Source organism: Amborella trichopoda, chromosome 4, assembly GCF_054954075.1.
Source record: "Amborella trichopoda isolate Santa Cruz 75 chromosome 4, AtrichopodaSantaCruz75HAP2 v2.0, whole genome shotgun sequence".
Taxonomy (NCBI): domain Eukaryota; kingdom Viridiplantae; phylum Streptophyta; class Magnoliopsida; order Amborellales; family Amborellaceae; genus Amborella; species Amborella trichopoda.
In genome coordinates, this window is record NC_142339.1 from 37126848 (window position 1) to 37198936 (window position 72089).

At 33.5% G+C, this 72089-nt stretch overlaps 3 protein-coding genes across 3 annotated transcripts in view; 2 read left to right on the plus strand and 1 right to left on the minus strand.

Moving 5' to 3' along the window:
- The first annotated feature begins 13576 nt into the window (after nucleotides 1–13576).
- Nucleotides 13577–25753, plus strand: LOC18423842 (uncharacterized). Its single transcript, XM_006828438.4, has 5 exons — nucleotides 13577–15840; nucleotides 16310–16472; nucleotides 21104–21267; nucleotides 24931–25189; nucleotides 25270–25753. The coding sequence occupies exons 1-5, from the start codon at nucleotides 13703–13705 to the stop codon at nucleotides 25375–25377; spliced, it is 2832 nt and encodes a 943-aa protein (XP_006828501.2). The 5' UTR covers nucleotides 13577–13702; the 3' UTR covers nucleotides 25378–25753.
- Nucleotides 25754–56818: 31065 nt separating this feature from the next.
- Nucleotides 56819–61041, minus strand: LOC18423841 (annexin Gh1). The gene is made up of 5 exons (XM_006828437.4): nucleotides 60905–61041; nucleotides 60192–60337; nucleotides 59717–59935; nucleotides 58484–58696; nucleotides 56819–57367 (listed from the first exon to the last, which is right to left on the minus strand). The coding sequence occupies exons 1-5, from the start codon at nucleotides 60978–60980 to the stop codon at nucleotides 57071–57073; spliced, it is 951 nt and encodes a 316-aa protein (XP_006828500.1). The 5' UTR covers nucleotides 60981–61041; the 3' UTR covers nucleotides 56819–57070.
- Nucleotides 61042–71125: 10084 nt separating this feature from the next.
- The window catches only part of LOC18423840 (annexin Gh1), a 4137-nt gene continuing 3173 nt past the window's right edge, over nucleotides 71126–72089 (plus strand). The window contains exons 1-2 of the mRNA XM_006828436.4: nucleotides 71126–71278; nucleotides 71855–72000. Of these exons, the coding sequence (XP_006828499.1) occupies nucleotides 71203–71278; nucleotides 71855–72000 (222 nt within the window). The 5' untranslated portion in view covers nucleotides 71126–71202. The remainder of the gene's footprint in view (nucleotides 71279–71854; nucleotides 72001–72089) is intronic.

The following is a 72089-nucleotide window of genomic DNA, read 5'->3' on the forward strand; positions in this document are numbered from 1 at the left end:
TAAAAAAGAAAAAGATTTTGATTTGAGATAATCATTGTGCCCAACGATAATTTTTTTTATATTTTTGTAACTAATTTCTATTTGTATATGATGTTCAATAGTTTTGATCACACTTGCAAAGCACGTGCAATACTTGATATAGATTAAAGATAACACTCTGTATAATAAAAATTGTAATGAAATATTACAAAAAAGGCAATAAAAAAAAAAAAAAAAACTCGAAACCTATAATTTCAATGTTACTTTTAAATCACGCAACATCTATGCATATTGATCAATAAGCACTTAAAAATCTTCGAAATAGACGACCAGATAACTTGTCACAAGATGTATCATTGTTTGGACTTAGAATTCTCTTTATTATTCATGTCCATACATCTCGAAGTTGAGATGATCAATTGGAGGGTTATCCAATGCAACAACACTTCTTTTATAGGATTTTCGAGGTGCACCTTACTTCAATAATATCTATAGGATTTTTTAGGTACACCTTACTTCAATAATATAAGGTTGCAACCTTATATAAAAAATGTCCTCTATAAATTTAAAAGTTCTTTCAAATATAAAATAAAAAAGATAAAGAAATAGAAATGTACATAAATATTGTTCGAAATCATGATACACCTCAAGTAGATTGAAGATGACACTTTCTAGAGAGGACCCCTCTAGAAAATTATGTTACATGTAGAGGGCTCTAATGTGGATTTTTTTCACAAATTTCATATAATTTTGGACAAAAAATTAAAGAGAAATTCAAGGAATCGGAGATCAAGGGTTTTTCATCAAAAAAGACAAAAAGAAAAGTAAGCATTAAAGCTTGAATTGAGAATACCTATTCGGTATTAGGGGAAAGGTTTATATACTTCCCCTACAACATAGAAGATATATACTTCTTCCATCTGGTTGTCCAATTTAGATCAAGTGAGTCACTGATCATTTGATCTAGATCCAATGCTTCAGAATATTTTATTTTTAAAATTTTCTACAAATTGTATAAATAGTAAATTTGACATATGTTATCTTCTCAATAGGACGCCACCAAAAACTTTTATTAAAAAGGATTTTTTAATGAAATATAATAATCAAAGTACCCTTCAAATCTTTTAGGAATATTTCGGTAATTTTATTTTATTGGGAATATTTTATTATATTTTTTAAAAATGAGAGTTTAAGAGAGGAGTGGACACCCAATATTTGATGTCAAAATTATTTTGTAAGAAAACAATTAAAAATAAAATGATGTAGACACATGACAAGCGTGATTGAGGTCATTTCAGCCGTCTATTAAAAATAAACGGTTAGATTGGGCGCGAAGCATAAAGAGCTTGCCCTTCTATTAGAGACTCAGACCTTTTCTAACAAAATTGCTCATTCCTCTGACAAAACCTAGTGTGGGTCTCAATTCCATAGGTGACACTCATTAGTACCCTACCGGTTCCTACCCGTCAATTTGCAAAACACTCAATCAAACCATTAAAATGGGATATTAAATGTCCAAAAGCTACAACACTAGGTTACAATGACCAAAAATACCTTGACATGTGATCACAATTTCTATTTTATTTATTAATTGTAGTGGATTTCCCACACAAGCTGCATTTGCGAGGGATCCCCTTGCTTTTTAACTTGAATCACTGTCATTATTCACGTTAATGACAATTATAACTAGTGGTTTAGATCTTATATGTTAGAGAGAGAGGTTTTAAAGTTTAATTATGGAATTTGGTTGTCTATCTGTTTTGATACTAAATACCAAATATTTAAATGCTAAAATACTTCCCATGTTAACTTTACAAAAGCTATCGATGGTTTACTTTAAAACGCATGAAAACTATTCCCTCCCTTTGACATAAAAGGGTTTGGTTCGCATAAGGCTGCAATCTTAAACAATCAAATTAAGGCACACTTTCAAATTTTATCATACATATAATTTTGGTGTAAAAATATTTTAGGATGGCTTGAGAATCTATTTTCATCTCTAATTATAAAATCTTATACTCCAAAAATAGTTCAAATGAAGTAGATCTATAAACACTTGAAAATCTTGAAAATGGACAATCTAGATAATGTGTTGCAAGATACACTAATTTTAGGACTCAAATTTTTTTTTTTCTTTTCATATTCATACATCTCGAAGTCGAGATGATCGATTAGAAGGTTTTCCAACATCAAAACAACCTTTTATGATGGATTTTTGATGAGTACCTTGATTCTACATTTTAAAATTGCAACTTTATATAAATTTTTGGGTGTGGTTTCTATATGGTTGCAACCTTAAACGATCCAATTAAGGTGCACCTTCAAATTCTATCATAACATGTAATTTTGGTGTAAAAAATTCTTAGGATTATCTTAAAATCTATTTCCATCTCTAATTATAAAATTTGAAACTCCAAAATGGTTAAAATCAAGTAGAACGATATACATATGAAAATCTTGAAAATGAACAGTCTATATAATGTGTTGCAAGATGCACTATTTATGGGACTCAAAATCTTCTTTTTTTTTCATATTCATACATCTCGAAGTCGAGATGATCAATTAGATGGTTTTTCAATATTAAACAACATTTTTCGGTGGATTTTTGAAGTGCATCTGTAATTATACATTTTAAGGTTGAACCTTATATAAACTTTTTCCTACTTTAAAAACGCATGAAAACTATTTCCTGACTTTGGCTTAAAAATAAAAAGCACACTCTTAATCTTTGTTCATTTGGTGACAAAAACCTACAAATCGCCATGTATGGGAGGTGTATTTGCATCAATTTTTATCCCAATACCTGATGAGTGTGTAAGTCAGGATAGAGTACAAGAAACTTGAATTATAGTGACTTTGGGACCAAATCACATCACATTCATTTAAAATTTCACCACATATGGACACAACATACACTCAAACATGACCTCACTTCGTCCCAGCACAAACTCCCACTCAAGTTAACACCATGGAGATTGAGAATAAAACAATACAATGCCACTTAATACAAATTTCAGCCCCTTGATACAAATTTCGGTCCCCTACATAAATCTCATGAAAAATATAAATAGCCATGGGTTACAAAGATAAAATAAACTCAAATCTCCATTTACATAAACATAACCAAATTCGCACATATTAATCTTAAGTATTAAGAAGCCAAATTTCAAGGTTCATATGCCTGGTTTACTACCAAGGACTTACGTTCACCTCACATTATGTCTACTGTCGATAGCGCAAGATCAACGGTCCAAAATTAATATCAAGTATGGGAAGCATGAAACAAGAAGCTTAACCACAAAGGGAATACTCAAAAGTAGCAATATTTTTCATTCGCTTCTTACACTACAATTTGATCAAACGAGTGTTGTCATGGTTGACACAAGTGTTTAATCAAATTGTCACATGATCACATGGTTATGACCTTAATTTTGATTGGACCTAAGTCGAAAATTTATTAACCTAGTTGGCAAACACATGTGCCAAGATGTGTGCATGTGGACTGAACGGGATGTGCCAATACTTCACACGTATGCCACATGCATACTCATGCAAAACTATTAACCAGGCTCATTACACAAAATCGCACTTATCATGAATAAGTAACCCAAAAGAACAACCCCATATTTACATGCCACCCAATAAATGGCATCAATCCCATGCCATCACTAGGTGATTACATGGATGCCTTGTGGGTGGCCATGTGGCAAGCGACATGTGCCGCGGTGTCGCCTTTCCATGGGTGGTACTCCCTCCAAATAATTTTCAAAGGCACTATCTTGTCTCCAAATTTATTTAAAGTCTAACCATATTTCACCAGTGTGAATCAATTTAGCATCTCTGATAAATATTTAGAGGGAAATTAATATCCTTTAGGAAATGAAACTAGGTAATTGGACACTCCACTCGGCTAGTCCCAGAACCCTAAGTGGCTTTTTCAAATCGACCAATAAGACTCATAATCACATACTATGGACTATGGCTAGAGTTCGTATGGCTAGGATCCTTGATTATAGTGGACTGTAGGTACTGCCCTAAGGATACATACTCTGACGAATAGGGAGGTTGTCTCTACCATATGTGCATATCTCTCCTCAATACATCATCTTATGGACGAGTATCTTTCAATTTTATAACTATCATATACACATGTTATGAGAAGGTTTGAAGTCAGAGATTTAGCTCATGTCCTCTTTAACAGTTTAGCTTTCTCACACTCGTGAATGCTCGAGCCTTAAAGATCCGCAGATTTGCTCAAATTATAAACACACTCAAGCCCTGGCCAATCGTTGCCATGACACACTCTATTTCTGAGCCTGCGTAAAGGTAACAATCAGCCCTCTCGGTCTAATGCCCCGCACTCTCAACGCCATGAAAGGGGTGTTGTGACTTCCGACCCTAGTTTGAAAATGTCCCATTACTCTTGTTCCCTTCTACAATAAACAAGAACTATTAGAAAATGATGGGCCAATTTCTAGGTAGACAATAAATAAGCTTAAAATGAGTATATAAACATCTCAACTTGATTTAAGAGAATTAAGTCCAAATACCTAGGAACTCTTAAGCCTCAACAACTTTGAGTTTCCCAATTAACGTCTTGACTCATTTTTTGCATCTACAATTTGCCTAAATTTCGGTTCCATTATCATCCAAACCTCGGCCAACATTTTCAGTTGTATAAAAGTTACTTGCCTAAATTTCGGTTCCGTTATCATCCAAACCTCGGCCAACATTTTCGGTTGTATAACCCATGGCTAGAAGAGGTTGCTCAACATCCAAAGTCTATTTCACTAGAAGAGGTTGTTTTGATGCTCAAATAACCTCAAGTTGATCATCTCGACATCAAGACGCATGGACATGAGAACAACATGGATTTCGAGTTTTGGATATAGCGTATCTTATAACGTATTTTTTTACCGCTAATTTTCAAGATTTTCAAGTTTTCATAGATATGCTGGATCTACACTATTTTTTAAGCTTTAAATTTTATAATTAAAGATTAAAATATATTTTAAGGTTATCACAAAAATTTTCAGTATTGAAACCATATTTCTCGACACTATTTGAACGTAGGCTCTAATTTGATTGTTTAGAGCCTCAACTCTATACAGACCGCACCCAATATGTATACATTATATGCCTCCGGTACCTATACAAAGAAGTTACAATCATCTTGGACTGTTACATGTAAAATTAAGCAGTTGGGATGATTCACTAACCAATTTCAAATTCTAAAACAAAAATTCTCAGGAAGAACTCCTATGGTGTCAAATTTCACATCCGACAGCAAGGGCTTAAGATTCTTGTCCTTATACCATTAATAGTACTATAGCGTGCAATCCCTTTAATTTAAACCAATGTTTTAATATTGTCAAATCTCAAGTTTTTAACACTACAATTCCTTAGATGTGACAGTTTACTATTAAGGAACAAAACAAATTCTAAATTTTTACTATTTATTAAGCATTATTTTAAAAATTAATTACACTTTCTAACCATGATTTGTAAGGATAATATTGGTCACTTACTGGGTAGCCAAACTCATCAAACTATAGTAACTTTTTTTCAGAGTAATCACAGCCGTATTGTTCGAATGTACATCAGGAGAAGTTTGTAGTTATGGATAAATTCGCCTTTATAACTTTTGTAATGTCGAAGTTGTAGGTATATATAAATCATCATGTTTTTATAACTTGTGAAATAGACTTTGTACTTGTCTAGAAGTTTGTGAATTGAAAAATTGTCCCCATAGTGTATTAATAATACAATGAACCATCACCCAAAATCATTTATTTATAGAAGTATTTTGTTTTATTTTTATATTATTATCATTATTATTATTTTTCAATTTTAGAAAATTTTGGATCGTCACAAAAATCTTATTATCTAGATCGGAATTGCCAATTAAGATCATATTTGTTGAGTGGGCAATTCGGGTTCTCCCCAACCTGACCCTGCCCCCGAGTCTATCTAATTGTATTTACTTATTATTATTGTTAACTGATTCACCAATTTTTCATTTGAATTACTGATTTGGGTCCTATAGTGAAAGCCCTAATCTACTATGTATACAATGTGAGGCGTCTTTAGCGTTACGCAGCATTCAATAACGGACATAGTGAGTTGACTCTTAAAAATCTATGTTTGAGATGGATTTTCGGATCTAATTTATAAGGATATGTAATATCTAACATGGAGATCATGGATATAAAAACTAAATAAATTTTAAAAAATGAAAGTAGTGATTTTATGAATAAAACTTTTGGATCCTTAGTTTCAATAGTTTTTAGAGGACCAACTATTTACATTCATCTTTAAGATGGATGTTTTATACCTTGGGACCACATATTGTAGAAATACGGTCCAGCCCGTATGAAACAATTTTCCTTCGGTAAATAGTTCGTATGTATGGCTATTGGCATATTTGTTCATGTAAATTAGTTAACATTTGTTCATGTAAATTAGTTAACATGCTCTTGTGGACAAAATATATCCCTGGATTAGAGATGATCCATCACAGAAAAACTTAAAATCCAAATTTGTATTTTTAAAATACTCTTGTAATAATTCTATAAAGTGTACTCTCAAATTTAGATCTAAAAAATACATCCAATAAAAAATTTTATTTAAGGAAATAAATATAATAGGTTCCTATGAGCGCATAATTCTTCAAAGCTAAATCTTATCATTTATCTCAGGAACATGATGACACAACCTAATAATGTGGCGATGACATAACTACAATACAAGAAATGCAACAAATGTACATTGGGTCTCATTCATTTTTCTCTTTTGGAGTAGCGTGTTCCCGCTTGAGCATATAGTATATTACCTCTCTAGGGCAAAAGAGCTGCTTGAAAGGATTTTATTGATATGAAATTTTCGGATCCACCTAATTTCACTAGAGATTTATTTTCAAAATGGATTTTAAGTCCTTCAACATGTAGATTTGGCCCTTTAAAAATTGGATGGTCTTCGGATCAATCTTGTTTTATTATTTCTTTTGAAGCATGGTTTTTATATTTGTCTTTTTTCCCCCTATTTGTGTGGTTGGTCTCTTGAACCATGGCTGCTAGGTTCAATAGATTACATCACCAAAATTTTTACTCCTAAAAATGCTTCTGCCTTGAGCCTTGCCCCAGGGAGCAAATAGCCAATATGCTTCCGCAGGAGCAGCAAAAAATTTTATGTTTATCTTATTACACTTGGGAACGCTTTAAGATTAATTTCATAATCTTCAAAAATAGAGCACCTCATCCAAAATTGTATTGTTTAATAAAACATTCATTTCAAATATTTAATAATAAGTATTTCAGTATTTATTTTTAAGGTCACGGTTTTGGTGAGTCAGCCGACACCTATTATTATGTGGTCCCTTGTCTATCTAACGTCGATCTGTACGATGGATGTCAAAAAATGTTATATCCACTAAAGGTTAAAATAAACGGTGAAGAATGAGTTCAAAAAATAACGTTTATATTTTTTGAAAAGGAAATATTCCAAATTTATATCATTGTCATAGTTGAGATTATTGAATCCTAAAATTTTAGATCGAAAATACGTCTTTGAGATATGTTTTGTAGGGAGACCATACAAAAATAGTGTGAGTCGGCCGACTCACCACCAAACACTTTTCCTTATTAAAAAGTAGTAAATTTCAAATAAAAGGTTAAATTCATGATTAAAAACAGAATTTATTAGCGTAATTTAAAGGATAAATTGTCAAATATTTAATTTATAACTCTAAGTTAATTCAACATTATAAATATAAATTAATATTCACAAAATTAATTTTATCATCAAGTTAGATAAAATTGAATTTTATTTTTTAATAATTATTTTTAATCATAAAGTTGAGAAATATGGTCACTAACGTTTTCAATAATCTTCATGGCACTTTAGTAGTTTAGTCAGTATTGCCACTCGTCTTCTTGAAATCAAAAGCAATTACTAAAAAAAATGAGCCTAAAAAAAAGTTTGAATATTTTAATAATTATTTATAATTTAGAATATAATGATAATTAAATTTGAAATTTTAAACATATTAAAATTTGCATAAATTATTTAAAAAATAGACTACATAGTTTTGTAGTTTTGAAAATCGAATTTTCACTCAACAGGTGAGACACATCACATTTTTATGATTTCTTATTAACATAAACTCTAATTTTGCATTAAGTAAAAGAAGCTCTCAAGTTTATAAACTTATTTAAATTATAAATTAAAATTACATTATCTAAAACTACTTTTTTGCTAAAAAATAATGTTATCAAAATCAACTATGAGATGTGATTTGATAATTTTCCTTTTGAATTACAATTATTTTAATCTATCCTTTTGAATTAAAATTATCTTAATCTATGCACAATTATCTATCAAGTATCAAATTAGCTTGTAAGCAGATAATCAAGAATTATTTATTGAAAAGTGGGTGCTCAAAAGTGCTCTTATCATTAAAATATGATGCAAATAAAAATCAATTTTTTTAAAAAAAATTATATTTTAAAATTTAAAAAAAAAATTTATTTGAGATTTTAGCTTTCTTTAAGGTTACTTTGGCCTTTTTTAGATCCAGAGATTTAAATGGTAGAATAATAAATTATCTATTGTAGTTGGTTAGAATAAATTTTTATGAACATATAGTTCGTATTTTTTAGAAATGGGTAATCATCAAATATGAAGCTAGAGAGATAAGAGTGGGGTTGACAAAGTGGTAACGTTATTTTTGAGTTTTATGTATTTATAAAAAGTGGTAAAGTTATTTTTGGGTTTTATGTATTTATTTAGTTTTTCAGCTAAGTATTTCTAAAAAGAAGATGTATTATTGGTGATTGAATAAAGAGTTTGATCTTGTGAAAAGATATTTGGTTGGACACCCTTGCGCACCAAGAGAAAAGATATAATCTCTCCATCCTTTATTTTCGTTTTATTTTGCTATTTATTTTTTTTCCTACATCAAAATATTAAAATTTGAATTCTAACTAATTGTTTATAATTATAATATCAACTTACAAATAAAATTATGAAATGTCAGTTTTTATGAACTTAAAATATTTATGTGTAAACTTGGATTCCACTTGCTTTAATGTGAAGAATATTTATAATTCTTAAATTGCAACTATCCAAGTCTATGCGTGATTGCGACCGTGGAGGTAGAGGCAGGGACTGTGGTTTTAGGGGCAGGTATGATAGCAGGGTTTAGTAAGGGGTGGGCGATGACCATGTGATTAGGGCCCAGCTGGTGCTCTTTCTATATATTATTTTGGATAATTAGCCTTTTGAGGAGGTTATCTGTTTTAAATCAACTGATTTTGTTTTATTTTTTTAAATTCTAATTAAAATGAGGATTAGCTAGGGTTTATAAGGGTAGATTCAAGGGAAAATTACAAAAAAAAAAAAAAAAAACTAAACTTTCTATGCAACATACCCCAACTTAACTTTTTCTCTCCCTTTTTTTATTCTGAAATACACTCTCTATGCAAATACCCCTAACCAAAAAAAAAATGAAAAAAAATATGTAAGCTATTCTCCCTTACTTTTAGTACCCACAAGCATCTCTCCCCTATCCCACCAAAATAGGGGCTCCGATACTGTGTAAGTGCGCTCCGTCCGGTACTGTGTAAAGTGCTATCTTGATCCGGCAGTAGCACACCAGCACTGTGTAAAATGCGATCTAGCAGCTGCAAAGTGCGATCAGGAAGTTGCAAAGGGCGGTCCGTCAGTAAATGTTTAGATTTCAGGGCGTCGACACTTGTGTGGTGAGGCAATGTGGTGGTGAGCTCCGACAATGTGGTACTAGGGTCCAAAATCAACATCAAATTTGGCAAAAATGATTATTGTGTACCGGAAGGGTATTTCCATTTAAAACAATGAACTTTTTTCCTTGGGGGTTATATGCATAAAAAGCTTGTTTTTTGGAAAAAAAAAGTAAAAAAAAAATAGATTGGGGTAAGTTGCATAGAAAATATGGTGTTGAAGGTTTTTTTTTGTAATTTTCCCTGGATTGAAACGTGGGGAGCAAGAGTAGGAAAACCTTCTTTTATTTATGGCCGTTATTTGATGAACCTTGCCTTTAATGCTTTGCGTTTAAACCAATTGGAAATTTGACTCTGAACTAATTTCTGGTATAAATCCAAGTCTCGACCATATACATCTACCAAAACATAGCAACATTTCGGGGGATAGTAGAAAACTAAATTTTTGTTCTCATATATGTTTTTCTTGATAATAACTTTTTGAGATTGAACATAGACTAGTTCAATGGTTAGACAATCAAATCTAAGTTTAATGAACACACATTCCAACTTTTCTTTGCAAAAAAGAATAGGGATTGATGAACACACATTCTAACTTTTCTTTGCAAAAAAAATAATGGTATTGTATTTAATGAGACTCATTTATTTTTGGATACGGGGAGGTCATAATTATTTTTAGTCATTAGATGTAAAATCCAATAGATGAACAAGTACCACAACATTTCAAAAATTTTATTTTGGACGTTGTTCTCAAGCTATGCATCCTCAACCACTCGATTTCAAATTGTGACCTCATTATATATATTTCTAAAAGAATATACTCAAATCTCAAAATTTGATCTCACCATCTAAAAACTGGATGGCCTTTGTTCAATGTTGAGACATCACTTTTTCTAAATGGTGTGGTTTCTATAAGGTTGCAACCTTAGACAACAATCCAGTTAAGGCACACCTCCAATTTTTATCATAATATATAATTTTGGTGTAAAATATTCTTAGGATTATCTGAAAATCCATTTTTATATCTAATTATAAAATTTTAAACTCCAAAAATAGTTAAAATCAAGTAGATCTATAAGCATATGAAAATCTTGAAAATAGACGGTCTAGATAATGTGTTGCAAGATGCACTATTCTTAGGACTCAAATTTTTTTTTTATTTTTTATATTCATACATCTCGACATCGAGATGATCAATTAGAGGGTTTTTCAACATTAAAACAATCTTTTCCAATGGATTTTTGAGGTGCATCTTTAATTCTACATTTTAAAGTTTCAACTTTGTTTAAACTTATTCCTTTTCTAAATGCATACAAAGAAAAAAAAATTTAATGTTGGTATATGTGTTGAAGAGATTATATCCCCAGATTTAGAATACTAAAATAACTCATATATTGCGTATTGCTAATAACTCCTATATTGAGTATTGCTTGAGAGAGTAAATAGACACCATACTCCAACGGGAGTAGGAAGTTTTTTGGAAATTTTTACTGTTATCTGTTTGTGTTTTTTAAACTTTAATGGCAAAAAAATAACGGGATCTTTCATCTATCACATTTTGGAATTTTCATTTTTTAAACAAATAAATCCCTAAATTTATGGAACTAGATACTAAGAAAATATCGTCAAATTTAGTATTTTGCAGCCCCATTTTCGGAACTATCCGAAATTTGAGGGCGCCCGAAATTTTCACGATTTAAATTTGAGGGCACCCGAAATTTTACGATTTTTCGATTGAGAAGCGGTGTTGTTTATGCCGGCCAGCAGCAGTCCGTGATGAAGGGGCATTGTTGTCATCTAACAAAATAATAACAATAAAATAAAACTAGGGTTTACCTAATGACGAAAATACCCTCTTTGCCCCAACTCCACTCTTCTCTCTGTTTCCTGTTTCTCGCTCATACTTTCCCCCCCTCTCTCTTGTTTCCTCCGTCTTTCTTTCGGTCCGAAATGCCAATAATTATTTGCTAGAATTCCCACAAATATTCCAACATATTTTTACTCCTTCAGGAGTTCATTGTCTATTTACTCCCTCGAGTTTTATCAACAAATAATTTTTGGATCCCAAATTTTTGATATGTAACCTTTTCCACCCATAGAATAACCTAAATACTTTTTTTTTAAAATAATGAATGTATTGTGATTGAAAAGAGACTATCTAATTTTTAGGCAGTGAGATTTAGGTAGTAGAAAACTCAAATTTCGATTTGTTTTTTAAATAATTATTTAATAATTCTTAAACTTTTCCCAACATTTCACATTGAAAAAAATCGTGGATTTCGTTAAGGGGTAGAAATAAACCATGGTCACGAGGGAGCGTAATATTTGTGCCCAAAAAGAAATTTCTCCCTCTTCCCTATCTTTACTCTTTCTAAACCGTGAGAATCCCTCCTCTCTAATTTTGGAAACTCTCTCTCTATCTCCGTCTCGATGGCGTCCTCTCTACAACGCGGTTTACTTGCTGGAAAAGATACATCCTACTTACCAAAATACCCTCTAACGGCATCCTCATTGTTAGATACATTATTTATGTTTTTATTTTAAATTTTTGCAAAAGTTTTAAAAACTTTCACCATCAATTTCGGTTAGTTTCAAGCACGGTCTTAAACTCTAGATTGATAGGGCTAGCCCGTCGTCTTGGAAATTAGCCGTGGTGAATAGAAAATAACTATATATATATATAGAGTATCAAAAGTAGGTGATTTGGACGCTCCAGATTGCAAGTTCTTTCTTTGTTGAACGGCTTGGTTGTCTTAAAAAAATAAGGCGAACTAGCTAAAATCAAACCAATTACTGTTATCGACAGACCAATTACTGTTATCGACAGAAACCAGTTTGTTCAAATACCTCATTAGTATCTTCAAAACCAGTGAATCCTAAATTATTTAAAAAAAAAAATAGGACTTGGATTTACTCAAAAAATTATTTTTTTTTGGAGAGGGTATTTGTGTCAATTTGATATAAAGGAAAGGGCAAAAGCAGTGGGGAGTGAAATAACTGCTGATTTTGGTCCATCGAGGGGTAATTTGGACATTAGATAAATTCAGGGGCATATTGGTAATCCACCAGGAAAAAGAGAGTGCGAAGTTGCATTGCTGACGTGGAAGAGTGAGGACCGTGCGATCTCCAACGAAATCAGCGATGTTAATACTTGCCTGTGCAAATGGTCTCTTTAGAAGGTGAAGATGCGTTGGTTTGGCCGTCCCCTATTATTGAATTTAATTAATCTCAGAAATATCTTAATTCACTCCCAAAAAAAAAACAAAAAAAAAAAGGAGAAGATTTCCTCACTATTTATTACGAGTCATGGTTCTTAAACATAGAAACTTGCTAATTGACTCAGGACTCTCTTCCCCACCTTCCTTCTCTCTCTCTTAAACGTGGTTTTCTCTCTCTTAAACGGGAAGTAATCGTCTTATAAACTCTCTCTCTCTCTGTACCTTCCCTCTAAATTTGTAGACTCAAATATCTTTTCCTCTGAGACTCTCCTCATTGTCTCTCTCTCCTCAACCGCCCTCTCTCTCTCTCTAGGCCTCGAAGGTCCGGCAATGGTGGTTGTCTACAGTGAGCATCTTAGTATTGAGGCCACTATCGTATTCCGTACGTAGTCCGTACACAACCGGTATTCATAACTCGTATAAATGGCCACCCATCCTCTCTCTCTCTCTCTATCTCTTTCCCATTTCGCCATTGCCTTTGCATGTTTCACCAAACCAAACCCATCCATCTCTCCTCTCTCTCTCTCTCTGCCTTGTTCATGACAATGCAATCCAATTCACCCCATCTCACCATTCTCTGCAACTCTATCTAGCATCATCAACCCATGCATCACCATACATGCCATACTGGTAATGCTCCTTGGTCTTCTTGGTCTTGGTCTTGGTCTTCTTCCACTCTCTCTCTCTAGTCCAGATACTCTGCTTAATTCTCTCTCTAGATACCCCATCTGTTAGTTTCTGAACTTTGCCATGAAACCCACAAGACAAGAAGAGATGGAATTCGATAACCTCTTGGATGAGATCCCCCATGCAACATCGTCATCATCATCATCTCTCCATCACCATTTTCTCTATACCCATCATCCTAAACACCATCATGGCATGCCTGTCAATGGTCCTGATGATAATGAAAACTCTCGTGTGTCTAAGGAAGATGGTTGCAGGGATGGTTCGTCATCCGTCCATGACATGATGTACGATGAGTTTTTCTTTCATGGATATGGTGGAATTAGGCACCATCAACCCGTATCCCCTGTTAAGAACACCTCATTGAGGTCGTTTGGTTCGTCGTCGAGTTCTCTCACCTCTTTCTATGGTGGATTATCAGGAGATGGGTCCTGTGGTGAGAGCTCTCCTCCCCTGTATGAAGATGCTAGGTCCAGGAGTTTGGTGAGAAATCTCAATGGCTTCGTGAGAGGAGAGAGAGAGAACGGTGCCCAAATTCATAAACAGAGTGGTCTTGTAACTTATGATAGAGAAACTAAATTTGGGAGAGAAAGTAATGCACAGGCCCTTGATCAGAATGGGTTTCTATCGGATGAGAGAGAAACTAATACCCCAATTCATCAGAATGGGTTGCTCTTGCCAGTACATGATAATTTAACAGATGAACTCATATTAAACAACGCTTTCTCTCAAATGTGTTTGAATGATGAGAAGCTGGATGGATCGAGGAGAGAGAGTAACCTTTATTCTCACAGTTTCGATCCATCGATTGATGCCTACTCGACTGTGTTTAGTCCAAACAATGGAATTCCTTCTTCAAGTCCATATCCTAGACCTTTTGATCTCAATGGGTTCAGATTGAACCAGAGGTCACATTTGAGTAACAACCATTGGGACCAAATTTCACCTTTCTCATACCCTCAAGGAACTGGTAATGTGGTCATGAAGAACTCTGTTCAAGTCCCTGAATCGTTGGTGGAAAGTCCAGTGAGATATTCCAATGGTTTTGAGGGGTTACAGTACCCAATTCCACTTGGTCTTCCAGTTCATGGAAATGATATTAGGCCAGTTTTACCTCTTTTACAACAAAAGCAACTGCTGCAAAATCAAATGGGTGGTTTAAATGGGTCCTATGATCAATCTTCTCAGCTTTTTGATGGGCCATTATCGTATAGACCAGAGCTTCATCATCACTTGCCATGGCAGCGAAATGTGCAGCAACTTAATACAGGTATCAGTGAACAACATATCATGTTGCAAGGCGCCCCATCTTTGATGGGTTCTCAATTGTATGGGGAGCCATTTTTTGATGGAAAATTTAATGGGAGAAAGGAAATTCGATGTCCTGTTTCACTCTCAGCCATGGAAAGGCCTGTTAAAACCAATGGGTTTCTCCATAGCTATGGAGAGTGGAGCCCAGGAAACCCATGTAGTGTATCAGGGCTTTCATCACCAATAACAAATTCTGATATTCCATTGCCTCTCTATAATTCTTTCATGGTTAATGGAAGAAGCAGCAATGGCAGGTCTCCCATTCACTTACATCCTGAAAACAATGGCTGGCTTTCTCCTCAAGCTCTATCTCCCCTTCAAAATGGTGATTTATTGCAAGATAACCACTTAGTCTTAAAGGGATGTTATAAGAGAAACCAGTCCCCTGTATTGAATTCACCCCGTAATGGTTCTGCTCCTCATAGTAGCCAAGAAAGGGAAAACCAGAGGGTTATCAGGGGTCACCTAAATGAGAACCGCTCTTGTTCTTTAAGGTCTGATACCTCTGAGCTAATTGGCAGTCTTCCTTTGAGATATGCCGCTTCTACTAACACTGAAATTGCTTCTCTCTCGAAGCTCATTTGCCCTGCAATTTTGCCCCCTAAATATGGATCAGTGAGAGAAATAGAAGGGCAGGTCTACTTAGTTGCCAGGGATCAACATGGGTGTCGGTTTTTGCAGCAAAAATTTGATGAGGGAATTCCTCAAGAAATGGAGTTGATATTTAAGGAGATAATTGAGCATATCCCTGAGCTTATGGTTGATCCTTTTGGCAACTATCTTATGCAAAAGCTTTTGGAAGTGTGCACTGAAGAGCAAAGAATGCAAATTATCCATGTGGTCACTGGGACTCCTGGCGAGCTCGTTGAGATCTCGCTAAATATGCATGGGTAATATGATATTTAATCGATAATACTTTGTTTGAAACTCTAGTCATGTTATTCTTATATCATTGGCTTCATAATGCTTTGCGTTTTTCTTGTTAATATCATCTGTTGGAAATCAAGTTCTATATGAACTTTAAATATATTATCTTGAAATGGCTTTTTGTGCTAGCGACTCACATAGTTGCATTTGAAGTATAGTTCTTAGAATTTCAATGGGATACTGTGATTGCTCGTGTGCTGACTAAAATGGTTTGAACTATTTGTAATAACTAATGTTGTTGTCCACTTCTTCTATAATTATTTCAGTGAAGAACTATTCTTAATACGATTTAAATTTCTTAAGCATTTTTGTTTATGTCTGAATCTCGATATATCTTCTGAAATTTTTGAAAACTGTCATATTTAACTTCCCTAGGTAGCTATTTTTTCTCTTTTGTTATGCTAAAAGAAGGTGATGTGTTTCCTTTGGTAGCACACGTGTCGTTCAGAAGTTGGTAGAGACTCTTAAAACTCCATGCCAAATTTCAATGGTTGTCTCTGCTCTTGAACCGGGGATCGTGACTCTAATTAAAGACTTGAATGGAAATCATGTCGTGCAGCGTTGCTTGGAATGCCTCAGCAATGAAGATAACAAGGTGCTACTCTAGATGGGTTTTTTCTCTTTGTTACTCACAAATGTTTCCCTTGATTATAAAATACACAGAAGCACATGTTTCCTGGAGCTTGCATAATCTTAATGGTCGGATAGGATGGTGATTCTTGACAACTGCTTGGCATGCTTGTCTTGTTTACATCTTTGGACCTCCTTTTGTGGATTGTGCAAATATGTTTTTACTTTCCCTACCATTAACTTGTTAAGTAGTTGTGATTTTCAAGATACGGTAACTGTTCAGCAAATGAAATACTATTTTATAGGTTTACTTTTGATTATGCTATCTGTAGCAATAAGTGAAGAGTGACCAAGAATGATGGGAGGAATGCATGGGTTGTTGTGAGAGTGTGTAGTGCTAGAATTATGCAACATATGTGTAGGATGGAGTATATCTCTTCTTTGAGGAGAAAAATAAAGATAAATTGAGATCATGGAGATTGTGACTTATAAAATCAAGATTCTAAGCAAACTAAAACACAAATGGAAATGAATGGAGAGGAATCACTCCTAACTGGCTGCTTAGGACCTGCTACTTTGGTTGGCGGTATGATAAGAGTATTGTAAGGTCTATTTTTTGAAGCCGAGGCATGCGTTATGGTTTGTCATTTCTCCTAGCTAGATGCCTGCTGTGGTGGAAGAGTAAATCCGAAGCAATCCGTTCACAAGTGTTTGATGGTAGAAAAACAGTGGGGAGTTAAGTGTAAGATTGATCAGGAAAAGTTCTATGTTCATGTGGATTGTGAGGTACATATTACATGCTCAGGCAGATGAGTTTTGCTAGTAGGTGAACCATATGGATAAGTGTGGTCATGTTTTCATCCCTTTTTTCCATCCTAGCAAAGAAAACACCCAAGGATGTCTTCACCAGATGATGTTGTCTGGGCAAGGTGATCCTCTATCTCCATTGCTCTTCACAGTTATGATCAATGCCTTCATTTGACATGGAAAATCTTCTTGTAAAAGGGTTCCATGTACTGAATCAATCTTTCACATGCGATCATGTATAACACATTGGTACTTTGCACCACATGTAAACTTTAAAACTAGAGAACCTAATATTTGTTCTTAGGTGGTACTCGTGGTGTTAGGGAAAAAAAGATTAAATGAGGACAGATTTGGTTGGTAGGGGTTGTGTTTGAAGCAGAACTTGTTCGAGACTTTGCAGTTTGGTTGAGCACTAGGGAGGCACCTGTCCTCTCCTTTTCCCTTTTCTGGGTTAAGCCACAAAAGTGAAAAGTCTCTTTGATCCGGTGGTTGAAGGGTTCCAGCAGAACGACAGAAGCTGTCTTCTTCGAAAAAGCTGTTAGCTTCTTTGGGTTGGTACATCATTTAATCTCATCAAGTCTGCCCTTTCTAAATGTTTATTGAAATAGCAATGATGCTTCGAGAGAATCTCCTACAAAGTGGTGTAGAAATGGGAGGAGTTTAGGTGGATAAGGGATTTGGGCACATGGGTTTGCCTCTTGCCTATGATAAATCACCATTATGGTGGTAACATTGGTGGTCAGCGGAAGACTTGAGGTCTGTTATGGTCATACAAGGTAAAAATGAGTCAAGTAGGATATGGAAATTGAGTAACCTCTTGGTCCCTTGTAGTTTAGTGTGGGGTCAGCACCAATTTCTGAGCAATTGATGTATTATGATCTGAGATGATTGAGAATGAATTTTGTATCAAGGCTGGATGTATCTTCATATGTGACTTTTATGGGTGATTTGATTGTGAACATAGACTTGAGAGGATAAGAGGATGAATTTTATGGGTTCATAGGCTCATAAGAAATGTGAGGGATATCAAATTTCCAAATTGGTATAGCTGATGAACTCTTGTTAGGCTTGATTATAATAGTGGAGACTATTAGGCTGTTACTAATGTTGATAACGTCAATTATGTGGCTTAAGAAATCACTGAATTCTCCTACCATCACATAGTCACACTCCTTTAATATGCAGGTTCTCACATTTTTGTTTGCTGTCGCAGATTAAACCTGTTCCTTTTGCTGTCATATTTGTTCTTTCACTATTGAACACACCCCACACACAACCCTGTATTTGTTCCTCATAAATTCTCTGTGTGCTTCTCTCTCTTTATGGGAAGAGGTAGAAAGCCATGTTCCAAAGATGTGTATACTCGAGATGGTTATAGGCATGGGATATGTCAATTTTCAATAAGATGGGATGGCAATATGGCTGACAATTTATAATGACTATTGCTAGCAATGCAATTTGCTATCATAATGGATCGGGGTGGGCGAGTGGGGGGGAGGGAACCCAAAATGCTAGCATAATTTTTTATCGTTTTTATACTCATATTCTTACTAGAATCTATATCATATCATATCAATTGTATTATCAATCAAACTAAAAGATGAAAATATCTAAATGTCCATACTCCATACATGGCCAATCTGTCCACCATATATTTGGCTTTTCTTGTTTGCAGATTATTGGTAATTTAGAGAAAGACAAATGTAAGCCCCTAATTCTTGACCAAGTTCAGTCCCAACCTGCCAAATTGAAGAGGTCGATGATTACATTTGAAGTAGATGGAACTTGTTGCAATATTCCTTAAAAGTTTCTAGTATATTTCCGTACTTGTATGCTATCACTGTTGAAATGGAACATGCAAAGGAGCTTCCTTTATTAAATGGCAGGATTGCTAGTCACCCAAATGGGGACTTTAATTCTGATTTACAAACCAAATATTAGTACAGATTTTTCTCTGAAAGACATGAGTTCGAAATTCCTCTTATCTAATTCAAATTTTTAGTGATGGTGGACATCTTTGGGTTGTCCCGTCAGTAAGGGTTTATTACATCGAAGTCATATCATTACATCAAAGTCATATCATTAGATATGTTAACCATGCATGTTTGTTTCAAAGTGGGGGATGGTGTAAAGTGCTTTGGCCCTCAGCTCTTCAACATAAACTTTTTCTGTAGTTTATGTTTTGTCCCCAACTGTGTTCATACCGCACAAGAAAAAAAGACAAGAAGTATGACCTTACCTTGATGTTCCTCTTTTCCTCTAATGTCCAGTGGATATCTGAAAAAGTTTGATTGAGAAACAGGTGCAATAATTACATTTTTACGTTGGCTCTTGTTACATGGTTGATCAACTCATCTAGTCGCTAAAATGTTATGATAGTGGTTTTTTTTTTTTCAAAAGAAAAAATTACAACTGCATTTTCAGACTGAAAATCCATATTGCTCCTAGTAGATATCAACAATTATGGCAATACTCCTTGAATCGTGTCGTATTTTGGTGTTGACTTTGGCTCTCCAAAGCATGCTTGTGATTGCAGATATCATTACAATGAGGGGATCTCATTTTTTCTAGTCGTTAGCAAATGTTTTGGAAAGAGTTGATCATTATATATTCAACATGATTCATTCTTTCAAAGGTATTGGAGATTCTTTGGGTGTTGTCTTATATTTTCTCCCCCACAAGCAACTTTAGTAATGCTTTTTATGGAATCCTTGCTCAAACATTGATAGGATAAATTGCAGAGACCTTTCCTGTACCCTATTGTTAATCGGTACATAGAGAGAACTGAAATGCTCAATTTGGAACAATTTTTGTTAGAAATTTAATTAAGCTTTAGAAATTTGAGCCATCTTGTTGAAGTATCAATTTGTTGGGAACACTATCTCATTATTATAAGTTCACTCACCTGATATTTTGGAGCCCCTAAACGCCTTTAGATCTAATTGTTTGGACGTTGTGGATGCATCCTTTTTGCTGTCGTAGTTATGGATTATTTCAAATTTCTACCAGATTTTCATTGGTCAGGATGGCCTTTTCCAATGATGATATATTTCTGATGCTTCAACTTTCTTGTGAAAGCATGAAGACTTGTCATGTTTGTTGGTCTGTTGATGCTTATTGAGGTTGTCTCAAGGAGTCAATAGGTCGCCAAGTAATCTAAATAGAATGGAGAGGAACCCAAAATTCTCCTAAAAGCAGCCTAGCTGGGCTTTGGAGTAGTTTTTGTTCTTTCTAATAAAAACAAATGAAATAATAGTAGAGAATTCTTGCAATAGCCTCAGTTCAGCCCTTTCTGTCATGGTTTATACAGTTTCCATTAGTCAGTGAAAGAAAACATCTGCATGCAAACAAAAAAATGCATTTTCCATATCCGGAAGCTTCACTTCATATTTTCTAAACTCTTGAGAAATTGGGCTGTGAATAAATGAGCATGTCTCTCATGTGTAAAGAAAGACAAGTGGTTGCAGAAGCCTAGGGAGAGATAAATGATTTTATCTATGTGGACACAGTGATTGATATGCGATTTCTATTGCTCATTTCATCGCTATGAGAAAACAGATTAAAGCCTTATATTTCATTGCTATGAGAAAACAGATTAAAGCCTTACAGTTAAACTCTGATGCATAGTTTATATTTGTTTGTATCTGCCTATCCAAGACCTGAAATTCTCTATACCACAAGGCGATATACTCAACGTGAAAGCATATCATAGTTATGTGCAATTTCATGCAGATTCCTTATATGTTATGTATCATTTGCATTTTGTGCAATTCATACCTCAGACTTTACAGTGTTTTACAAAATATATGAGTTGATCTCTTTACATGTCTATTTATTTTCTATGGGCAGTTCCTTTACGATGCTACTAGGAATAATTGTGTTGATATTGCTACACATCGCCATGGATGTTGTGTTATACAACGTTGCGTGCATCACTCATCTGGGGCTCATCGACATAACTTAATTGCAGAAATAACTGCCAAGGGACTCATTCTTTCTCAAGATGCATTTGGGTATGTTCTCCAATCAGTTTGGCTCAACACTCAGTTGATGCTGAAAGCAATTTATTTAGTTAATTCTATTTCTGGATTTCTCTTCACCTTTGATTTCTGCTGGGAAAGGAATATAGCTGTAAAATTCTTCTTTGGCTATTTGCTTGTGTTCATTCAAATTTTTCTTTTACTTTCATCCATGCCAAATAGTGGAAAATTGGTATTTTGTCTCCTTTTTGCTTATTGGTTATCTCAGTTATTCAAATATTAGAATCTTTTCTCCTATTTACAGCTTGGAAGTGACAAATTGAGTGTGACAGTAGTTGTTTTGAAGAGTAAATGAGGGATTATGATTTATGTCTCTTATGTATGTGGTTCACATGCTGAAGTGCCGCCCCTTAGAAAGGGTAAGTTTGTTCACAAAAAATGAGTCAATATGTCATAAACCTACTGTGCATTAGTATCAAACCTGAGACCTAATGTACCTTGGATATGTAAGGACTAAGAGCTAAAACTTGTGGTAGGGTTCTTACAATAAAAATACAGAGAAAACTTGTCCATCATAAAGTGACAAGTAACTTTAATATGCTTCTTTCACTAATGAAAAATCAAATTAGAATCAATCTAGATGGGCTGGTGTTGTCATGACATATAGGTATCGCAGAAGTGAAATGAACGTGAGGCTGTGATGAGTAAAATCGAAAACAATCTCAATGCAAATGTTGCATAATACACTACTTTTGGCTTGATTTGGAGATTGTCTTTTGCTCTTCATCTTCCTGATTATAAACCTACATATGTGCAACCATTTGTACATGAGTGAGTTGTAAGCTAAGATACTTGGATGCTTGTATATTCATAGTGTATTATTGTGACGTTGTCATAAGTCATGATGCAACACTGGATGCTCCAAAGTTACTTGTGCTTTGCAAGTTAAAGGGCTATAAGTATCAACCAATATATAAATAAAGGGTGTGGTTTGTATAAGTCTGAGGCCCTAAACAATCAAAGTAAGGCTACCTTCGAATAGCATCAAAAGATATTGTTTCAGTATTGAAAATCTTTGTAATGGTCTAAAAATTTATTTTTATATCTAATTGTAAAATTGAAAACCTCAAAAAGAGTGTAGAAGAGCAGATCTATGAACACTTGAAAATCTTGAAAAGTGATGGTTCAGAAAATGCATTATAAGATGCAATATTTCCAACACTTGAAATCCATTTTTTCTCATGTTCATACATCTTGAGGTTGAGATGATCAATTCGAGGATTTGTAGGCATCGAAACATTCTCTTCTAATGAAATTTTGAGGTACTTCTTGATTTGATTGTTTAGGGCCTCACTCTTATATAAATTTTTTCCATAAATAAAGCATAAAATTATGCTGTATCATTTGATATATGTAACCTGTGATGTCTATAGTAAAACTATAATGTGCTATACCTGGTAGATGCCATCAACTTATTAAATTATATGTGTACCTAGAATATTGTGTGCATATGCTAATATAATGAATATATATATCTTATCCTTATATTCTGTACTGTAATCCTTGTTTATCTGCTTGCATTAATATACATGTATCAATGCATTTGATGGAATACTTGTATTTGTGTCTTGGATCTCAAGAGAATTTGAGTTGTATTTCCTCTTCCTTATTCATGTCCATATCCATATCCACATATGAGCATCTTGTTGGGCAGTGGTGCCTTCCCATCTATGTATGAATCAAAGACAAATACCACAAAGAAATAAAAATATCCAAATCTGTAGGAAATAAAAAACTAACCGTAACACTAAGATTTATGTGGAAAACCCTTCAAAGAAGGGAAAATTATGGGGCATCACAGATTAAACCCACTAAGCAATAAAACTATTACAATGGATCTTCTCAAGCCGATTAGGTGCGGCTTGAGGATTTGGGAACAAGAAAATAGAAACATACATGGTTGCCTTTGTGAGATCAGTTTTGTTATTTTTCTTCCTCTTTCTTAGAAGTGTGGTAAATTCCTCTCCAAAAACCCTAGCTAGTTTTTTAGCTGAGAGTTGTGGAAGAGAAGTCCTCTGTAGTTTTTTAGCACCTCAAAAGCCCTAGAGAGAGAAACAAAGCATCTCAACCTCTGCCTTTAATTTTTTGTTCAACAACCCCGCTAAAAGAATAAGCTGATATATTTATAAGAAAACCTAATTATAAATTTTTCCTTTTCCAAATGTGGCCTCTACCAATCTTGTTTCCAAACAAGTGGCCCCACTCCTCATGGGGGTTAGACCAAGTTAAAAAAGGGTGAAAAAGAAAACGTAACACATCTGAGGTGCAGAATAACAGTTGCAATTGAAGAATATGAGCCCCTTAATCATGTGGACCATATACATCGTATTATATGACGGACTTCTGAAAAAGTTGTGGCTCTTAAGGACATATTATCAATCACATAAGACGTGTGCATGTGTAAATATAATGTCTGTTATATAGTAAGATAAAGAAGGCAACTAACCCACTTCTCATAATGTGAGGATCGGGTTTATGTGGTCTTATTTGAGATGCCAATCTTAGAAATCAGATGTATCAAGTATTTTTTTAAGTGGGGATATTCATGGGATACCAAATCTTGAGAACATTGAGGATATGTAAAGGATACATCAATATGCTTGTGGACCTAGCAATCGGTATGCACCAATAAATAGCTCCGGATTCATTGCCAGCGCCTCAATTTAGCGTCTCCAGTGCAATGGGCACATTGTGGCATCACATGGTGAACAGTAGAATAGAAATGAAAAAGCACCAAGGGATCATTCCATTTGTATGTATTAGTGGAGAATAGATGGGCCTCTTGAGGTGTTGCAAACACCTCCCTGTTGATCGCCATACATCTCATAGAGATGGTGGTTTTAATGCCAACAAAAAACCTTCTCAAATTCAGCTAAACTATCCATCTGATTAGAAATGGGTTGGGTATTTGATATATTATGCTAACCTTTATTTTTGTCTACTTTCATAGCACAACCTGTTTTGTAGTGCTGCTGCGCTTTATTTCTGTAGACTAATTCTGTTTTCTAATCCAACCTTTTAGAGCTTATTGGATGATTAACCCTATTGGATTTAATCTAAAGCCTCTATACAAGACATAAATGCCGAATGACAGAAAAATGCTCTATCCACAATTAGGTAAAATACTGGTCATTTTTTAGCCCTTTACAGGAAATTCTCATAGGGACCATGTGGTTAAAAGGAGAGACCATAGTGGAAGTTGTTGCAAATTGCATTGGCTTAATTTCCTATTGCTATCCAAGCCTAAGTTTACATAAGATGGAAGCACATCTAAAACAAGATTTTGCTACATGCTTTGTGAATATATGAAGTGGACTTCAATTTCCGAAATCTTGGTTGTCTTGGGTGATGATTTTTCCTGAAGCACATACCTAGAGTGAGATACACATGCCTAGGATGCTCACATTTCACTTACAGTTTCTTCAGAACTGGCATTGATTGGGTAGCGAATATGTAATGAGCAAATCAATTTATGAAAGCAAATATAGTTCAATAATTTAGGTTTAATTTTATGGAAGTTACCATTTCCTCTTTCCATTTCTCCAAAAGTCACTTTACTAGTGTTGAAAATATAATGACTTTGTTATATTTGAAATTTCTTGGCTGATTCTTGGACCACCTTATTTTTGTTTACAGGAACTATGTGATTCAATATATCTTAGAACAGGGGATTCCATGGGCCACTGCCGACATAATTTCTCAACTGGAAGGGCATTATGTAGATCTCTCAATGCAGAAATTCAGTAGTAACGTAGTGGAGAAGTGTCTTAAGTTGTGTGGCGAAGAAACACGCTCGAGAATTATATACGAGATGGTTTCAAGTTCTCATTTTGAAAAATTGCTGCAAGATCCCTATGCAAACTATGTTGTACAATCTGCACTAACTGTGTCCAAGGTTTGTCTATAAACCACTGTCTTCTTTAGCATATTTTCATGTGAAAGAAATTATGTTCCTAATGCTTTTGTGTACAATAGGGGTCAGTCCATGCTGAACTGGTTGAAGTGATTCGGCCCCATGTATCCATTTTAAGGAGCAGCCCATTTGGAAAGCGGATTCTTTCGAGGACCAATTTGAAAAAATGATACATTTAGTTCGTTTTGATGAAAAGCCAGATTTTGTCTGTCCTCACATGGCTGCTGTTTTGTTGTATGATCTAATAGATACCTCAATTGTATGTGTCTGATTATCCAAGTACATATGGGTTGGTTTCATTGGTATAGCAAGCCTGAGTTATAGAGTGTAAAAAAAGAAAAAGAAAAAGAGAAATTTTGCATCCAGATGCTCAAGCAAATGGGATTTATGAATATCTTATTAGGTTTTCATTTCGGGTCCGGCTTTGCCGAATCATTGTATATTTTTACAGTAAAGGTTGTCGAGAATGCGAATGTAATTTGATCTGAACATCTGTTTTTATGTGAAGCATATAGGAAATGTCAAATCCAAGTTTCAATTGTTCAACATATCTTACCTTTTTTATTACATGTCTCACCAAATGTGATAATGGATATTTATGAAAATTATTAGCTGGATATTTTTGTTAGTACTCGAAGATTACTGAAACTGAAGCACGGGCCCTTGATCCTCAGCAATTGATTGCTTAGTATTGGGGGATTTGAGAAGGAAATCTCAGGGTTTAAAGGATTTATGGAGTGGGAGTACATATGAATAATTCAAAGTATATTTTAAAATGAAACCACAAAACTATGCTGCCCAATAAAAGATAATTAAAGAAATGGCCCTGAAAAAGAGACAAAGAAGACTCTTTTCGGCTGCATTTGATAACGAAGAAAGCTGAGGAAAGTTCCCTACTTTCCTGGTATCTATAGCATTCCCCCATTTGATTGTGGGACAAGCTATAGTAAATAGGGGAAAGTGGAATTCTAACTCTCCCCCTGCACTGTTCCCACAGGGAAAGCCAAGGGTGGGCTGCAACTTTCCTGGAAAGTCAATCAGTACCCTAGAGTTTATTATCTCTCTTTCCTCTTCCTCCTCTTGTCTCTGTTTCCCATCAGAGCCTACTCTCTCTCTCCTAGACCTAGAGCCTACTCTCTCTCTCCTTGAGAGAACTTCCCTCTCTACAATTGCACACCTCTCTTTTATATCTCTCCACAAAAACCTACCTCTTTACTTTGAAAAGTCAAATTTCAAATCTAATTGAGTTACAGTTGAAAAACAAGCCTCTAGATGGGTTTGTAACATAAAAAAATCTTATTCGAAATATGAATTTCAACATCTAATTGATGAAATGGTAATGAACAGTTAAGAGACGATTTTCAACTTTCCTAATATCAAATAGATAAAATTACAAGCACCACAGGCTATCAAATAGATGAAATGGTTGTGATTGAATTTATATTCGACGAAGTCAATCTCTTCCCATTCTGCAAATAAACAACACATATATTTTCCCTTGACTTTCCCAGCCCAAAGTTCTTTTATTGCTTGGCATCTAAAACTGGCTTCCAAAGCTATTTTCCATTGGTTGAGTTTAAATGTGGAACTTTGTGGTGATGAATCTTAAAACCTGAAAGAGAACTCGTGTCTGATTTGGAGTCAATGCTCCTGACTTTAATCTCAATCTCCTGGAAAAAAAAAAAAGGTGGGTTATTTATTTTACTAATGATGTGTATTTCTACTCTTATAATTTCAAAGCACTCAATATCACCATTTTTTCTTTGTAATGGAAGGGCTAGTTTCTTTTCAAAAGTTGCATTTATTGTTTTGGAGACCCTCTTTCGCTTTGTCCATTATGATGAAAGATCATGCCTTACATTCTTGTATAAATTTCACCTTTGGGTGGGACTGTAATTTGAAGCAATGGATATTGACACAAGTGTCTCTGTTGAAACATATACTACAAATGGCTAGCTCTTCACCTAAAAGCTAAACTACATCTCGACATATCCGTACATTTAATTTTTGAAGCAAAATCTTATTGCCATCTTATTTTGAAATTGTACTACGGAAAAGCAGCTCCTGAATTGAGCTATGCAAAATATGCTTGATTCTTTTATGGACACGGTTTCTCTTGAGTTCAAGTAGAAATGGGTCACCTCGTAAAAATCTATTTTTGAAAAGGAATTTTTGACCCAAATTTTAAAGACATTTAATCTCTAATATGGAGATCATGAATATGAAAAAATAAATAAATTTTGAAAATAAAAAATAATTGTTCTATTAAGAAAACATTTGGACCGTTAATTTCAATTGGTTTTAGATGGACCACCTATTTGTATCTATCTTTAAGATGAATGCTGTCTACCTCAGGAACCGCTTCGCATGTACCAATTTTCTTTCTGTAAAATTGTTCCATGTTCAAGTGCAGAAATGCGGTCCCTGTCGCATGTAAGTCTCTCTTAATTGCCTAGGCTATGTTGCAAATTCGATGGGTTTGTTCTTAATAGCCCTACCTTTCTCATTTTTTATCAGTTCAATCATGGTGGAGGCCATCGCACGCACACAAGTATGTATTTGTGCCCCAGTTACGGTCTAGGCTTCTATTCTCATCTAATGCATTAAAAAACCACTAATAATTTCAAAATATGGGTAGGGGCTTGTTATCCCCACTAAATTACCCAAAAAAGAGTATGTATTTGTATGTATACAATATAGAAGAACACCTAAAAACACTCATGAATAACTTCCATTGTGATTATTTAATAATGTTTGAATTTTAATACTTATTTCCTAAATTACATTAACCTCAACTTTTGTGGATTCACAATGGTGAATTTATAACTGCCTGATGGTTTCATGCTTTCGAGGGAGCTTAATGTGCATCTACTCCCTCTGTCAAAGCCAATAGTTTATTTAGGATTCCAAATTTTGGGGATACGACATCTTCAACCCAATGCAACATTGAATAAAAAATAATTTCCAAATTGCATTATCTATGGGCATAAAAAAATAATTCTTCAAGACTGACATAACTTTGAAACGTGAGATATGAGTTTAGAAAACTCACATTTTAATTTTTTTTTCGAATATAATCATCTAGTAAGTTTTAGGTTGTTACCAAAATTTCAGATTGAAAAACTCTTCTCAAGTCAGTCTTCCACCCAATGGAGTAAGTATATTGTATGCTCCTGTGGAGCATAGCAAACACGCTCTTTATGATTTACTAGTCTTGACTATAAACGAGATTGTCTATAAAAAGTTCATTTATTTTTTGTACAAGGAGGTCACAATTATTCTCACTCATTGGATATCAAATTGGATGGCTTAAGGTGAGTCACGAAGTCCGAAAATTTTTTTTTGGAACTTTGTATCTAATCAATGATATTCTTATAACCACCCATTTTAAAATCTAAAGTACAAGAATGATTGTGACCTTTTTGTAGAAAAGATAATTGGTCTCTTTGTAGACATTCCTTAAGCTATATATATGGGCACGGTTTGTATAAGGTGACAATCTTATGTATAAAAGTAAGATTGTGGTGTCCTATACTATCTATTTTTGGTAGATGGTGTAGATTTGGTGTCTTTTATAATACTATTAAAAGGTAGAATGCATTTAAAACGGTATTAAATCTATATTATGTAAATAAAATAAATAATATAGGTTACTACATAAAGGACACAATCTTATATAAACTGTTTTCTATGTATGTTAAAAATGTTTTAATCCAATTCTAAACATAACGTCATATTTAGGGAAAGGCTGCTACTGAAGATGTTTTTGTTGCAGTCGATGAGGTGGTTGATATTTTATGTAAAGACATTCTAAAGTATAAGTTGTGAGATATTTATACCTACATGAATTTAATTTTTTTTTTTTTTGAAATATTGTCCTTTGTGAGAATTATAATTTGCCTTCTAAAACCATAGGCATATCACTACTATGCAGTGATTTAAAAACCGTCGGGTCGGCATAGAATGATCTAGTCTGATCTGGGACTTGGCCACCTATACAGGAAAACGATGAGTCTACAAGGAACCGACAGTTCTGCACAGTAAAACGACGATTTTATATAGTAAAATGGTGATCCAGACCAGTTTTTAGCCGTTTCAATATTCTTTCGCGTATTTTTTTGTCGGTTCATTGTTTTTCCATAAAATAAAACAACGATATGGACTGTGGATTCACGATCCAAAGCAGTTTTTGTGGTACTCAATCCAGATCACCGATCCATTTTTTAAATCACCGCAACTATGTACACTCTCTCTCTCTCTCGCATGGGTGCGCTTAATGCTTGAGTGTGAGTAATTTGCCTTGATTCATGGCCTTTCGGCAACGCAACCCCCATCTTTTGACGATTCAATGGGATTAATTATTATAGCTGTTTTCAAAATAAAGTACTCTTGGTCTTAATTAGTGCTATTAGGATTGGATTGGCTATAAAATTAGTAAAGGTAGGTCTAGTTAGTAAAAAATTGATCTAGTTGAACTGGTTAGACTAAATTTTAAAATATAAAAATATATAATATAGTTTAAAGCTATAAAATACATTACAAAAAAATTGTTTAATTTTGTTTAGACAGTTAACTGGTCTACTAAACTAGCCGATTAGACAGGCCAAAATTAGTAAAACATTGGTTTTAACTTGGTTTTTTTATCAAACATGGTTTTTAATGTGGACAAGACTAACTAAGGCACTAGTTGGCTATCTGACTTGTTGGGTGTCAAGATGGGTGACTCTCAGAAGCCCTTAAGAAAAATAATGTGGATTGGTGATCTGGATAAGTGAATCAGTTGGCCTTAAAAGATTTCAAAACGTGACTAAAATATATTAAAAATCTAATTTTTTATGTTTCTCAAAAGAGGGGTATTCATTATGAATTTTATTATTTTGTTATAAAATTTGTAAACAATGAGAGTATGTTTCATGCATGAGGGTTTGTTGATCATTACATTCATTTTATAGTCAAAATGAATTTTAAATTGCAACATATTGTAATGAAATGAATCTCTCTTACTCAAACTTGTCTTCTCTTTTTTGTTTTTTGTATTTCTATAATCTCTAAGGCCATTTGCGATCATAAATATAGGGGGACTTGTCTACTTATTTCTTATTTATTAAATTAATTATTGATTTCCATTTTATATTTTAATTAAGGTTTTATCTCTACAGAGGTATTATATTTTAAGTTTATCCGTCTAAAGATGTCATCTTTAGTTCCATTTGTACTTAATTTCTCTCTCATTATCTGCTTGAAAATATCGGATTCACCCACTCTAATTAAATCGGGACGGTTCCAATAAATTTATGGGCCTATTCCGCTTCTGGTTCTAACCCAACTACGATGAAAAGAGAGAAAGCTATATGGGCATTTGCTTTAAATTTTTATTCAATGTCGAAATCTCAATGTAGATATCCTAATTTTAGGTTTCAGCCCATGGGTATATCCAAATTCAAAATGGAAAAAATATGGAAAGGGCGACTTAAAATTATTCATGCACCAAGGAGAGAGAGACCGGAGACGTTGTATTTTGATTGATGAATAAAAATAAGTAATTCAGTAAAAACAAGAGAGAGAGATTCACATTGAATATAATATTATCACAACGTAGGCTCATTCACTAATGCATGAGAGGGAGAGAGATATGTATGCACTTCAATTTGACATGGCAAAATTGTTTTCTTGGCTCTTCAATATACGGTGAATGCATGAGAGAGAGTAGGGAGATGCGTTAGAGAGAGGGGAAGAGTAACATGTATGCAAATTGACATGGCAAAATATTTCTAGGCTCATTCACTATATGATGAACACCAGAGAAATAGGGAGAGTAGATAGACAATATTAATACACGAGAGACCATCAATACATAATACATGAGAGACAGTGGGAAGAGTAATGCACTCTCAAATAGGGTTGAGAATTGGCCTGACCCAAATCTAAAATTCAAATTTTGGACTCTATTTGGATCTAAGTATGGACCCAAATTTGGATTCAAAATCTGGATCTAGACCGAAAATTTAGATCCGAATTGAAATTTGGGTAGGATCCGAGTGCAGGTGGATCCGATCTAGATCAGACTTGGATCCAGATCCAGATCCAAATCCAGATCTAACCTGGTTTTTTAAATGGTAAATTTTTATTTTATGTATACTTTTTTTAAAATAATATATATAGAGCAATCTGGATCCAGATATACTATTCGGATCCATATCTGGATCCAAATATCCAGGATCTGATTTGGACTGGGATCCCATTTGAATTCGATATATACTATTTGAATCTGGATCTGGCCAGATCCGGCCCCGATCCAATCCTTTCTCACCCCTACTCTCAAAGGAACAACAGTCTCCTTGCTTTTATTGGAACTAAATCGGGCCGTTGAAAGGTTATGTGGGAGGGCGAGGATATCTATGGTAATGGTCCAACATATGGAGGCTCATGGAGTTTGTGGCGGTTCTCAAGGAGGGGTGGGGCCACTACCATTTCCTCCTCTAATAAAAAATTTCAAATAGAAGTAAAAAAATAAACAAATAGAGTAGAAAATAAAACATGTTGGAATTGGGTGGTCTAGCTGCGAAGGCTCGCTCGTCCAGTTTTAAGACAAAACCAATTGGTTCTGTTAAAAAACTGGTCGGTTCTTTCAAGAATCACTTGTTCCCGATGTATCTAAAAATCCAAGATAACCCTTGAAAATCTATCTTAGATTGGATAATCTGAATCGGCATTTTCTTAAACATCGGATTTTTTATGTAGTTATACCAGTGTGTGAACCACTCGATCCAAATTATATTCTATGGCAAAGTGGCCATGTCGAAATGCTAGAAGTTGTAGCTTTCATGATTTTTTTTTTGGGAAATCATCACAAATATACCTATATTTTAGCTTAATTGGAAAAAAAAAAAAACCCAACTTCCAAAAACCTTGTGAACACCCTTTCTCATTATTTTCGGATTTTTTTGGACCAAAATGACCTTCACGGTAGTCGTATTACTGTGAAGAACATTACGGTAATTTAAATACCGTAATGACTAACAAATTTTATACAGTGATTTATATACTGTAATTCTTAGCACATTTTATACGGTACTTTAATTACCGTAATGACATAATATCCAATTACGGTACTCGAACTACCGTAATACTTTACATAGATTATACGGTATTAAAATAACCGTAATGTTCTCCAGCCTTTTTTTTATCATTTTTTTTCATAAAACCCTATTTTCACGATTTCTTTAGTAGCCTCCTCTCTCTCTCATCCATTTTCTATCATATCATCTATTATTTATCAATCTTTAAACAAGGTCTCTGAGAGCATCAAATATCTACACCAACATTATTTTATAGGTACGTCATCAAAATATTATGTTGTTTTTCTATAGTACTTGATGTAGTTTGATTAAAATATTACATAAATAAGTTTTAGATTTATTTATATTGTTGCATCAATAAATTTTAGACTTATTTAATGGTTGGCCATTAAAATAATGTTTTTCTATAACACTTGATGTAGTTGGGTGGCTTTTATTTATATTATGGCATCTATATTGCAATTTAATGTCCCTCTATAATATAACCTCCTCATTATATATAAGTATTTTGAAATTTCTAATAAGTATTTTATATTTATTTCCATATGAGCATTACGGTAAACAAAAGACCGTAATGCTCAAGAAGTTCCAGTGGACACTAGAGCATTACGGTCTTTTGAGTACCGTAATGACAAAAGACATATTTGCGGTAGTTAGATTACGGAAAGACTCCTTACAACATTACGGTATTCAAAAGACTGTAATGCTCAAGAGTGCACTGGAACTTCTGAGCATCACGGTCGTTTATTTACCATAATGCTCTTACAGCCATTTACGGTAATAAAATTACTATAATACGGTAATCTAATTACCGAAAAGATGTCTTTTGTCATTACGATAAACAAAAGACAGTGATGCTTCAAACCAAATTAATCTAAAACAATTTATTTTAATTTTTATGTGCTTCTGTCTCTCTATAAAATTACAGCACAACTCTATATCTCCCTCTCTAAAATTTCAACATCTTTTTCTCGCTATATATATATATCCAATGCATAAAAAACAAAAAATACATAATGTTGAACAACTTCAAATAAACAAATATTAGAATATACAAACAATACAATCAATCATCACGCGGTAGGTTTGAAACGTGGAATCAAAAAATAAATAGACAACCTCATTTATAAATCTAGAGAAATATTTCTTACCTCAAATATCTAATGAGGGAGAGAGACCCGTGAGAGATTGAGCGCAAAGGTTGAGAGCTCTATAACAATAGAACAAGAACCGTAAAGAAAGAATGGGCTTCGGGTTAGGGTATATAACGAGCGAAAGTATTACGGCATTTCGATTGCCATAGTAAAACTTCAACTCATTACGGTAGAAAGAATGTCGTAAAGAAAATGTTATCTATTACGGTATTTAAAGTACCATAATAACTTTAAGTTATTACGATATTTAAATTATCGTAAAACTTGCATTATGTATTACTGTAAAACGACTAACGTGAAGGTTACTTTCATAAAAAAAAACAAACCCGAAAATGAAGAAAAAGGGTGTAGATGAAGTTTATAAAAGCTGGGTTTTTTTTTTTTTTTTTTTACAATTAATCTTAAATTAAAGTATATTTGTGATAATTACCTTCTTTTTTTTAACTGCAGAAAGCTACATACTAGTATTCAACTAGAGCGAAGAGACTCACGTCAAATCTTATGCGTAATGCAATAAGATCACTTTCTTAAAGGAACCTTGATACACATGAAAATACTATCATGAAAATATTTTCACATGTATGAACTCTCCTGTGTTATTAGGGGCGAGAGTTTTTTCAAACCAATTGTCCCCATCATTTTTTTCACTCAAATTGGCAGTCAATTGGTGTGCAAAAACCTCCACACCTATTCAAATGGACAAATTCTTTCATGTGAAAATACTTCCATTTAACCGGTTGAAATCTTGTACTTAGAGAACCATTGAAGGGGTTAAATGATCTTAATTAAAGGATAGCTATTCTATTTTCATTTCAATCAAATACATCCTAAAAATAAAATAATAATAAAAAATGTATTGCCCATATCCAAGGTTGGGAAGCTCAAACAATTAAGGGTGTTTCTGTAATTTGACTCCTAAGAAGCCACAATCCAATAACTAAACTAACCTTGTTTGCTTACAAATAAGGAACATATTGTTCAAGGTTCCTAATGAGAAACAATTAGTGGTATTTATTTACTGGGTGTAGTTTGCATAAGGTTGCAATCTTAAACAATGGGTGCCTTTGCCAAGGGAAAACTGACAAGGTCCGCCCGGTTACTGCTGCTAATTCCCATGGTAACAAAAATGGGGCTCGCTCAAATTGAGATGCACTTCCAAATTTTGTACTGAGATAAAACTTTGGTGTAAAAAATTCTTAAGATGGTGCGAGAGTCTAGTATTATCTCTAATTATAAAATTTTAAACTCCAAAAAAGGTTCAAATCAAGCAGATTTATAATGAAAATCTTATATATGAACGGTCTAGATAATATGTTGCAAGATGTGTTATTTTTAGAGCTTGAAATCTATTTTTTCTTATATCCATACATCTCGATGTTTAGATGATCAATTAGATGTTTTTTTAACATAATAATAATAAAAAATATAAAATAAAATAAAAAACCTTTTTTAAAAAAGATTTTAAAAGTACACCTTAATTCTACATTTTAAAGTGTCAACAATATATAAGTTTTTTCCTTATTTATTTAACACATGCAAGGCATTTGGCTCCCGAATGACAAAAATATCATGAGGATTTCATTATTACTAATTTTGAATAATTAGTTTTTCATTTGTAATCATGAATGAGCAGAGGAATTTTAATCATTCAGTTCAAACTTCCAAATTACTACAATATCACTGTTTGTTCAAGGCTCCTAATATTTAATAAGGGTAATATTAAATTTTTTAATATATTTGAGGAGGTATCTAAGAGATAAAAAAGAAAAACAGCCCCTGAATGTTAGTTGAGCTTGTTTGATCCCTTTAATGATGTTCTAAGTGGTTTCAATCCATTAAATGATATTTTTCCCATTTTACAACTGAGTATTTTACATCACATTATATTAATCATTTAGGAATATAAATAAGCACATATACTATGCTTATGCAGAAGCATTTATTGTATGTGTACTTTGCAGTAGGGGGATTTTTTTTCAATCTAAATTTTTTTGAACCAGCTAAAAATTATTATATAATTATTTTCAAAGAAAAAGAAATTGTATATTTAAGTTTTATGACATTTAGATTTCATCCTATGAAAATTGAACGGTGTTTATTAAATCTTTAGATATTATTTTTTTATGTGCGTAGAGAGTGCAATTAGGAATTCTTTTTTTATTGAGGTTAGTTTATGACTTGAAAAGGTCATATCCCCAAAATTTAGGGTCACAAAACTAGTCCTATATTTGGTTTTAGGCAAGGGATTAAATGGAAATATATTGCCGTGGGAGCATAAAATCTTTTAGCAATGTAAATAGTATATATTTCAGTAAAGGGAAAAGTTTATATAGAGCCTAAGCTCTAAACAATCAAATTAGAGCCTACCTCAAAATTTTCACTATAAGAGGTTGTTTTGATGATGATATTCAAATTGATCATCTCGACATCAAGATGCACAGACATGAGAAAAAAATGGATTTCAAGTTTTAGAAATAGTGCATCTTGTAACATGTTTCCATATATCTGTTCGATCTACACTATTTTTGAAGCTTTAAATGTTATAATTAAGGATGAAAATATAATTTAATGCTATCACAAAACTTTCCACTATTGAAATCATATTTCTCAACATTATTTGAAGGTGGGCTCTAATTTTGATTGTTTAGAGCTGCGGCTTTATACAAACCAAGCCCTTCAATAAATGGGCTAAATAGAAGAATTTCATATCACGTGGTTGTGCCGTTCAAAACAAAGAAATAAATATATCACGTGGAGAGATTTTATTCGTTGATCATCTATCATGCAACTAAGTTCTTTCTGTATGTATTTAAATATTTGAATTGGATTGGGTTATGACCTTCCATTTTTGTTTTTGGGGTAAGTCACTCGAGAGATGGCCCCTACCCAATTGAGCCTATGACGTAGCGTTGCAAATCGTCATGCACTAACCAATTAAGCCTCGATTCTTTTCTTAACTTCCAAAATATTTCATGATGTATTTAGTCTCCAAGATTCACTTACAAGTGGGTCTCGAGAGTTTTTAATTGATTCAGTTATAGAGGATTGCAATCATAAAGTCGATAAGTCAATATTTGAGTTCAGGTGGGCCTCTTTCTTAGCAATTCCTTTGATTATCTCTTATCGTTAAAGTCCTCAAAAGGTTGGGGTAAGCGGCATTTAGTTGCTGATGGTGATCTTGCGGGTGCACCAAAGCCTGCTTATACATAAAAAGGGGGTTAAGGCGGCGAATCCCATCTTTTTGGGGAAAGCAGCCAATTCACCACCACGTGTCAATCCTTTGGCTTTGGGAAAGGATAATGTGCAATTTTCTAAGCATGATGTTGACAAGGGGGAAAATCTTTTGGATTTGGCAGATTTGGTGGTGGGGAGTCTTTCTCTCTCTCATTGCCCTCATCTAGTTCCATCCAAGGCTGATAAGGAGTGTTGCACCAATCTTCTATTACTAGTGAAGCCATTATTTACGGTGGTTTTGCTCTGGTGGTGTGCTGCTTCAAAAATGAGCTTCCTCCCTTTCCGCCTGACTGCTAAAGAGAAGGCACCATTGCGTTCGGTATTGAGGGAACCCTTTGATCCCTTGGCCTTGGTTCTAATTGATGGTATGCAAGAGGAGCAAAATCATGAGTTTGCTATTGAGGATGAGATTCAGTCAATGTTGCTGATGATTCTTTTGTCCATGAGGGGAATGATTTGCTGTGGTGGAGCTTGGTTGGGATCGACCAATTAATATGGTCCCTCAAGGCGAGCCATTATTTCTCCATTTTGTCAATGAAATTGCAGTTGTAGGTGTTGGACAGATCCAAGAGATAGTTAATATGGCATAGGAGATATGGATCTGCCTAATGATACATGTAGAGAAGGTTTTCAAGAATCATTGTGGGTATATGTAGTTAGTGGTAATGAGGGCTTTGGTTATGTAGGCTCTAATGATTCTCTGGAGTTCCTGGACTCTCAGCCAGCTGATATGTTTGGAAAGTCTGAGTGCAACCATTCTGTTTTCGAAGAGAGTGTCGTTGGTGAAGAGGGTAAGATTGTTTCGATGGTGGATGATATTGACTTCTCTTTTGAAGTTCATTTTGCTGTTATGTGCAAACCATCAAGGAAAAGATGAAGGCGGATAAAAAAGCGAAAATAGATGCAGTAAAAGAGTCATTTGTTATGGCTCTTAAGAAGAAAGACGTGCAGATATTATCCCAAAAGGAGAACCGTTTTATTAGATTTTCAGCTCGTCTGGCAGCAAGGGATCTTAAGTCTAAGGCCTTGGGGGGTATCGACTCAATGAAGATGATGTGGTGGATATAGTAGTGACTCTTCTAGCTCGAACGATGCCTAGGATGCTGAAGCAATTTTTAAAGATGGGGACGATATTGGTTCCTTCATGGAGGGGCCAAGTTCTTCTTTTCACCCTTAATGTTTATTTTATTATGGAATGTTAGAGGTCTGGGTAATATCAGACGTAGGAATGACATTAAGCTTTTAATTCAAAAGTATAGACTTGATGTTGTTATTTTACAAGAAACTAAGTTTACTGCTCCTAATTTTACTATAGTTAAGGAGATTTGTTGTCATGGAGCAGTTAAGTTTGAAGGAGTTGATGCTATAGGGGGTTTATGGATCCTTTAGGATCCTCTCTTTCTTTACAATTTGAAAGTTTTGAGAAGGGATTGATTTTTAGCTATCTTTTTTCAAGAGCTTGATTCTGGGAGTTCTTGGGGACTTGTTAATATATATAGTCCTGTTATACTTGCTCTCAAGGAAGACTTTCTAAATGCTTTGGGTGATGTTTTGCTCTCTCATAATATACCTAACTGTTTTGGTGGTAATTTTAATTTTTTTCGTTGGTCGGATGAAACCTCTTCAAATATACCTAGCGTATGTTCAATTTCTTTATTGAGCGTTTTCAGTTGTTTGATCTATCTATTGTGGGCGCCAAATTTACTTGGTTAAATAACTGTGAGGCTAATTTGGTTATGTCTAAGTTAGATCGATTTTTTGTGACTCAAGATTGGATGGAAGTCTTCCCTTTGGCAACTATCAAAGCTTTGCCAAGATTTTCATCTGATCACATTCCATTACTGCTTAATGCTTAATACTAAGTTAATCAGTGGTGGAAGGAAGCCTTTTAGGCTGGAACTGGGTTGGTTAGATGAACCTGGGGTGGTTGATTTAATAAAATTCACTTGGGAAAATTCAATTAGCATTGGTTCATTTGATTTTCAGCTTCATAAAAAGCTCCTCAATGTTAAGCATAAATTGTTAGTATGGAAAGCTGAGAACTGGTTTTCTCTTAAAACCAAAATCGACCAAGTCCGTCTTGATATTTAGAGGTGGGATCAAGATATTTAATAATTGAATCTCATTGCGGAGGTTGACCTGGCTAATAAAAATAATTTGTTGTCCTCTTTGGATGAATTATTTAGGTTAAAAGATATCTACTGGAAATAGAGGTCTAGGGTGAAATGACTTAGAGAAGGGGATCGTAATATTAATTTTTTTCATGCAATTGCTAGTGTTTGAAGGAGACAGAATGATATTTCGGGTCTAGTGATTCCTGGTGTCGTTGAAGATGATAATATTGCATGGGAGACGAGTATTATTTCTCATTTTCAAAAATCTTTTTCTACAAAAATTTCCTTTAAGCCTAAGATAGATGGCTTAACCTTTTCTTCTATTCCCTATGCGGTTGTAGATAACCTTGAATTGCGATATCGATGGAAGAATTGAACAGTGTTGCGTTTAAACTTCCTGGGGACAAGTCCCTTGGACCGGATGGTTTCCCGTTATTTGTTTTTTTCAACAGTTTTGGTCATTGGTTAGGCTGAAGCTATTGGAGATGGTTAGGGAGTTTATAGAGACGGGAGAATTCTTTAAAGGTGTCAATGCTACTTTTATAGCATTAATCCCTAAGAAATCTGTCATTTCTTCTCTTTTTGATATTAGACTCATCAGTCTTCTTACTAGCCTTTATAAAATTGTAGCCACAATTCTAGCAGAGAGGTTGAAGATTGTCCTTGCTTTGCTTGTCTCTAATACCCAATCAGCTTCTATTCAAAATAGAGTGATTGCTGATAGTGTACTCGTTGCTCAAGAGTGTATTCACTCGAGGTTGTTAAGTAGGGAACCGAGTATGGTGATTAAGTTGGATATGGAGAAAATTTATGATAGAGTTGAGTGATATATCCTATTGGAGATATTGAAAAATATGAGTTTTGGCTCAAGATGGAGAGACTGGATTTTTGGCTATCTATTGACGACAAATTTTTATATCCTTATTAATAGAAGCCCGAAAGACTTTTTCAAAGCTTCTAGGGACCCTAGACAGGGAGACCCTTTATCGCCAATATTTTGCACTCTGTATGTAGAATGTTTCTGTAAAATGATCTGCAATATAGTGGATAGGGAGAATTTTACAAGCTTTAAGGTTGCTCAGAATGTATGGGAATCTCTCATCTTCAATATGTTGATGATATTTTATTATTTTATGATGCGAATATAGCCCTAGTCAATAATCTTGAGAGATTCCTAACTTGTTGTAAGGTGTTAATGGGTTCGAAAGTAAATTTTGGAAAAACAACAACGATCGGGGTGAATTGTGATGATGAGCTGGTTCAAGATCTAGCATTGAGACTTAGGTGTAGGATAGATGTATTTTCATTCAAATATTTGGGCTTACCTATCTCAGATGGGAACCTGCCCATTGCTACATGGGACAATGTCATACAAAGAGTACAATTTAAGCTAGATCTTTAGAAGCCTAAGTACCTCTCTTTGGGGGGCCGAATTACCTTGTTGATTTGGTGTTTAGCAAATCTTCCAATTTATCAAATATCCTTACTGCTTATGCCAAAAGCAGTGACCAGGCGTATTGAATTCATGATGTGCTATTTTTTATGGGCCTCTTTTGGAGAAGAAATGAAGTATCACGTTATTAGTTGGGATAAGGTTTGTATACCAAAGGGTGAAGGGGATCTGGGACTAAGAAGATTGCCACTTATGAATGCTACACTTTTGTGCAAATAATGGTGCAGAAACATTCAATATAAAGAGCAACTTTGGTGTAAAGTGCTTGTGTCTAAATATGGTGTAGACAGTTTTGGTATGTGGATTAATAAAGGAGATGGGAGGAAAAATACTTCATTTCTTTGGACAGATATTTATGCTTTCAAACATGTGGTGGATCACAATGTTAGGTAGTTGGCTGGTTTGGGGGCTTCGTTATCTTTCTGGCATCATAAATAGTTGGGAGATCTACCATTAAAATATACTTATATTTTTATTTGAAAAAGTCAGTTCTCCCCAAGCTACGGTTGCAAATTTAGTAGAAGTTAGAGGTGATAAGGTTAGTTGGAATATCACATTCCCTTATGATAGAATTCAAAGTTATTTTTATTTACCGCTTATCAACATTTTGCAGGTACTTGAGCAGACGGTTATCAGACAACATAATGAGGACGAATTGGTGTGGGAAATAGAAAATGATAGGCAGTTTTCTGTCAAATTTGTTTACAAACTTCTTTTCTTCGATAGAGAACAATGGAATATTCCTAAGATTTTGCAGATTTGGAGTGGCTTTTTCCTCATAAAGTGCAAATGTTCATTTGGTTAGCGGCTCAAGATAAAGTTCTTACTGTTAATAATCTGATTAAGAAATAGAAGATAATTACGAACGTGTGCTTAATATGTAAGGAAGATAGTGAGACTGGGGCACACTTGTTTATTTATTGCTCATTCATATCCAAAATTTGGTGGTAGTGTTTTCAAATGATGGGGATAAATCTAACTTTACCACAATATATTTTGGATTTGATAACTCAAATGGAAGCGCCTTTATCGAAAATTGGAGGATCTATATGAAAGATTTTACAGGGAGTTATCTTGTGGGAAGTTTGGTTGGAGAGGAATTGGAAAACATTTGAAGGGGTGGTTTGTAGCTTTGAAAGGGTATTAAACAACATCAAACTATCTCTATGGTCTTTGTTGTCCGTTACTAAGGAAGGGGAATATCTATGACTGATGTTATGTTTAGTCTTTCTAATCTATTTCAATTGGATGTGCCTAAAAACAGACCAAGCATTAGATGGAAGCCACCAGATCAAGGTATTTTCAAATTGAATTTTGATGGTAGCTTTTTAGGGAACCCAAACACAGCTGAATTCAATGGAGTGGTCCGTGATTGGCAAGGAAATGTAATACTTGCGTATGCAGGCCTTTATGGAGTTACTACGGCAAACCATGTTTACTTACTTGATATTTTCTATGGTTTGAAATTATTAGTGGCCAGAAATTTTGGAGGTGGATTTATGATTGAAGGGAATTTGCCGAATGTTATTAAATGGTGTAAAAACAAACCACTTTTCCCTTGGCAACTTAAATTGATCGGCTTGCAAATCTTTGATTTGATATCATCTTTGACTCTTTCCCTAACACATGTGTATAGGGAGACAAATGATGTGGCTGATTTATTGGCTAAGAGCGAAGTGGAGTTGGATGTTCTTATAAACGTTGATAATGTAGTTTCTCTAATGTAAGTTGCATCTATTATTGATAAATTTTGAATTTTGTCAAAAAAAAGAAGAAGGATTTATTCAAAAAAAAAAAATGTACATTATAGGCAATAACAATGATATAATTGGATCACTATGGACCAATTTTTGACTAATCGTACACTTTTTTGTAATGGGTGCAGTTGGCATACGGATGCATCCGTAGCTGTAGAGGTAAGGTGCACCTTCAAATTTTATCATGGTATATAATTTTGATGTAAAATGTTCTTAGGATTATCTCAAAATCTAGTTTTATATCTAATTATATAATTTTAAATTTCAAAATTGGTTAAAATCAAGTAGATCTACAAACATATGAAAATCTTGAAAATGGACGGTGTAGATAATATGTTGTAAAATGCACTATTTCTGAGATTTAAAATATTTTTATTTTTCTTGGTCATAAATCTCGATGTCGAGATGATCAATCAAAGGGTTTTTCAACATTAAAACTACCTTTTCCAATGGATTTTTGAGGTGCATCCATAGTTCTACATTATAAGGTTGCATCCTTATATAAACATTTTCCTTTCATAATATGGGCTTCCACCTCTATATTTCGCAAGTATAACATGTGAATAATATCAAAAGGTTTCTAATAGTTGATATTTTTAATATATTGGATATATCGGAGAACTCAAATATAGATGGGCATATTTATCTTGACTGAGAGGTTGGCATACTTAGGCATTTCTTTAATTTGATTTAGAAAGGAACTGGCAAACTTCGTGTTCAGTCTAGAAAGAACAATAAAGAAGAAAGCAAATTTTTTACTTGTAAATAATAAATGAATAGAAGAAGCTATACATAGTCCACTCTATGTCAAGGCCCCCAGCAACATCTAGCCCGTAATATAATATTCATGTAAAAAAAAACGAAAGGCAATCGAGCTAGAATTTTTTTTATTTGTAACCTCAATTTTGCGACCAAAGTATATCTGTATATATAAGGTTTTTCTAGAGTTAATAACCCCTCAAAATATAAATGTTAATACTAGAATGGGTTGTGATGGGTGTAATTATAAAAATTTATTATTTTATGTTTAAAAAATTATTTTAATGGGAACATAACTATTAAATAATATTAAATTTAAAATTTTTATAAAATTACAATGGTATTCTTGAAGTTACTATATTGGAACTTTATTACATAATATTTTTCTTTCAGTAAAAAATTCAACTTTACCCTTCAAGTAGATTACAAAAGTATCCACTATATTTTAATGGTATTTATACATATACTCTTACTTGATAAGCAAGATACTATAAAAAAGAAACTTTTTAATTAAAAAAAATGTTAATGTTAGAATGATTTGATAAAGATAGATTTACTAACTATGTGACTTCTTTTTTAAGAAAAAAAAAATTACTTTTGTGGTATCTTGCTTGTTAGCAAAGTTGTAAATATCACTAAAAAATGATAGGTACTTTTGTCTTCTACCTGGGATAAAGTTAAAATTTTTACAAAAATATAAGGTATTCTACAAAGTACGTTGGTATCTTAAAACTTAGTGCTCTAGAAATTTATTTATAGAATATCCTTCCTTGATGAGCAAGATACCAAAAAAATAATTTAAAAAAAAAAAAAAAACTCATAAATCCAACCTTAACAAATCTTTCGTATTAATATAAGAGGAAATAAAAAGAATCAATATGGTAGCAGGATCCTTGATTGCCCCAAAGTGGAATCTTGATAAGTGTATTTTCAAACAAATACCATGTAAGAAGAACTAAAATACAAACTCATTATAGGAGGTAGATGCCTTGATTTCCTCAACCTAGACATTGATAAGAGTAGAGGCCCATCATAGTAGCACCCTGAAATGTAAGAAGAGAAAGAAGAAAAATAATATATAATAGAAAAATTAAATAAAATATAATTAAAATCTACTAATTTAATGTTCAGGTGAATTTATACTATATATAGCAGTTTCTTTATCCTAAATATTTATATGAAAGTATCATGATTGAAACTTTCCAAAAAGGAAATAGAATGGGATAATATTTTAAAGTAGTTATAAAATTATAACTAGAAATTATGAAATTATGAAATTAGTCATAAACTACTTTAAAGCTAACTTTTAAGTGAAATTTCCTATCTAAGACTAATAATTAGTCTTCCTATTTTTACAATAAAAGAAAGCATAAATTTTCTAGTGTTTGACAATTAACTAAAACAAATGTGGAATTTTTTTCATAAACAATTTTTAAATAATAGAAACTTAATGAGAACAACAGTAAATTTTTAATTTTTTTTTAAAGTTCTTAAGAATGGAGAAATTATTCATACATGCAATTGAAAAGTATTTAAATAATCCAACATTTAACGACTTTAGATATTCTAAACCACAATTTCCTTCTTTTGTCATAGTACTATATATTAAGAGGCAAGAAAACATTATAGTATTTAAATAGAATAAAAATAAGGAAAAATATAAGGTGTAAGTAATTAAGAAAAGAAAGAAACTTCAAATTCATATTTCCTTTCTTTTTTTTATAAAAGTCAGCATACGTAAGTGAAGCATTTATATTGGTCAAATACTATCTTAAAACAATAAAATCTCCACAAAAAATTATTTCTTTCTATTTTGAATCTCTTTCCTTACAAATAAAGAAATATATTACAAATGAACTGTAAAAAATTAAAATTTAGCAATTAAAAAAAAAGTATTTAAAGGAAAAAATTATAGCATTTAAATAGAAAAAAAAATTTGAAAAATATAAGGTGTAAGTAATTAAGAAAAGGAAGAAACTTCAAACTCATATTTCGGCTTGGGAGCTCGATGAAAAGAGTGCTTAAGGTCTGGTTAGTTGACTTACTCGGCGGATTCCCCTTCATCAGTCGGTGCTCATCTTATCGTAGTTAGGATTTGAGCTATCGATTTCAAGATTTCAATCAGAATTGGAAATAACAGCAAAGTTCCCTGCTTCCGGATCAGAGCAGGCTTGCGACTTTAGCAGAGTAGGCAGGCTACACTGGGCGAAGCTGCTTTTAGGCCAGAGGTAAAAAGAACAAAAATCCATTCTGCCTGATCAATTGACGTATCCGGCGTCACTACATGGTATTGGTGCAAATCATCCTAGAATGACGGCTGCCTACAACCCTTCCCAGCCGCATATCGTTTATCAATCAGGACCTGACGACGATACAATATTGATTGGTTCGGGTCGATTCGCTGGGGGGGGTGCTAATCTAACTACGCACGACTGCAGCAAGACCAAATGACAAATCGAGAGTGGGCGGCGGAGATTCAAGTGTATCCTTATACGATGCAGAGGTCGATCCCTGAAGAGGCTTGGTTTACTGTCTCCAACGGATCAGGTCCCTTGGATCAGGTAGGTGGCCTGGGCAGGCTGGGAGAGAAACCTCACAATGTCCGTTTTCCCATGGAAGGGAGGACTCCCGCTAGATGAAATGGTCAAAGAATTCTTCGAAGTGAGTGCATGCAGTGGTGTCGAACTAGCAAGTAGTGCCGGACTAGCCTAGCCCTCGAGGAGTGCGAAAGTCAAGTTCAAGTATAGTGATCCAGCTACTTGTCTCTACTCCCCGGAGCATAAAGACCAACCATAGGTACCGGCGGGCTTCCCGGGCCCCAGGAAAAGCATGGGATTCAACTCCAGCAGAACAATGAGCTATTTTCTCTCCCGGCATGCACATATACTATGCGCCCCGGTTGGTAAGAGAATCAAGGTTGGCTTAGCCGTGTATGTCGGCCGGCTAAGGCTAAGAAAGGGAAAGAAAGCGCTTTCTTTCCGACACTTTCAAAGCCAACCTTGATTACTAAGCGGTGGGCGGCGCTTTCTTAGTACATTGCCTTGATTACCTGTCTTACTAAGAGAAAGCAACAAAGACCTTTATTACCTGCTGAATTGAATGTCTTTCAACCCGCTTATTTGTGTTCTTTTTTAGCGCCGCCATGCATGGCACTAAAAAAGAAGCTAAGCGGCGTAATTTTTTCGTTGCTAGAGCTCGGCCCTAATACTAAAAGAAAGCGCTTTCTTTCTTGCTTGCTAGTAGCCAACCAAGCGAAGTGCTTTCTTACTGGCACTGTTTTTCTTCAATTAAGCCAGCCTATCGAAGGATCAGTCGCCGAATGCTAGAGAGCCCATTGTAGGTAGGAATGGCGGCCCGGCATTGGTTGTTGCGAAGGAGTAGTGGCCTCACTGGGTTCGGAACCAGCCCAGGATACAGACACGTAAGCCCGATTCCTGAGAGAAGGAGGCCCTCTGGCTATAATGGCTTCGAGCCGAGCCGTGGATAAAGAAGCAGCTCTTTGAGTGTCCAGTTCCCCTGGTCCCGAAACTGAGCCCGGATCTCACTGAAGCGTACATTTGTACCTAGATGCTTCCCGTTCTTACTCGCTTGCAAGACAGAGGCTACGGAGCCGAGAAACAAGGCCCTTCCATTTCCATAGTTAGTGTTCGCTTCAGGACTAACTAATATAATTGCTTTGGTATGAAGAAAAGAGGGCCCTCCCTTTTCTAATATAATGCAGAGATTCGGGGCTCCATTTATCCGCGATGCAGACAGCGTGGTGGAAAAGGAGGATAGGCGAAGCTTCCTCTCTCCCTGCAAGCAAGACGAGATGCATGAGTGCTACAAAGATCACCCACTTTTAGTAGAAGTAATGGAGCAAGAAAACGGATGCGCAAATCTAGCGCTAGCCCCGCAAGAAAGCCGCTTAGGCTTTCGCACGCCGCACGCTCACTTTTTATCGGCCAATTTTTGTAGTAAGCCGCTGCTATTAAGGAGCGAATAAATAATAGCGCGCCGCGCGCTCTTCCTTTGCTGCTTATGCTTCTTCTTCAAGAACCCAACCCAGATCTACGATTTGAACCTAAAAGATTCTCTTGAATAACCAAACATCCGACCCCTAATGCGTTCTTTGCAAGGCTGTTCTTCGCTAGAAACGATCATAATAAAGACGCTTACTGTTCTTAAAGGAAAGAAGAAGAGAAAGCGGTTGCGCTTTCAAAGCGAGGGTAAGCGCTTTCTGTTAGCTTACTGACTGACCTCTATCTCTATCTATGTATATGTCAGTTCTTGCCAAGCCTATCACTTCGGCAGAGAGCCACTATCGGCAGAGCGGCATACAAAGAGAAAAGAAACTGTGTAAGAGAAAGCGCTTTCTTTCTTGATTACCAAGCGCTTTCTAACAACCTGGGTAACTAAGCTAACGCGCGCCTTTGGTTTGGTAACTAAGCGCCTTTCTTAGGCCTAAGAAAACGACCTCCTTTCACGGGCGCCTTTCTTACCAACCCGCTTTGCTTTATTAGGTAACTAAGCTAACGCGCGCCTTTCTTAGGCTTAGGCCGGTCACTCAGCTTCTAGCGGCGCTCCACGTGTAAGAGAAAAGAAACTTGCTAGCGCGGCACTGACAACCTTTCTTTCGTTGCTAGCGGTCTGGCGCTCCGCGTGTAAGAGAGAGCCGAACGGCTGGCCTACGCATACTAAGAGAACGCGGAGCCCGCTTTTAGTATAAATTAGTTATAGCGCGCGCTTAGGCTTAGTAAGACAAACTGGATAGGCGTTCTCAACTTTGGGAAGCTTTGATTATATACGCTTAGCCAGGTAGTCTGGTTATGGTAGGTAAGTCTTCTCTTGTTCCGAGGCATCTAGTTTGCAAAAAGCATTACATATGAAACCCTCATTCATAGAATAATGATATTGCATTGCGCAAGAAAGAAAGAAAGCACTTTCTCTGCTGCTGCCATTTCTTTTTTACCAACCAAGCGAAGCGCATGGTGGCTTTCTTTGCTATAGCGCTTTAAGAAAAGAACAACCACCCTTTCTGCGGCTTAGCCGCGCGGCGGCGTGTGGTCATGCCGGGCCAGTCAGTAAGTGAAGCCTTCATATTAGTATAACTTAAGACAAGAAAATCTCCACAAAAAATTATTTCTTTCTTTCTAATTTGAAACTCCTTACAAATAAAGAAAGGGTGCGGTTTGTATGGAGCCTAGTCTCTAAACAATTAAATTAGAGCCTACATTCAAATAGTATCGAAAAATATGTCTTCACTACTGAAAATCTTTTTGATAGCCTTAAAATACATTTTCATCTTTATTTACAAAGTTTAAAGCTTCAAAAATAGTACAAATTGAGAGATCTATGAAAACTTCAAAATCTTGAAAATTGACGGTCCAAAATTGTGTTACAAAATACGTGATTTCCAAAATTTGAAATCCATTTTTTTCTCATGTCCATATAGCTTGATGTTGAGATGATCAATTTGAGGACATTTGAGCATCAAAACAACATCTTTAAGTGAAATTTTTGATGTAGGCTCGAATTTGATTGTTTAGAGCCTCGGCTCTATATACACTTTTCTCATAAAGAAATATATTACAAATGAACGGTAAAAAAAATTAAAATTTAGCAATTAAGAAAAATAATTTAAAATTAAATTACTTTTGATTTTCATAAAATGGTTAAAATCAAGTAGATATATATATATATAACAACCTCTCAAAATACAAAGGTTAAAGTTATAAGAGGTTGTGATGCATGTATATATAAAAAAGATGATTACTTTTTATTTAAAATTTTATTTTAATGGGTAACTTAACTATTAAGCAATGCAAATTTGAAATTCTTACAAAGTATTATAGAAGTTAGTGTCCTGAAATTTTATTTTTATTGTGTCACTGTCTTTTAGTAAAAATTTCAACTTTACCCTTTATGGAGATGACAAAAGTACCCTTTGTCTTGTAGTAATATTTAAAAAATTTCCCTTACTTAATGAAGAAGATATAATAAAAAGTAACTTTTTTTAAAAAATAGACTACAAAATTAATAAATGCAACTTTCACAACTCTCTGTATCTTTATATATATATATATATATATATATATATATATATATATATATATATATATATAAGGGTGTGGTTTCCATAAGGTTGCAACCTTAAACAATCCAACTAAGGTGCACCTTCAAATTTTATCATGATATATAATTTTGATGTAAAATGTTCTTAAGATTATCTCAAAATCTATTTTTATATCTAATTATAGAATTTTAAATTTCAAAAATGGTTAAAATCAAGTAGATCTATAAACATATGAAAATCTTGAAAATAAATGGTGTAGATAACATGTTGTAAGATGTACTATTTTTAAGACTCAAAATCTTTTTATTTTTTATATTCATACATTTTGATGTCAAGATGATCAATCACATGGTTTTTCAACGCTAACATAATCTTTTCCGATGGATTTTTGAGGTGCATCCGTAGTTCTACATTTTAAAGTTGCAATCTGATATAAACTTTTCTCATATATATATATATATATATATATATATATATATATATATATATATATATATATATATATATATATATGTATATATATATATATATAGGAAAAGTCTTCCCAACGCCTACAGGTGAAAATGAACAGTGATTTTGCTACCATCATCACCGTCTAAAGTTTATCGCACGATCACGATTTTTCGATAATATTTCATTTTTCATATTTTTTTTCTACAAATCGGAGTGGCCTGAAATTTGGAGCGTGTATACATCTTAGCGCATCTAAAAAAAAATATAAAAAAAATAATTCGAGAAAAATAAATTAACCAAAATACCCTCAAAACTTTTCAAGGGTATTTTGATCAATGTTTTCATGTAAAATATTTTTTTGATATTTTTCATAGATTCATCTATTTTTTATGAACACACGCTCCAAATTTTAGATTATTCCGATTTGTAAAAAAAAAATGAAACATGAAACACTACCAAACAATTGCGTGAACTTTGGACGGTGATGAGGGTAGGCGAAATCACTATTTATTTTCACCTATAGGTGTTTTGTAGTATCTTCCACATATATATATATATATATATATATATATATATATATATATATATATATATATATATATATATATATATATATATATATATATATATATATATATATATATATATATATAGGAGTGGATTTTGTCAGCCCATGGGTTGACTGATACAATGTCAGCCAATGACCCACATTCAATCTGGGCCGATCTAAGGCTTACGATATCACTTTGTATTTACATTTTTATTTTTTTCTATAAATTCAAATCACTTGAAATTTTAGGAGTTCATTCTTTTCATCAAGGCACACCTAATAAAAATATAAAAAAAATAATTCGTAAAATATAAATTGATCAAAATACCCCCAAAATATTTCAGGGGTATTTTGATTAATTTACATTAAGAAATTATTTTTTATATTTTTATTAAATTCTCCTATTTTTGAAGAACATACGTTCTAAATTTTAAGTGATTTGGATTTGTAGTAAAAAAAGAAAAATTCAAACATGAAATAAGGTCGTGACCGTCAGATCGGCCCAGATTCAATCTAAGCCATTGGCTGATACTGTAGCTATCAGTCCATGGGCTGACATGATCTTTTCTCATATATATATATATATATATATATATATATATATGGAAAAGATAGGATTAGCCCACTAGCTCATGAACATATAAGCTCAACGGCTCAGATTGAATCTGGGCTGATCTGACAATCACAGATGTTCGGTAGTGCTTGAATTATTTTTTTTTTTTCTACAAATCCAAATTATTTGAAATTTTAGGTATGTGTTCGTTTCATCAAGGCGCACCTAATAAAATATATATATATATATATATAAATAATTCATGAAAAACAAAATGACCAAAATACCCCATAAAACTTTTCGGGGGTATTTTAGTCAATTTATTTCAAGTAAAATATTTTTTTGATATTTTTCAAAGATTCACCTTTTATTTATGAACATATGCCTAAAATTTCAAGTGATTTGGATTTGTAGAAAAAAAAACTAAAATGTAAACAATATCGGACGTCTGTGATCGTAAGATCGGCACGTTGGGCTCATATGTTCATATGAGCTAGTGGGATAATCTGATCTTTTCCCATATAGGAAGATATTGCTGTTAGCCTAAAGGCTAACAAGAAGATATGGCCCCGATAGTTCAGATTGAATTTGGGCCGATCTGACGGTCACGACTTCATTTCATGTTTGAATTTTAATTATTTTTTTTCTACAAATCCAAATTACTTGAAATTTTAGGCATGTGTTTTTCTCATCAAGACGTATCTTATAAAAATATAAATAAAATAATTCGTAAAAATAAAATTGATCAAAATGCCCCCGAAACTTTATGGGGGGTATTTTGGTTAAATTTTTTCATGTAAAATATTTTTTTGATATTTTTTGAAGATTCACCTATTTTTTATGAACACGTGCATAAAAATTAAAGTGATTTGGATTGTAGAAAAAAAAAAATTCAAATACTACCAGACGTCTGTGATCGTTAGATCGGCCTAGAATCAATCTAGGACGTTGGGCTCATATGTTTGTATGAGCTAGTAGGCTAATCCCAACTTTTTCATATATATATATAAAATCTTCCGAGGGCTAACTGAAATATATGAGCCCAACCGCCCAGATTGAATATGGGTCGATCTGACGATCAAAAATATCTTATAGTGTTTGAATTTTAAGTTTTTTTTTATAAATCCAAATCACTTGAAATTTAAGGTGTGTGTTCATAAAAAATAGGTGAATCTTAAAAAAATATAAAAAAAATATTTTACATGAAAAAACTTGACCAAAATACCCCCATAAATTTTTTGGGGTATTTTGATCAATTTTATTTTTACGGATTATTTTTTATATATTTTTATTAGGTGCGGCTTGATGAGAAGAACAATGTCCTAAAATTTTAAGTGAGTTTGATTTGTAGAAAAAAATTAAAATTCAAACACAAAATGAAGTCGTGACTGTTAGATCGGCCAAGATTCAATCTGGGCTGTCGGGCTCATATTTTTCTGTTAGCCCTTGGGCTAACAATAGTATCTTCGAAAAACTCTACGCAATGCCTATAGGCAAAAATGAACAATGATTTCGCCTACTCCCATCATCGTCTAAAATTCATTGTGCGGTCACGATTGTCTGGTAGTGTTTCATTTTTCATTATTTTTTTACAAATTAAAATGACCTTAAATTTTGAGCATGTATACATCAAAAATAGGGGAATCTTTGAAAATTATAAAACAAATATTTTACATGGAAAAAACTGAAAGTTTTGGGGGTATTTTGGTCAATTTAGTTTTACGGATAATTTTTTTTTATAGTTTTATTAGATGCACCTCAGTAAGATGTATATATCCTCCAAATTTCGGATCATTCCAATTTGTAGAAAAATAAATAAAAAATGAAACACTACCGGATAATCGTGAACGTGTAATGAAATTTAGATGATGATGAGGATAGACGAAATTACTATTCATTTTTACTTATAGACGTTGAAAAGAATTTTTCATATATATATATATATATATATATATATATATATATATATATTCTATGAATTTCGAAAAGCAGTGCTGGTGCCATATCACAATATAGCTAAGTTCCTCCTATGTGTACTTCACATTGACTTTTATACCACGCAGCCTCCAGAATGATGCTTTACCCTCACAACACAGGGAGCATACCTACATGTTGGTTCAGGAATGGGGTCTGCCTCCTATTGTAGATAGTAGAGTTGGACATAGATTACCCAACATAAAAAACTTAGGGCCTTGAGACTTGCTTGGAGGGCCCAAGCAAATGTAGTCACATGCACTAAGATAATTGGGGAAGATCGGCTCCTCGATTACATTCGGGATACTTCTACTTGAGCAAAAGGAAAACATGCCCTCTGGAGGCAGGGCAAGGGCAAGGGCACCAGATTCATATGAATCAACATCATCCTTTATAAGACGCCCTATGTTCAGAGGGCAAGGGCAAGGGCACCAGATTCATATGAATCAACATCATCCTTTATAAGACGCCCTATGTTCAGAGGGCAAGGGCAAGGGCACCAGATTCATATGAATCAACATCATCCTTTATAAGACGCCCTATGATGGGAATCTGTTACGCTGCCTTTATATGGAAGAATCACAATTGGCCTTGGAGGAAGCACATGCTAGTGATGCACCAATCCGGCCCTAAATTATATCACAGACAGAGGTGCCTGGATTATTATTGACCAACTATGGTAGGGGATTCCTTGACGCATGCTAAAAGGTATTGTGTTGGTCAGATACAAGAGGCTTTCAACACCAGCACTTGAACCATTGCATCCTACAGCTGTATTTCGTGGCCTCTCTTAGTGGGTGATGGATGTGTTTGGATCAACCCGGTATCAATTGGTGACCATCTCTATATTCTGGTTGCCACTTAGCATTTCTCCAAATTGGTGGAAATGATCCCTCTAAACCAAGTGACTAGAAGAATTATCACCGATTTTATCAGACACTCGAAATTATCATAGTGATAATGTTTCCCCATTTAATAATCATATGGTCACCAAATTTTGCTTTTGATTGGAAGTACAAATCTATGTACAATCAAAGGGTGAATGGTCAGGCTGAGGCCTTTAATAAGACGGTGCAAAAAATCTTCAAGAAAATAATAAAAGAAAGAGTTAAAAGGATAGGCGTGAGAAGCTCAAGACTCCCCTCATATACTGTGGAGAAGTAGCCCTACTATCTCTCAGAGTTGCACATCGGATGTGCTCGAAATTACTTGGTAGAGCATGATACTTTAGAAGAGAAGCAAGTCTAAGCAAAAGAAAATCTCGAGGCATATCAGACTTGAATGAGTTGGGCCTTCAATAAAGAGGTCAAGTCTTGACTGTGTTGGTGCACCAAGAAGCAAATTCCAACCAAAATTGGATGGTCCCTATATTACCAAAAGGGTCTATTCTTGCAGTGCTTTTCTCCTATGTAATAAAAATAGAGAAGATACAATGACCTCAATCAATGGGAGATTAAAGGAATACTATTAGTAAGAAGGCTAGCCTAGCCTATTAGGTAAAGGCTAATCTTCTCAGAAATCACATTCCCATATATAGTCCATGATTGAAAAGTATTTGGAGAATGTAAAGGCATAGTTGACTACAAACCTATTGAATTTATCTGGCTTCTTGAGGCCTTAACATGTATGTAACCCATGCCCATATACTGTGTTATTGGCTTCAGTAGGGCCTCAAGCCCCAAAAGGAGACAGATGGTTCGTTTGCCTACCTGTTTTGACTCATCGGGCCTAGGCGGTTTGAAGCTTGAAAGAGTTGTCTTTGAGTTACAATGCTCTTGACTACTGAGTTTTGCCAATTTGTCTAATTCTTATGAGGATTTAAGGGTAATTCCTTGGTTGAAGTTGGTGTGTGCACGTGCCCGGTGCAAGGAAAATGTGTTCCCACATGGAAGAGGTAACCTGTGAGGAAGGGTAAACCTTCGACATAGCTTCATCCACGATATGTACATAAAATAACCTCAAAAAACGATGGATGAGAAGCTGCCCTTTCGAGAGAAGGCCTAGTGAAGGACATGCACATTTGCGAAGAGAGGAACGTTTCATCATTATGCGGTGCTCTGCATGCTGGCTGCACTCGCACTAGTGAACTTTGGAGCTCCAACACCTATTGTCGGTCGGTTATGAGGTCCTACTTAAGACAGGTGGTGGGGCACCCTACTTATTTGTTGATTTATTTCAGGGTTCAAGAGAGCAGCTTCTAGGCTATCAACAAACATGATGGAAAAACCAAACATGATGGAATTACCACCCCTCTCCCTCTGTGCTGAGTCGAAAATTAGTCTCACATCCAAGGATTAGAAATAGAAGAGGTGAAAGTTAAGAGTTGACCCTGTGCAGGCCGCGACCTTAGCCCACACGCAGCTTGCCATTCTTTGCAAAAATTATAAAGGGGAAAAATCAAAATAGGAGTTGACCCTGCTTGTAATATCATAAAAACGGTCAAAAGACTACAACTTTCACTTAAAGGGTATGTTCTAAAAGTTCAGTATATCAATCAGATACTTCCTCAAAATAATTTTAAAAAATTTCCTAATTACTTTTGTTCAACATCGAGAAGCTAAACAATATAGGGTGTTTTAGTAATTTTACCTTATTTCATTAGAACAGATATTCCATTTATTCACAAAATGGCTCGTCGATCCAATCATTCTTCTGAAATTAAGTGGTTTGAAGACAATTAATAGAAGCACATAGCGTAGCTTCTTCCTGTAAAAGTGCAACTTGGTCCTCGTAATACTGAACTGTTAGGGGCAACCTGGTCTGTTTGTACAATTTAAGCTGCCTAAGCAAAGTGACATTTTTGGCCCTAGTTGTTCAGCTTTCGAAAGGGGATGCGGTTTTGGTGAGTCAGCCGACTTACCTATTACCTTTCAGTCCCTTGTCTAGTTAATGTCTATCTCTAAGATGAACGTCAAAGGAGTAACATCCCCTAGAAGTTAAAATGGACTGTGAAGAAAGGAATTCAAAAAATATTTATATTTTTTAAAAAAAAATTTCAAATTTATATCATTGTCACTGTTGAGGTTATCGAACCTTAAAATTTTAGATCGAAAGTACATCTTTGAAATATATTTTGTAGGGAGACCACACAAAAATAATGTGAAAGGCGCAATTGAATTTTATTATGCAACCTTTTGCTCTACTTTCTTAAATCGGTACAATGAAGGGCATATTTGAAAATAACACAAATTAAAAATGGCCTTCGTTGTTATTTATAAACGGCATATTAGCTCTTCACAAAGATTTTATCAAGGTCTGAGTCATGTACAGGCTAAAAATCTAAAAAGGTCAAAAACAAATTTATTTCAAAAAATTGTTTAAAATAAAGAAAAGATAAGAGAGTTTAGAGAATTATTAGGAGACTTGAAAATATGATATAAAAAAAAAAAATCTATAAGAAATAGATTATTGGAATTTTTTATTTAAACCTTGAATATTTGGAAAAATAATTAAAAAAGAGAAAATGGGGATTTTCAAATCATTTTAAAAACTAGGAAAATTATCTAAAAACTTCCTTCTAACCGATATAATGGCGTTTCCTATTTTTAATTTTTTCTTTTCTGTTTTTACCCCCTTTCAAGAGTGGAGCCAGATGAACTAGAACTCCCTCCAACTCAAACTTGGCACCAGACCAAGGCCGAGCTACTAGGCCATATCCAAGTGGAATTGGCTATGTCATGAAACATTGGATAGCAACAACGTCCAGAAAGAGAGTTTAATCCGTTTAGCAAATGCAGCATAGAGTAGAATTTGAGATTTCTAATTTTGAAATCAAATAGGCAGAAAATTGAGCAAGAAAAATATTATACTTGGTTAACTAATCAAGAATTATAGGGATTTTGGAAAACTATGCTTCCTTTAAACTAAAATTTTATAAATTAGGAAATCTGAAAATTAGCCAATTTCAACTATTTGTTGAAGTTTTCGTTAATGATATGGTAGAGTTTGTTAAATGAATGAGATGTAGAAATCATAGCTCATCCATGATAGGTCTAGAATATTTGATGCATCACATTTTAAAAAAAGATAAAAGTTCAGAGCAAGTTTAAATTTTTCAATTTTATTTTATTTTTGTTTACATATTCGGCTTCCATATTTTTTACCCTCAAGCATTTATAAAAAACAAAATTGTAAGCCATTTACTTTTCATACAAGGAGGTCACAATTCCCTAGAACTATCCAATATGAAATTTGATAACTTAAACGCATCATAAAGTTTGAATAAAAATCTTTTGAACTTTTAGATTTAGTCAATGGAACAAACTAGCCATCCAATTTTACATCTTATGATCAAGATTAGTTGTGAGCTAAATAGTTTCATTGTATACTTTCCCATAAAAATATGCATACAAGTAATTTGAAATAATATAAGAATTGAAATATCCTTACAAATCTCTGCAATGAAGCCAAGATGTGTATCAAGTTGGTAACTGGTACCAAATGATTCCATGAAAGCTGAAAGTTGGCCCATGATTCTTTTCAACCACCAACACTATTTATTATATAACATCCGTAAAATATCTCTGATAACCACTGGTTGAACATAACAACATGTGAACCAAAACCTGCAAACACACAAATTACAATAGAGCAACTGCAAAAGCATCACAAACACTCAAAGACACTTCAGCTATAATTATCATATAGTAACTGAACACTCAATACCACATTGTCCAAACAAAGGCCTCTTTCAATGGAAAGTATACATATATATTTATTGAAATGATCTCAAATATCTCCATGGCCAATTAGGGTGAGAAGCAAGTTCTTATAATCTCCTGAAGTGTCACTGGCAATGGCACGATCGAGAGGGGTGCTATTCCTCTTGTGGTATTCCGCTTTGATGTCTTTCATGTCCACGTCGGCACGAGTCACAACCACTCTTGTGAGGGCTACCTCATCTGTGCCTAATTTGACGATCGCCAGACGAAGTGTCTTCTCAAAATAGCTCTGAGGCTTTGTGATGCATTTGACAACAGCTCTTACTGCAGATTGGAACTTATCCTCAGCGTCACCCTTCAGGTCCTGTGACATCCAAAAATTTCAAGACCTTGTATGTATTGCTTAACAACTCTCTCTCTCTCTCTCTCTCTCTGCATAACAAATGTTCGGCAAGGTAGTTTCCTTTCCTCCATATGAGACTTATGGGCCATGATTTCCGCATGTTATGCAAAAAATTATATTCCATTACCTTAACACTTGCTCAAAAAAATATATTCCAACACTAGCAGTGTCAACTGTAAAGGAATGTCATTCCCATCCCAATTCTCTCTCTGCAACAACCATACTTGCACCTCACCTATTTCCACAACTGCCTTAAATTTTCTTGTACCTACAGATTACTAGAATGAGAAGCTCTGAAACACTTTCTCAAAAAACAAAGAAATGGATACACAACTGCATCTTTACAGACAGAAAGAAAAACCCCATCCTATCTTGAAAGAACAAGTTTTACTTGATAACATTTACTTACAATTAAAATAAATGGTCTAAGAAGGGTGAGGACTTTAAACTTTCCCTTAACCCATCCCAAGCCCGAGTAAAGGAGGTGGGTTACGTTAGGTAAACAGCCAGCATAAAAATCTGCCACATCTTATCATGAATCCTAAGCCTATGTTATTGATCTTACTGACCTTTGATAGAGAAAAACGGAAGAACAGGATTTCATGCAGCCGGCCCCAATTCATTGGGATAAGGCTTCGATGATGATGATGACTTTCAATTAAAATCAACATGTATGCTTCATAAAGAAAAAATACGCAAAGTTTATTGTGCATTTTGTGGTTAGAAATTTCCCTTGGCATTTGTTGATCTTTACTTCCAACAAATGTACCCTACGTTTCTTTTTGTGTTCTCTAGTTTGTTCTTTTTAGTCAGGATAAACTTGAATCCAAACTCCAATATCGTTGTGCTAAAGCTGTTGCTACCTAACCGCAGCCTCTAAGAGTTACATTTTAGTTAAGCTTTCTTTAAACATTTATTTTCATAGAATTGTTTCATGTAGTGCACATGGCATGAAGTAGTAAATGGTTAGAAGATCAAAAGATAACCCAAGTTTGTCAAGCTAAAGTATTATCACCAAAGTTACATACTAAATCCTTATGCTATAAAAGTAAATGATTTCCTTGTGGGTTTCCTTACCTTATTGATCTGCATCCCAGATCCATCCTTGTAGTTATTAAGTGTAGCATTCAGCTGTGCTTTGCTCCTTGTTGAGAGGATCCTGACAAGTTCTTCATGATTGAAAGCCTTGTCTTTGATCACATCTTTTAGTGTCTTAGCCTCCAATTTTGCCAAATGCCCGTTTACCTCTTGTCCATCATAGCGATATGAGCTCACAAGAGGTACCAACAGCTGAGAAAAGAATAGAACTATTAGATATGAATAGACTAAGAAGAAATAATTCTGATTTCCTTAAAACCTTCTACCCATTAGGTTTGAGGTTCCTTATGGAAGTCCATTCAACAATAACACTTCTAAGCATGGTTACAAAAGTTATCAATGGTTCTGCTAATTTTGCAACGGCCAAATTGGTAATAATCGCACTCTATGACATTGATATATTCCAAAAATAGGCAAGCAAAAAAAAATCCCAACCTGCCTTGGACAAACAGAGCACATTAAAAATCATTCAGCCACACCTATTCTGAATGGGCAAAACAGAAGCATGTTTCAGCATCAGCAAATACAAAATAAATTGGGAAGTTCATAAACTTGGGGAAGCTCATAAACTTAGAGAACTAACTCCTAGTGCAAAACTAACTATCAAAACTTGTTAAACTTGCATGGAAGAAAAACTTTCTCCTTGAAAGTAGCCCGAGACTTTTATTTCGTATATTAATAAGTATCAAACTAAAATACCATTTCAAAAAGAAAAACAAATGAAACAAGGTCCCCAGTTGGAGCCCATGACTGACATTTGAACATCATAGAGGACATTACAGTTGAGTGCGAGCCCCAAAGAAATAAAGCTGTAGCCATAGGTAACAAGCCTTGAACAATGACAATGCACATAAACTCAATGAACATAATTTGTTTGCTGAATATGAATGTATCATTACTATCATAAAAGAAAAAAGTTAAGACAACCATAACAAAAATTAAAACATCCAAAGCAGAACAAAAACAAAAATTCATACATCCAAAGATCAACAGAAGCAAATAATGCCAATCAACATAACGTGGAACTACAAAAAGAATTTATATAATTAGAAGTTGAAAACAAAAAAGAAATTCATCAACAGAAAATTTTTAATTGCAAAGAAGAACACAAAAAGAAAACTAATAATAACATAATAAATTTTGCACCCAAAGTATAGAAGAATCTTAACGACATCAATCAACTTAATTTGATAGCAATGAACGAGATTACACCTTACGAAAGTCTCCAGTTGTGTGTTGGGCCACATCTTCTTCAAGAGATCGCTTGAACCGAGCATGGTAGGCACGTCTAATCAAAAGGAGCTCCTCAGAAGATCTTGCACAAGCAATTTCGATAAGCACACGATCTTCAGGATTCCACCTCCTCAAAGCTTGATTTGCCATTAATGCATCCCTTTCAGCAGGATCCAATGTCCATAGCAGCAGTGCCCTCTACACATTTGACATATCATTTACAAAAAATCATGTGAACAAAGGAAATAATAATATTGTATAAATGAGACTAAGGCTTATTCCCTCTCATCCATTAGATGGAACTGACAGTGGAATTAGCTTAACATACCAGACTATGATGCACTTTCCCATGAACAAATTGGTAATCTATATATGTAAGAACCATTTATGATGATTTATTTGAATATTTCATTTCATTTCTTATTTCTAGAATGATTAAGACTAGCAAAAAGACCTCAAAATCTCCTGAGACTTCAGAATCAAGTGATTTAAGGAGATCCTCTCCGTAGAGCTCGAAATAAGTTTTACGAATTAATTGCCGTTGGGTAGCAGTCCTGTGGCCCAATATGGAAATGATCAACTTCTCATTTGTTCCCCATCCTGTTTAAAGAATAGCAGAATACACATTGCTCATCATTATTTAGAAAATTTAAATATAAAAAGAACAAAAATTTGGTCAAATAAGTCAAATAATAATACTACGAAGGGGAAAACTAGTAATGAACAGTATGAAAAAGTCCATTAACCCCAGATCACAAATTAAGATTCAAATAAGAGCCAAACAAACTGAAAAAAAAGGGCACACATGTGAATTGACTGTGAAGGATCAGATGATCAAAGCAGGAGAGGAACAATAGACTATCAGCAACAATTAAAAAAGTCATCAAATGGTGAATACAAATGAATAATTAGAACCTAACAAAACAATAAGTAATGGAGTAAAATGAAAGTAAATCACACAAATCTATACACTCTGGGAGAATTGCTAGGAACTGGTGAGAAAATCAGTCATTAGATAATAAACAAAAAAAAAGAATTCTGACAAAATTAAAGTATAAATGAAAAACTAAAAATCACATCTCCAATGGAAAGGATCAAGAATTAGAAGAGCTTATAAAAGAAGTACAAGTAATGTAAAGCAAAGGCAGATGCAAAAATGGAAGAGACCTGCAAATGCTACTCTGAGCTGCTCACAGTCATCGGCTGGTGAAGGTACCGATTCAGGCACTACCACGCTTGACATTGCCCTCTCTTTCCCTCTCTACACTACGCAAAATGCTCTCTCTCCCTCTCTCGCTACAACCAAAAGACCTCAGGCTCTCGCTCTCTATTTATAGGATCAGATGATCTGGCACTTTCGCTCTCTACCCTATTATACTGACTCTCTCTCTACCCTATTACACTCTACCCTATTACGAGTTCAAATAATGGTATCCCTCTCTCTCTTTTTAATGGAAATGGAAATGGAAATGGAAATGGAAATGGTTTGCGAAGCAAGCGGCAATGTGTACATATGTTGGCCCGGCCCGGAAAATGTTTTTTGCGTGGGGTAGGCTGTCATTTTCATCGCGAAGCCTCAGCCGTAACCATGTTTGTCCCGTTGCCGCGAACAGGTGCCGCGTTTGTCGAACCGCCGCCGCGTTAATGATAGTACGGATTTTTTTTCTTTTTGTCCGCTTTTTCATATATCGAATATATCAATAGGAAAAGATCAATTGTTTCGTGGGGCTGGAGCGCATTTTTTCAAAATGCGGTACAAAGTATAAAACATCCATTTTCATGGGAAAGGTTTATGTGCTTCGCCTCCGGCGTAGAAGTTCTATCCTCCCGTTACCATCCAACAGTTTAATTTTGATCGAGAGAGATATTTATCGTTTGATCTTAGATCCAACGTTTTAAAGTGTTTTATTTTTAGTTTTTTTTATACAAATTGTATAAATATGAAATTTGGTACGTATCATCTTCTCATTGAGAGCATCTATAAAAAATATTAAAAATAATTTTTTGATAAAATATAATGATCAAAATACCTCTTGAAACTTTTAAAGGTACTTTTATCATTTTATTTTATTGAAAATATTTTTTTTATATTTTTCGCTAGTACGAATTTAATAGAGGAATGGACATCCAAATTTTGGTGTCAAAATAGTTTATAGAAAAAAATTAAAAATCAAATAGTATAGAGACATTGCAATCTCAGCCCTCCATTCAAAATAGACGGTTGGATAAGGGGAGGATAGAACTTCTATGCTATAGGGTAAGCATAGAAACCTTGCCCTTAAAGATGGATGCAAATAGGTGGTCAAGCTAAAGGTCTAAATGTTTTTTAATATAATTATTATTTTTAGATTTTTTTAAAAATGATCTACATGTTAAATATTATATATACTCTTAAAATAATAATGGTCCTCTGAGACCCTCCCACACCTATATGTGTAGGATCCCAAAGGATCATCATTAAATTTCGTACATATCTCTAAAAAAGTTATTACATATGTGTAGGACTTGACTTTTCTAGAGATTTGTACCAAATTTAATGGTGATCATTTGAGGTCCTACACACATAACTGTGGGAGGGTATGATCATTACTCCTCTTAAAATTAGGATCAAATTATATTTAAAAAAAATTTATTTATTGCCAAGCCCGCATTTCTACAATATGCGGGCTGGTCGAATGCTAATTGCGTTCATAGAAAAACTACGACATACTCTTTCAGGCTAGCTTTCTATACTTCCACTACAGTATAAAATTATGGGCTGTTGAGATGGCTCCAATCATAACAAGCCTTTGCAATATTTTATTTTTAGTTTTATCTACAAAAAAAAATTGGGCATCCACTCCTCTCTTAAACTTGCACCGGTAATATATATATATATATATATATATATATATATATATATATATATATATATATATATATATATATATATATATATATATATATATATATATATATATATATATATATATATATATATATATATATATATAAAATATTCCCAATAAAATTTAAAAAAATCCCCCTAGATGTTTCAGGGATATTTTAGCCATTTTATTTTATCGAAAGTATTTTAAAAAAATTTTAGGCGTGCTTCATTGAGATGATGGCACATACCAAATATGATATTCATTTAATTTGTAGAAAAACTTAAAAATAAAATATTACGAGTCATCAAATTTAGATCAAACAGTCAGTAGCTCACTTGATCTAAATTGGATGGGTGGATGGTGGAGGAAAATGTATATTTTCTATACAGTAAGGGAAGTATATAGATCTTTCCCTTCTCTTTCTTGACACTAGTGGTGGCAATTGGCCGTGTTGACTCGAATCTGGGTTTGGGTTGACCCAACCTGATCCAACCCATTACCACTTCTATTGGACCATTGTTCGCAAAATCACCCGTTCTAACCACTAAGTTAGATCGGAACCAGCCTGTGGTCTATTCCGGTTTTGGGCAGTTAGGGTGATCAATCGGTATTTTTCTAAAACCAATTCAAAAATATATATATAAATTCTAAAAAATAAGGAATTTAATTTGTTTAAATATTCTTTACATTATGGTAAAGACTAAAAATTGTTTTGATAATTAATACTCATTTTTATATTTTTCCATCTTTTTTAGAAAATTTTAAAATAGCCATTGGAAAATATAAAATGGGTTAAAATCTATTTTTTTTATTAATTTTCAACTTATTTGTTTTGTTCTAATCATTCTTTATATGTTTTTCATATTTTAGTAAATTTTTGTTTTTTTTTTTTTCAACACCTTTTGACCGCCCAGGACTTGCCCTGTTAGAGCTGTTGAATCGGTCGATTAAGCCGCTTCCAAGCCCATGTCCAGTTAACCATTCCAGTTCGATTTTGCGATCAGTAGTTGTAGGCCATTCCATTATTTATTGGCTTTTTGAAGAGGTAAGTCTCTCTTAATTCCTTGGGATATCCTCAGGAGCTTGGTTACAAATTCGATGAGGCATGTTGTTAACAGCATACCCTTCTCATTTCTTACCGGCTCAATCATGGTGGTAGCACCCTCATATCCTAGTCACGTCGTGGTTTTATTCCCACATACAGTACCTCACTAATAACTTCACAAAACTAACTCTTAAGCTATTTGAAAAAACGGTTAGGGGCCTGTCTTTCGCACTGAATTACCTAAAAAAAAAAAGTCCGGGTGGAGGGCATTACGCCCACACACACAAGTATATATTTGTATATCTAAAATATAGAAAAATGCTTAAAAACACCAATAAATGAGTATTTCACTCGTAGCTCAAAACTGTCCTAAATCAATTAAATGGTCATAATCAACTGATAATGTTTGAATTTTAATACTCTTTTCTAAATCAGATTAATCTCAAATTTTGTGGATACACCAAAGAATAATGATACTATGAGACCCTTCCACACCCATATGAGTAGGACCCCAAATTATCACCATTAAATTTTGGCACAGATCTCTAGAAAAGTTATCAATACACCGATTCACCCAAGTCCCACACCCATGTGATAACTTTTCTAGAGATCTGTGTAAAAATTTAATGGTGATCATTTGGGGTCCTACTCACATAGGTATGGGAGGGTCTCATTGTGTCATTACTTTACACCAAATTACTGGTGAATTTATAATTGCCAAATAATTTCACGCTCCTGAGGGAGCATAATGTCCATTTACTCCCTCAGTCAAAACCCAATCTAGTAGTATATTTAGGAACCCAAAATTTGGGGATGTGACATCTTCAACCCAGTGCTATATTCAAATACATAAATAAAAACCAAATTGCATTATCTAAGGGCCTAAAAATATTAATTCTTCAAGATTGACCAAAAGTAGATATCTAAGTTTAGAAAACCCAATATTTACATTTTTCTTTTGAATATGATCATCTGTCATTAACAAAATTTCAATTTGAAAAATTCTTCCCAAGTCAGTCTTCTACCCGAGAAGTAGGTGTATAGTATACTCCTGCAGAGCATAGTACATGCGCTCTTTATATAATTTACTGATCCAAAACTCTTAGCCATCAGATATATATATATATATATATATATATATATATATATATATATATATATATATATATATATATATATATATGGGAAAAGATGTTGTGCGTCCAGCTACGTATTGCTACAGTAAACGCCCACGGCCCAGATTGAATCTGGGTCGTTCTAACGATCACTGATGTCTGATAGTGTTTGAACTTTAATTTTATTTTTTACAAATACAAATCACTTTAAATTTTAAGCTTGTGTTCTTAAAAACTAGGAGAATCTACGAAAAATATCACAAAAAAAAATTACATGAAATAAATTGACCAAAATACCCCGAAAAAGTTTTGGGGGGTATTTTGGTCAATGTTTTTCCATGAATTTTTTTTATATATTTTTATTAGGTGTGCATTGATGAGAAGAACATATGCCTAAAATTTCAAGTGATTTGGATTTTTATTAAAAACTTTAAAATTCAAACACTATCAGACATCTATGAACGTCAGATCGGCCACATAATGGCCCAAATTGAATCAGAGTCAGTTGCTTATGGGAGTGCAGCAGCGACTTTTTATATATATATATATATATATATATATATATATATATATATATATATATATATATATATAAAGAGAGAGAGAGAGAGAGAGAGAGAGAGCAGAAGCTCTAAACAATCAAATTAGACCCCCACCTTCAAATAGTGTCGAGAAATATGGTTTCAATGTTGGAAAGTTTTGTGATAGCCTTAAATTATTTTCTTATCTTTAGTTATAAAATCTAATTCTTCAAAAATAGTGTACATCGAGAGATACATGAAAACTTGAAAATCATGAAAATTGACGATCTAAAAATATGTTACAAGATACACTATTTCCAAAACTTGAAATTCATTTTTTTTTATGTCCATGCATATTGATATCGAGATGATCAATTTGATGGTATTTGGGCATCAAAACAACCTCTTCTAGTGAAAGTATTGAGGTAGGCTCCAATTTGAGTGTTTAGAGCCTAGGCTCTACATAAACTTTTCCCATATATATATATATGAGCAATGATCTAATACAACGGTTGTATCATAATATAATGCAACGACACTTCTAGAAAACCATGTTTGAGGTACTTGTATGACCCCAAATTTTGCACACACACTCTCTTCATCTTGATAATCAATCAAAAAAAAAAGTTAAATTTGAACCCTAGATATGGTCAAAATGAGTCCCCTCCATAAACAAATCTAGACCATTCATTTTTGTGAATTTCAAAATCTTAGCCTTTATAAACTCAAAATCATTTTTTTTTTTTTTTTAACATTGTTCATCTAATAATAATAAAGCCATCCAAAAAAATTAGAGATGAAAAAATCCTTCTAAGGCCTAGTTCTAAGCATCTCACCAAAATGTACGGTCTACGTTAATTGAGCTAAAAATATACTTTATAAGTTGTGTTTTCAAAATTTCCTTTTATGTGATTGTTCATTAGAATGAAAAGAGTGTATATTTCAAAATTTTGATCAAAGAAATGGCCATAAGATGGTTTGGCCATAAGATGGTTTTGTAAGGTTGTGCATCATATTACTATATAATGTTTGCATGAAAGCACTGCCCTCTCTCTCTCTCTCTCTCTCTCTCTCTCTCTCTCTCTCTCTCTCTCTCTCTCTCTCTCTCTCTCTCTCTCTATATATATATATATATATATATATATATATATATATATATATATATATATATATATATATATATATATATATATATATATATATATATATATATATATATATATATATAGGGCAGTGATTTCATGCAACGTTTGTATCCTAGTATAATGCAACGATATTTCTAAAAAATCATGTTTGTGGTATTTGTATGACCCAAAATTTTACACACACTCCCCTCCAAAAACAAATATAGACCATTCATTTAGTGAATTCCAAGATCTTAGCCTCTATAAATTCAAAGTCAAGTTTTTCTTTTTTAATATTGTTCATCTAATGATAATAAAGCCATCCAAAAAAATTGGAAATGAAAAAAATCCTTCTAAGTGCTAGATCTAAGCACCTCACCAAAATGAACGACCTTTGTTAATTGAGCTAAAAAAATATTTTCTAGGTTGTGTTTTCAAATTTTTCTTTTTTGTGATTGTTCATTAGAATGAAAATAGTATATATTTCAAAATTTGGACCACATCATAGTTTTTGAATGTTGTTGCATCATATTACCATACAATCATTGCATGAAATCATTGATATATATATATATATATATAACACCATGCAACGCCTATAGGCAAAAATGAACAGTGATTTCACCTAGCCCCATCACCGTCTAAAGTTCATCGCACAGTCACGATTGTCCTGTAGTATTTCATTTTTCATTTTTTTTTACAAATCGTAATGACCTGAAATTTGGAATGTGTTAATGGAATCTTCGAAAATTATAAAAAATATATTTTATATGAAAAAATTGATCAAAATACTGTTGAAACTTTTCAGGGGCATTTGGTCAATTTATTTTTTACGGCTAATTTTGTATATATTTTTATTAGATGCGCCTTAGTAAGATGTACATACCCTCTAAATTTCAGGTCATTCTGATTTATAGAAAAACAATGAAAAATAAAACACTACTAGACAATCGTGACCGCGTGATTAAACTTGGACGGTGATGAGGGTAGACAAAATCACTATTCATTTCCTCCTATAGACGTTAGGAAGAATTTTCCTATATATATATATATATATATATATATATATATATATATATATATATATATCTGAAACATATTTATCATTGAAAATTATTTTCAATAGAATATGGTCTTAAAGATTATTGAATTTATTCTCATAAAATATTTTTATCAAATAATTATGATTTCTTTATAACCCCAAAAGAAATAAATAATTTAGATATATTATTTGTGATAAAATAAGATTACAATGAGAATAAAATATTTTAAATGAATGAATTTATCTTTGAAATTGAATATTGTATCAAATAATTATAGATTTGATTCATTATTTTAAATATATTTAATAAACACATATCCATTTGGCACAAATTAAAACAAAAATGATTAAATAATTGAAATTGCATAAATAAAATATGTAAATAAAAGTGAGAGAGAAATTAATATAGGGTCTTTCTAATACCAATATTAAATATAATAGTTATTTTAAGACAAAGTCTTCCTCATACCTATATCCAATATATTAGGCTATTAAGGCAATACTTCAAAAGCATTAGCCTTGTTATAAACAAAAATGATATGAACTCACGTACATTGGCCAATAACGATTTTCAAAAAGAAAATTTGTTAATCCTTATACTTATGGTATTAATAAATTTTAGCCTTTTCTGTTGTAAAATATAATTTTTATTAAATATTAATTAGAATAATCTATTTGTTAATGGCTCTATATATAGTATTATGTTGCCTATTAAATAGTTTTTATTATATATTATATTGTTTACTGATAAATTCTATTTATGTTATCAAATATAATTCCTAATTAGTATTAAATATGTCCTTAAGAAAAGGTCAATTCAAAATTTTTAAAAATGAAAGAAATAAGAAAAAAAAAGAAATAAATTATGTGATTTGCCTCTGCAAAGAAAAGCATCAAAGGTAAACCATGGTGAAGAACAATGTTAGAAAATCCAAGTTAATTGTAGTAAACCTAAAATTGAAAAATAAGTCATTACAACTTAATTATCCTAAAACTGAAAAGTAATTCATTTTTAAAATCAAGTTAGCAGTATAAGATTGTTAAGGTTGGGCAATGAGAGATATAGACCACGTTGAGAGAGATGCATACCTTTTAGACCAAGTTGATAGAAAAAGAAACCATGTTGAGAGATCACCATATGAGAGAGGAAGAGAAATACCGCGTTAGAAGGAGAGAGAGAGAATAAGAGAGAGGAGAGAGAGTTCGTTGAGAGGGGACAGAGAGAGAAAAATTAAGAGAATAAATATTAAAACGGTTTTGTAGATAAGCAATAATGTATAGATAACTAATAAATACTATATTGAGAATATGGAGATACCATGAGAAACCCTTGAGAGAAAGAGAGGAGAGAGATATAAAATCGTATAAGCCCAACGGTCTAGATTGAATCTGGGCCGATTTGACTAACACGGATGTCTGGTAGTGTTTGAATTTTTATTTTTTTTTTCTACAAATTCAAATCACTTTATATATATATATGAATAATGATCCTATGAGACCCTCCCACATCTATGTGTGTAGGACCTTTTCTAGATATCTGTGCCAAATTTAATAGTGATCATTTGGGGTCCTACACATGCTCATATGAACATATGAGCCCAACGACCCAGATTTAAATCTGATTTGAATTTGGGCCGATCTCACGATCACGGATGTCTAGTAGTGTTTGAATTTTAATTTTTTTTCTACAAATTCAAATCACTTGAAATTTTATAATTGTGTTCATAAAAAATAGTTGAATATTTGAAAAATATCAAAAACATATTTTACATGAAATAAATTGACCAAAATACCCCCAAAAAGTTTTGAGGAGTATTTTAATCATTTATTTTTTTAGAATATTTTTTTTATTATTTTTATTAGGGGCACTTGATGAGAAGAATACACGTCTAAAATTTCAATGGATTTGGATTTATAGGAAAAAAATTAAAATTAAAATATAAAATGAAGTCGTAATCGTCAGATCCGCCCATATTTAATCTTGACTGTTGAGCCCATAAGTTCATATGAGCTAGTAGGCTAATCCCAACTTTTTCTCTATATATATATATATATATATATATATATATATATATATATATATATATATATATATATATATATATATATATATATATATATATATATATATATATATATATATATATATATATATATATGTATGTATGTGGGTGCGGTTTTTATAAAGTTGCAACTTTAAACAATCTAATTAAGTTGCGCCTCCAAATTTTATCATAACATGTAATTTTATTGTAAAAAATTCTTAGGATTACCTTAAAATCTATTTTCATGTCTAATTATAAAATTTTAAACTTAAAAAATAGTTAAAATCATGGAGATCTATAACTATATCAAAATCTTGAAAATTGACGGCCTAAATAATGTGTTGCTAGATGCACTATTTCTGAGACTCAAAACCTTTTTTTTATATATTCATACATATCGACGTCGAGATGATCAAATAGAGGGTTTTTTAACATTAATACAACCTTTCTGTTCGATTTTTGAGGTGCATCTGTAAAATATATACTTCATTCTGCCATCCAGCTATCCAATTAAGATCATCTGAACCACTGATTGTTTGATCTAAATATGATGACTCAAAATTATTTATTTTTAATTTTTTATTTTTTTACGAATTAGATGAATATGAAATTTGATACCTGCCATCATCTCAATATGGCGCACCTAAAAAAATATTACAAAATATTTATGATAAAATAAAATGATTAAGATACCCCTAAACATTCAAGGGCATGTTTCTTTTTATTTTATTGAAAATATTTTTTTAATATTTTTTACAAGTGCGAGTTTAAGAGATGAGTGGACGTCATTGTTTGTAAAATTGCCCGATCTAATCGCTAACCGCCTGGTTAGATTGGAATCCGGTTTTCGGCGGTTAGGGTGAGTAATCAGTATTTTTAAAAAAGATTAAAGAAAGCGTATATAAATTTTCAAAAATAAATAATTTGATTTAAAAATACATTTTTAAATATTCTTTACATTATGGTAAAGATTAATAAAAAATTTGGTCATTAATACTCACGTTTATACTTTTCTGTCTTTTTTAGAAAATTTTAAAAATAGCCATGGAAAAATATAAAATGGGTTAAAATCTATTTTTTTAATTAATTTTCAACTTCATTTGAATGCGTTTTGTTTTAATCATTCTTTATATGTTTTTTCATATTTTAGTAGATTTTTTTGTATTTTTTTCAATATTGTTTTGACCAGTTAGGTGATTAAACTATTTCCAAAACCATATCCAGTTAACCGTTCGAGTTTGATTTTGGAAATACATGTGGTGGCGCCCTTTCACCCCAATATTTAGTGTCAAAATGTTGCGCAGAAAAAAAAAAAAAATGAAAAATTATAAAAACTTGATATTGTGTGATTGGAGCCACCTCAAAGATCCATTCAAAATGCATACAGTCGAAGTAAAGAAAGCTTGACCGAAAGAGTATGTGGTGGTTTTTATATTGATATATTCCAGGCTTGAAAAGGACAAAAACATAGAAAGTCCTTACTATTATTAACTTGACGGAGATTTCAGAAACGCGGCAGCTGCTGCATGCTTATCTGAGGCGTCGCCATGAAAATGACAGCCTACCCCCACGCAAAACACATTGCCCCTAGCTTCATATCCCATTTGCATTAAAGAGAGAGAGAGAGAGAGTGTCAAATATCATTTGGTTCTAGAGAGAGAGAGTGAGAGCATTTTGCGTAGTGTAGAGAGAGAAAGAGAGGGATGTCAAGCGTGGTCGTGCCTGAATCGGTACCTTCACCAGCCGATGACTGTGAGCAGCTCAGAGTAGCATTTGCAGGTCTCTTCCATTTTTTGCTTCTGCCTTTGCTTTGCATTACTCTCACTTCTTTTATAAGCTCTTCTAGTTCTTCATCCTTTCCATTGGAGATGCGATTTTGACTTTTTCATTTATGCTTTCTTTTTGTCAGAATTCTTTTTTTTATCTAATGACTGATTTTCTCACCAGTTCCTTGCTTTCTCCCAGAATGTATGGACTTGTATGATTTACTTTCATTTTACTCCATTTACTTATTGTTTTGTTGGGTTCTAATTATTCATTTTTATTCACCATTTGATGCCTTTTTTTATTGTTTGATCATCTGATCCTTCACAGTCAATTCATCTGTGTGCCCTTTTTTTTTAGTTTGTTTGGCTCTTATTTGAATGTTAATTTGTGATCTGGGGTTAATGGACTTTTTCTGTTCATTTTTCTGGGTATTTCAAGGCTCTCTCTTATACTTAGAAACCAAATCCTACAAACTAAAATCAGCAAAAATAGCTCATATGATTATTATTTGATCAACATTTTTTTCTTTTTATATTTTAATTTTCCAAATGATGATGGGCAATGTGTATTTTGCTATTCTTTAAACAGGATGGGGAACAAATGAGAAGTTGATCATTTCCATATTGGGGCACAGGACTGCTACCCAACGACAACTAATCCGTAAAACTTATTTCGAGCTTTATGGAGAGGATCTCCTTAAATCGCTTGACTCTGAACTCTCAGGAGATTTTGAGGTCTGTTTGCTACTCCTGATCATTCTAGAGATAATAAATGACATGAAATATTCAAATAAATCACCATAAATGGTTCTCACATATGAAGA

Excerpts from the sequence above, each read along its gene's own strand:
- LOC18423842 (XM_006828438.4), top strand. The coding sequence starts at position 13,703 with ATGAAACCCACAAGACAAGAAGAGATGGAATTCGATAACCTCTTGGAT. Across the intron at positions 16,473-21,103 it reads TCAGCAATGAAGATAACAAG|TTCCTTTACGATGCTACTAG; the intron begins GTGCTACTCTAG and ends TTCTATGGGCAG. Across the intron at positions 25,190-25,269 it reads CTGCACTAACTGTGTCCAAG|GGGTCAGTCCATGCTGAACT; the intron begins GTTTGTCTATAA and ends TGTGTACAATAG.
- LOC18423841 (XM_006828437.4), bottom strand. The coding sequence starts at position 60,980 with ATGTCAAGCGTGGTAGTGCCTGAATCGGTACCTTCACCAGCCGATGAC. Across the intron at positions 58,697-59,716 it reads CAACTGGAGACTTTCGTAAG|CTGTTGGTACCTCTTGTGAG; the intron begins GTGTAATCTCGT and ends TTCTTTTCTCAG. Across the intron at positions 57,368-58,483 it reads CTGGGATGCAGATCAATAAG|GACCTGAAGGGTGACGCTGA; the intron begins GTAAGGAAACCC and ends TGGATGTCACAG.